Source organism: Arvicola amphibius, chromosome 15 (genome assembly GCF_903992535.2).
Source record: "Arvicola amphibius chromosome 15, mArvAmp1.2, whole genome shotgun sequence".
NCBI lineage: Eukaryota > Metazoa > Chordata > Mammalia > Rodentia > Cricetidae > Arvicola > Arvicola amphibius.
In genome coordinates this window covers 52184711-52254831 of record NC_052061.1, presented here as the reverse complement: position 1 = coordinate 52254831, position 70121 = coordinate 52184711, and the positions used below count along the sequence as shown (strand labels likewise).

General features: G+C 47.9%; 2 protein-coding genes across 3 annotated transcripts; one reads left to right on the top strand and one right to left on the bottom strand.

Annotated features, from left to right (window-relative positions):
- Nucleotides 1-12732: 12732 nt before the first annotated feature.
- Nucleotides 12733-60316, top strand: Tarbp1 (TAR (HIV-1) RNA binding protein 1). Of its 2 annotated transcripts, XM_038312274.1 has the most exons (30): nt 12733-13543; nt 18633-18730; nt 19854-19923; nt 22587-22741; nt 22892-22944; nt 24771-24868; nt 27145-27280; nt 28168-28264; nt 30162-30251; nt 30610-30745; nt 32847-32946; nt 33397-33569; nt 35522-35619; nt 36509-36670; nt 39084-39298; nt 39906-40167; nt 40258-40446; nt 42716-42906; nt 43059-43130; nt 45979-46099; nt 46744-46854; nt 48555-48704; nt 49154-49240; nt 52093-52289; nt 55307-55388; nt 57265-57436; nt 58569-58760; nt 58919-59043; nt 59390-59526; nt 59794-60316. In XM_038312274.1, the coding sequence occupies exons 1-30, from the start codon at nt 12733-12735 to the stop codon at nt 59960-59962; spliced, it is 4749 nt and encodes a 1582-aa protein (XP_038168202.1). In that variant the 3' UTR covers nt 59963-60316. The 2 variants fall into 2 exon arrangements, with proteins under 2 accessions (XP_038168202.1, XP_038168203.1); XM_038312275.1 differs by lacking the exons at nt 58569-58760; nt 58919-59043; nt 59390-59526; nt 59794-60316 and adding an exon at nt 55776-55865 and having other exon boundaries at nt 57265-57400.
- A 2551-nt stretch (nt 60317-62867) lies between these two features.
- LOC119802063 (cytochrome c oxidase assembly factor 6 homolog) lies at nt 62868-65844 on the bottom strand. The gene is made up of 2 exons (XM_038312927.2): nt 65478-65844; nt 62868-63223 (listed from the first exon to the last, which is right to left on the bottom strand). Exons 1-2 carry the CDS (start codon nt 65619-65621, stop codon nt 63128-63130), a joined length of 240 nt encoding a protein of 79 aa, XP_038168855.1. The 5' UTR covers nt 65622-65844; the 3' UTR covers nt 62868-63127.
- Nucleotides 65845-70121: the final 4277 nt, after the last annotated feature.

Here is a 70121-nt window from a genome sequence, read left to right as displayed (position 1 = left end):
ACCGCCCGGCCGAAAGTTTGTGTTTTGATGGAAGATTACATGCTCCTTAGAGAAGGGCAAACCGCAACCACTGGGCAATACGTTGCCGCCACCTGTTTGTAAATACAGATTTATCAGCACACAACCTTATCTATCCCTCCAGACATTATCTGTGGTGACTTGTATGTTCAACGGCATGGGTGGAAATCTGTTGTAATGAAAGTCACAAGGTCTGTAAAATCTGGCATATTTACTCACTAGTTCTTCATGGACAAAACACGGACCCCATGCCACCACACACCCTTCGTGGTCAGCTAATTTTGATCCTCTAGAGGCACCGTACAGTTTGTTGGCTCTGTGCCGATCGATGGCATTGCACAGGGACCCTCACCCACAGACACGGAGTTGGTCTGGGGCTGGGGTGTAGTTTAGTGGTAGTGCACCTGCCTAACGTGCATAGTTCTGTCTCCATCCCAAGCACTGAAAAGGGAAGGAGGGAGAGAGAAAGGGGGAGGGGCACGAAGAAGCCAGGTTTCTTCAATACTCTGACGAAGCTCTCTGACTTGGCCCTGCACCGACTGTACTACCCGCGGTTCTTCATCAATGATGAAAGTTGGTTTGGCAACCATCATTTTGCCTTGTCTTGAATATGACCCTTGAACATGTCAATGTTTGCTTTCCCGGATGCATTCATGCTGTTGGGATTGGGAATGTTTTTGTTCTGAGAATGCGCATCCAGAAGCACATAGAGCCGTGATGCCCAAAACTGACTTTCAAATGGCTCAAGCTAAGTGAACATGTGTGTTTGTCTGCGTTTCTAGGCATGTACTGCAGGGAGGGGAGAGACTGTGAACCGCTACTGAGCCCAGCTGAAGGCCACAGGGTTTCCTTGGGTGCTGGATTAATCACTTAGTGTTACTGTAGCTTGGGCAATACTCAGAATAAAAAAGGGGGATTAGGTTTACGCTCTACTGAGGGAAGCAGTCAGTTGCTTCCTTGGGGTTTCTCAGCTTTCTGACTTTCACAGCATGCGCAGCCAATGAAAGCAAATGAAAAATTCATGTCTCTGTTGACAAGTGACCCACTTCTCTTAGAAGGTTTGTGTGTGTGTCAGGGGGCATCTGGGGCCCCTTGCAAACTCAAAAGAATCTACAGTGACTTACATTTCCAGACTCCCTTTTAGAGATTTTTTTTTAAACTAGAGACAGGGCCTCATGTGTGCGAGGTTGGCCTCTGACTCACTGTGTAGCTAAGGCTGGCCATGAGCTTCTGACCCTCCTGCCTCTACCTCCCAAGTGCAGCGATTGCAGGAATCCTCTGGTTTATTTGATGCTGGGAACTGAACCCAGGACTTCAAGCATCTTAGGAAAACACTCTACCAACTGAGCCATATCTGCACACCTCTTCTAGAGTTTTTTTTTTTCTTTTAAGATTTTTAAAAAATGTCTAGTGGGGTTTTGCCTGCATGTATGTCTGTGTGAGGATGCCAGATCCCCTGGAACTGGAGTCACAGCTTCCATGCGGGTGCTGGGAATTGAACCCAGGTCCTTTGGAAGAGCAGCTGGGGCTCCTAATTGTTCGGCCAGCTCCCCAGCCCCTCTTCTGGAGTTCCTAATGGCATCAGCTGAACAAGGTATTGGAGTGGAGCACCTTCGAGCTAGACACCTTTCAGTCCCGCAGGGTGTGCTTTTGGTGGTTGTCTTTGTTTATAATTGCGCGTGTGTCCATGTTGGTGTGGATAAATGGCACACTCATGTGCAGGCGCCTGCAGTGGCTGGAGGAAGGTGTAAGAGCTGAAGTTACAGGCGTCATAAGCCGCCTGACATGGGTGCTAGGAACTGAACTCTAGCAGAACACACGCTGTAACCACCCAGCCATCTCCCCAGCCTCTCCCAGGGGCTCTAAGCCTTAGAGCTGGTTAGGTAGCGCATCGCTTAGGGTTCATACTGCTCTTACAGAGGACCTGAGTTCAGTTCCCAGCACCCACATGGGGCAGCCTGATCAGAGGCCTCTGTGGCTTCCTACAACTTATGTGTACATACCTCCACACATACACTCGGACACACACAAAAATGAATCTTTTTTAAAAAAGTATATATCTTTTTGGGGTTATTTTCCTTTCTTTTCTTATTGATTTTATTGAGCTAGACATTTTTCTCTGTTCTCCTCCCTTCCTTTCCTCTCCCCTTTAACCCTCTCCCATGGTCCCTGTGCTCCCAATTTACTCAGGATATCTTGTCTTTTTCTATTTTCCATGCACATTAGATCCATGTGTGTCTCTCTTATGGTCCTCTTTGTTGTCTAGGTTCGATGGGATTGTGATTTGTAGGCTGGTTTTCTTTGCTTTAAGTCTAAAAGCTACTTATGAGTGAGTACATATGATATTTTAGTCTTTCTGGGTCTGGGTTACCTCACTCAATATGATGTTTTCTAGATCTATCCATTTGCCTGCAAATTTCAAGATGTCATCTTTTTTTCTGCTGCATAGTACTCCACTGTGTAAATGTACCACATTTTCCTTATCCATTCTTCTGTTGAGGGGCATTTAGGTTGTTTACAAATTTCAGCTATGACAAACAAAGCTGCTATGAACATAGTTGAGCACATGTCCTTGTGGTATGATTGGGTATCCTTTGGATATATACCCAAAAGTGGTATTGCTGGGTCTTGAGGAAGGTTGTTTCCTAATTTTCTGAGAAATCGCCATACTGATATCCAAAAGGGCTGTACCAATTTGCACTCCCACTAGCAATGCAGGAGTGTTCCCTTTACCCCACATCCTCTCCAGCATAAGTTATCAGTGTTTTTTTATCTTGGCCATTCTTACAGGTGTAAGATGGAATCTCAGAGTTGTTTTAATTTGCATTTCTCTGATGACTAAGGATGTTGAACATTTCCTCAAGTGTCTTTCAGCCATTTTAGATTCCTCTGTTGAGAGTTCTCTGTTTAGGTCTGTACTCCATTTTTTTTTATTGGATTTTTTTTTTGTTTTGTTTGTTTTTTTGGTTTTTCAAGACAGGGATTCTCTGTAGCTTTGGAACCTGTCCTGGAACTCACTCTTGTAGACCAGGCTGGTCTTGAACTCACAGAGATCTGCCTGCCTCTGCCTTCTGAGTGCTGGGATTAAAGGCGTATGCTACGACCGCCCAGCGGATTATGTGTTCTTTTGATGACCATTTTTTTTTTTTGAGTTCTTTGTATATTTTGTAGATCAGACCTCTGTCTGTTGTGGGGTTAGTGAAGATTTTTTTCCCATTCTGTAGGCTGCTGTTTTGTCTTGCTGACTGTGTCTTTTGATTTACAGAAGCTTCTCAGTTTTAGGAGGTCCCATTTATTAATTGTTTCTCTCAGTGTCTGTGCTGCTGGGGTTCTATTTAGGAAGTGGTTCCCTGTGCCAATGCGTTCAGGTGTACTTCCCACTTTCTCTTCTATGAGGTTTAGTGTGGTTGGCTTTATGTTGAGGTCTTTGATCCACTTGGATTTGAGTTTTGCACATGGTGATAAATATGGATCTATTTTCATTTTTCTACATGTTGATATCTGGTTATGCCAGCATTATTTGTTAAATATGCTTTCTTTTTTCCATTTTATATTTTTTGCTTCTTTGTAAAAAATCAGGTGTTCAAAGATGTGTGAATTAATATCTGGATCTTTGATTCGGTTCCATTGGTCCTCCTGTCTGTTCTTATGCAAATACCAGGCTGTTTTCAGTGCTGTAGCTCTGTAGTAGAGTTTGACGTCAGGGATTGTGATGCCTCCAGAAGTTCTTTTGTTGCCCAGGATTGTTTTGGCTATCCTGGGTTTTATGCTTTTCCATATGAAGTTGAGTACTGTTTTTTTGAGGTCTGTGAAGAATTTTGCTGGGATTTTGATGGGTATTGAATTAAATTTGTAGATTGCTTTAGGTAAGATTGCCATTTTTACTATGTTAATTCTACCTACCCAAGACCATGGGAGATCTTTTCACTTTCTTGTGTCTTCTTCAATTTCTTTCTTCAAAGATTTAAAGTTCTTGTCATACAAGTCTTCCACTTATTTGGTCAGCAATACTCTGAGATATTTTATGCAATTTGTGGCTGTTGTGAAGGGTGTTCATTCTCTGATTTCTTCCCCAGCCCTTTTATCATCTGTGCACAGGAGGGCTACTGATTTTTTTGAGTTAACCTTGTATCCTGCTACATTGCTGAAAGTGTTTATGAGTTGTAGAAGTTCCTTGGTAGAATTTTTGGGGTCGCTTATGTAAACTATCATATCATCAGCAAATAGTGAGAGTTTGACTTCTTTTCCAATTTGTATCCCCTTGATTGCCTTTTGTTGTCTTATTGCTCTAGCTAGGACCTCAAGAACTATATTGAATAGATATGGAGAGAGTGGACAACCTTGTCTTGTTCCTGATTTCAGTGGGATCTCTGAGTTTCTCTCTGTTTAGTTTGATGTTGGCTCTTGGTTTGCTGTATATTGCCTCTATTATGTTTAGGTATGTTCCTTGTATCTCTGCTCTCTCCAAGACCTTTATCATGAAGGGATGCTGTATTTTGTCAAAGGCTTTTTCAGCATCTAATGAAATGATCATGTGGTTTCTACATTTCAGTTTGTTTACATGGTGGATTACATTGACAGGTTTTCTTATGTTGAACCATCCCTGCATCTGCAATGAAGCCAACTTGATCATGGCAGATGACTTTTCTGATGTGTTTTTGGATCTGAAGTATATCTCTTGAGACGAACCAGTGGTCAGCTTAGCAGCCACTCACATTCATGTTCACACAGGCTGGGTGCTGGGATTTAGATCCTGGTATTAGCACAACGTTGCCCGCGTTCCTGCTAGCTTGGCATCTCAGGCTTCCATAGTCAGGGACCCCACGACTTCCAGTGTGACCGCTGGAGTGAACCAGGGCTGTGGGGTTTGCTCCCATTGCACCCTCAGTAGTGTGACAATCTGGCAGCCGTGCCGGAGGAGAGTAAGTGAGATGCATTCTCAAGCACGGTGTCATTTAGCATAAAAGTTAAGGATTGAAATTTTTTTGCCTGAGGGAAGCAGAGAAAAAAATGAGGTTTTGCAGGAGGCTGCCTGTTACATCTTTTAAGAGACACTAAAGATAACTGAAGGATCCCAGTCACGTAGGCCTTGTGGGTGTCCATAGGAGCTCCCGAGGAAAGAGTCCTCATCCCAACAGACTACTGTCAAAGGCCCAGAGGCCACAAACCTTAGGGTTTGTGTAGAGCACCCCCCGCCCCCTGCCTTTCATGAGGAGGCAGGGCTGAACAGGCTAGGATGTTCCCAAAGGATCCCACAGAGACGAGGACATACCATAGAGGCCAAGTGAGCATCCTGGAGTCAGGATGTAGCATTCACTCAGAGACTAGGGCATCCCAAAGTTGGAGTCAGCCAAAAGCAAAAAATCTTTAGCCACCACTGCCGCTGGTGCTAAAGAAAATGTCCTGCTGGATGTGGTAGGTACCTGTCATCCCAGCACTTGGGAGGTGAAGGTAGAAGGATCTAGAATTCAAGGTTACCCTCAGCTACCTTCAATTTACCACATTTTTGGGGGGGTCAGATTTAAGATTATTTAATGCTTTGTTTTTTAAAGGTGCTTTCCCAAAGCCTGGTGGTGGTAGTGCACACCTTTAATCCCAGCACTCAGGAGGCAGAGGTAGGCGGGTCTCTGAGTTTGAGGCCAGCCTGGTCTACAAAAGTCAATTCCAGGACAGCCAGGGCTACACAGAGAAATCCTGTCTCAAAAAAAAAAATTTCTTTTTTCAACATTTATTTGTTTATTTTTATAGATATGGTCTTGCTGTGGTAAAGGCTGGCCTTGCACTCAAAGTCCTCCTGACTCATTCTTCAAGACTCTGGGGCTATAGGCATATATGTTCATCCGATATGTTCATATTGAGGTCGAAACTCAAATTCTCATACCCATTGAGTTCTCTTTCCAGTCCTGCCGTCTTCATTCATCAGGCTGGAGGGGAAGAGGCCATTTCCAAGGTGGCCACTAGGTGGCGCTGCTGAATCACCTCTTGGAACTGCAAAGACTACACATCCTGCTAGGACACCTCCTCCCCCCCCCCCCCCCCCCCCCCCCCGTGTTGAGCCAATGGCCACCTGTCTCTCTCCTATTTCCGGACTATTGACAAAGGTGCCTATCTTTTCCCCGAGGCTGGGCAGGTGCAGAATATATTCATCTTGACGGAGAGCTTCGTACAGAAAAGTTCAATCTCCACGCAGCCCTGTTTAGCTAACAGAACAATAGGCTTGCAAAATGGGTTTCACCTGCTTCTTCGGAAACCCATCTCCAAATGTGGTGTGCAATCAGGAGCTGGAGGCAGGAAGTTCAGGAGTTCAAGGTCATCCTTGGCTACCTAGTGAGTTTGAGGACAGCCTGGGCTGCGTGGAACCCTGTCGCAGAAGGTGGCAGGGTGGGAGAAGAAGAGGAGGAGGAGGATAAAAGAGGCAAGGAGAGGAGAGAGCCAAGAAAGGACAAAAGGAAGCAGTTATTAGCTGATAAAAGCAACTGCCCACGGTGAGAAGGATCAGCGATGGCCAGTTGAGAAATTACCACTGTTTTTAAGTTGAACTTCTTGGCTGAAAACGTCTGACAGCATCTAGGAAATTGAGTTTTTCTTTCAGCACTGAAGTTTGGAAACTGTCGGTATTTACCAGGGTTCTCTGGGGAGATGAGCCTTGTACTGTGATGTGTGTGTGTGTGTGTGTGTGTGTGAGAGAGAGAGAGAGAGAGAGAGAGAGAGAGAGAGAGAGAGAGAGAGACAGAGAGAGACAGAGACAGAGAGACACACAGAGAGAGACAGAGAGAGAGAGAGAGAGAGAGAGAGAGAGAGAGAGAGAGAGAGAGAGAGAGAGAGAGAGAGAGAGAGAGAGATCTCGTGTGTGTGAGCGGGTAGCGGGTCCCAACATGCTGCATGGCCCACGCGAGCGAAAGCAGTCCTCTGCCGCACAGCGCACCCTGGCTCAGCTAGCAGTTGTGACTTTCTGGGGAGGCCTGGAGGCACCAATCCCCGCTTTCCCAGCAGCCCTGCCCTTTCAGAAGCCAGCGCAGAAATCTCCTGCTGCAGACTTAAGGTGTGATTGTTTTCGTCACTTTCCAACTGTGGCTGAGCAAGACTCGGCGTTGGCAACAGCGCCACCTTCTGGCCAGCGAAACTTCAGCTTCTAGATAGAGTTTCCTTTCTGGGCTTGTTTTTCATTATGCAACTGCCCTGCGTTCCAGAACACAAACACACCCCAGATTTTAAAAACCATTTCTCCAACGGGCTTCCCGTTCCACGTGCCTCTCAGACCAACGTAGTGTGCGCTGTGGAATGTCAGCATCGTCTTCATCAGAAGCAGCTGTGACTAGCAAGTCACAAGGTCAGACTTGGACCACCTCCCATAGACTAAGGAGGGTGGACAGGGTCATAACCCCTTATTTGCGATTCAGCCACTCCATCCTGCACCTCCCCAACAGCTTTAAGTAAATTTGGTCCAGCTGCCTGTGGATATTGAGGATGAAGTCAGCTCCTCAAGCCTGTGCAGTGTGTGCTTTTCTCTGCTGAGCCGTCTTCCAGCACACTTTGCCATCAGCCTTTCCCCTCCGCTGGCAGCAGTATGGACTGAGAAGGAGAAAGGATTTAAGTCAGGTATTGCTGCTAACTCAGCAAGAAAGGGAGGCTGAAGCTGCCTAAGGTAGCAGCGGAGGACAGATGGTAGGAACTAAGACAGATTTAGGAGGTTGCATAGACAGAGGAGGAGAAGTCTGCTGGCTTGCAGACTTTTGATGGACAATTTGGAAAGGAAGGTAGGAACATCCTGGGAAAGAAGCACATGGATGGTGTGTTAATAGGCCGTGTCACTGCTGGGTCAGAACACCTGAGGCGTCAACCTAAAGGAGGAGGAGAAAGGACTCATTTTTGGTTTGTAGTTTTAGAGATTTGGGTTCATGCTTGATAACTCTATTGCTTCTGGGTCTGCAGTGGCAGAATATCAAGGTGGAAGGGTGTGAGGGAACAATAGTGCTCATTTCATGGAGAGAGAGAGAGAGAGAGAGAGAGAGAGAGAGAGAGAGAGAGAGAGAGAGAGAGAGGGAGAGGGAGAGAGGGAGAGGGAGAGGGAGAGAGAGAGAGAGAGCTAGAAGAAGGGACAGGGGACAGAGATGAGCCTTCCAAGACACACTGCCGGTGAATAGTGATGCACTTTCTCCAAGCTGACAAAGATAGCATCACATTCCAGTCAGATGGGGACCCCACCTCCCTGCCATCGGATGGGGACTCCCGCCTTGCTACCATCGGTGGGGACCTCAGCGGCAGCTTCATCCATTCACTAGACCAGAACCCTCTCAATCCAGTCCCCGGGGACTACTCCTTCAACATGTGCACCTTTTCATGCCCAAACAGGTGGAAATAAGGATGCAGGAGGGACAGCAGGAGGGACAGCTCTCTGGGTGGGCTATGAAAGTGGAGTTAGTGTCATCTAATGTTGTCTTATTGACAGCTGGATGGATGCCCTGGGAGTGCTCCGGGAGAGAATGCTAGGGAGACACACTGTTCATCGTTACCATTTGGAGGGAGGCCGATCAAATCTAAAGTTGGGTTTTTGAGACAGACTGGCCTCAAACAGCCTGCAGCAGAGGACAGCCTGGAACTCCTGATCCTCCTGCCTCTACCTACACTATCCGCCAAGTCCAAGGATTAGAGATCGGCATGTGCCGCCACTCTGGTGTATGTGATACTGGGCATGGAACCCCGGGATTCATGCATTCTAGACAAGCACTCTACCAACTGGGCTACTCAGCCCCAAGACTATGGCTTTAACGAAGTTATTCAGGAGACATTTACAGAACGAAAAAGAAAGAGAGGAACAAGCAAACCCAAAAAACAAAAAACAAAAACAGAGCTTGGCAGTGGATGACACTCTGAAAACATGGGCAGAAAGAAAGGAACACAGTGATGGAGCTGGGGAAGCATAGAAAACAGAAGGATAGGGAAGGCAGAGAAGGAATCCGAGGAAGACAGCGGCTCAAGAAAGAAGAATGGGCAGAGGGAGGAATCTCACTTCTAGACAAAGAGCTACAGGTAACTAATGACTGTGTGGAGAGGGGAGTTGGCCTATCTGGGTATTAGTCCCCAAACTGGCTATCCAATATAAAGTGGTCATCCCTGAAACCAAAAACATGCTCAGCGTGTTGTATTTATATAATTGTACACATACATACCCATATGCATGAAAGTGTAATCCCAGGTCTAAGGATGTGGAGACAGGCAGATCCCTGGGGCTTCCCGACCAGCAAGTCTAGCTTACTTGGCAAGCTCCAGACTGGTGAGAGACCCTGCCTCAAAAAACAAGGCAGATAGGGCCTAAAGAACAGCACATTGAGGTTGTGCATATATGTGTATGTGTATATTCACAAAGATGCGTGTGTGTGTACGTGCATGCACACACAAATGCACATACTCATGCTTACATATGAGAGAGAGAGAGAAGAGGGAGGGAAGGGCTGTGAAAGGGATAAGCTTATCAGGTTATCAAATTGGCTGCCTTCATCAGCTCCTGGCTGGCCTGGAAGCCATGCTCTTTACAGGGCTTAAGTCTATGAGTAAAAGAGTTCAAACACACAGACCAACTTACCTTTTCTTTTGTAGAAGTCATTTTTAAAAACCAAGATAAAATTTATACAGAATGAAATGCAGAGCTCTCAAGGGTTCAAGGCATTTTTGACAAATGTTAGATTGTGTAATCAACACCCAAATCCAATTAAAATATTGCCCTAGAAGTTTCCCTCCTGGCAGGTCCTAGACCTTCCACATTTTCCACGGGCCACTGCAATCCTCATCTCTAACGCAACAGGCGCTTTGCTGATGTTTGAATGTCAGCAAATGGAATCTTCAGGATGCAAACACTGCTGGAGATCTCACATTTATCCACAACTCTGCAGAGATGAGTGATCAGCTCTCTGTACTTGTCCATGGCCTTATCTTGCAAATGGCTATTTATGCATCCAGGGTCCGCTGAGGAGGAATGTTTAGCTTGTTACAAAGTGTAATGTTACAAAAAGCAGCTTCCTACAAAGACTCTTTAGTCTAGAGGTTATTTAAACACTCCGGGTGGGGAGGTGGAGGGGTGGGGCAATGGAGCGTGTGGTCGCTACATCATAAAGTAGATATATTGTATCTTTACGGGAAACAATATTTCAAAGCAATCCTAACATTTCCCTGCCTGCCAGCGATGCAAAATCCTCCTAGTTTCCCGTCCTTGGCCCTTGCCATTTAGCATTCTAAAATACTGTTTAAAACTTTATTGTGCTGTATTTATTTGAGAATGTGCGCCCAGGACTGGGTACCACAGTGTCCCAGCACAGAGGTCAGGAAAGAGCTGGCAACAGTCAGCTCTCTTCCACCACGTCGGATCCAACTCAGGTTGTCTGGGTTGGCAGCGAGGACCTCTACCCCTTGTCATCTTGCCAGCCCTCACTTGGTGTTTCAGATCTTCCTTAGGATCATGAAAGGGTGGCTGTCTCCTTGTGGATTTAATGCGCATTTTCTTATGATTAAAAATGTCAGACACCTTTGCAAGCAGTTATCATTTTATATCTTCATTTGTTAAGTGTCTGCTCAAAACTTATTTTTTTTAAAAAACCATTTTATGCTTGATATCTGCTTATGATGAGAGAAATGGTATTTCTAACCACTTTCCGTGAGCTAAGCAATAGATATTTACCAATATTCTAAATGGGTTTAAAATGGAATCTTTTTAAGGCAAACAGAATGACTGAGACACTAGGGAAATCTTTCATTTGTAGTATCAGTTAACTTTAAAACTATTTTCATATTATTTTATGTCAAGCTATTTGATGGTGGGGCTGAGTCTCTCTCATTGACTAAGGGGCAGATTTCACGCTTAGAAAGACAAAGGGAATCCACATCACTCCTTCAGTTAAACCTGAGATTCAGTGAGGAGCGAGACCAGCCATGTGCATGTCAAGATGAGGTCTTCTTTGTCTGAGTCTGAATCAGGCAGTGGAGACTGTCAGAAATACAGAACTACATAGGGAAGCCTGGTTTTGAGTTTGCTCATGGGATCCAGCAGATGGCATTGTGAAGTATCTGAAAATTTTCTGCACCCTGTAAGTCTCTTGGCCGATGCAGCAATCCAAATCAGATCAAGTCAAACGAAATTTAAAAAGCCCAGGTTTAAAGGATAGAACTCTCCTGGATGATTTTCCAGCCCCCCCCCCCCCGAGGAGATGGGAAAGAGAGACTGGAACCACATGTCTGTTTCGGGGGAGGCAGTTTAAATACCCTGTGGGAGTGGTCTTGAGCATCTCTTGGGGAAGGGTCACCATTTGGCGGGCTCTCTGAGAGGTGGCAGGATTTGGAGAGAGATGAGGTAGGGGACTTGGGGTGAAACTTCCACCAGAACATTGCAGACTCTTTGGGTATATGGATGCCAGGGGCTGGGGTGAAGCCTCCACCAGAACGATTCAGACTCTGGGTATATGGATGCTGGGGGCTGGGGTGACGCTCCCACCAGAACAGTATTGATCTGTAGTCTTGAACTAGGGCCTTGAGCTCAGCTGCAGCCTATTCACTTAAGTGTGAGACCCCGCATGCCCACACCCCAAGTCATTCTTACTTTATCCATATTATTTCCCTACCCCCCCCCCCCCCAGTTTGAACCCAGGACCTCATTCATGCTGGGAATGTTTCCTCCCACCTAGCAGCTTCCCCAGCCCTCTTATGTTTGGAGACACAGTCTCACCATATTGCCAGGACTGATCTTGATCTCATTCTGTAGCCCAGGCAGGCTTTGAATTGGTGATGCTCCGGCCTCAGGCTTCCGGTACTTACTTATAATGCCAGTCATGTACAAGCTGACTTCATGACTTGTCAGTGTGTGGAGGATATGATTGTATTAGCATGTGAGGTGGGGGCTCACACCGTGTGTGTGTGTGTGTGTGTCTGTTTGTAGAAGCTAGGGGTTCGTGTGTGGTGTCTTCTTCCACCTTGTGTGTGTTTGTTTTTGTGACAAGGTGTCTCTTTGTAGTCCTGGAATGTAGACCAGATTGGCCTCGAATTCCGGGTGGTTCTCCTGCCTCAGCCTCCCCAGGGCTGGGATTAAAGGCGTGTGCCACCACGCCCTGCTCCCACCTAGTTCCTAAGCCACAGGCTCCCTCACTGAACCTGGAACTGACCTCAGCCACACTGGCTGATCAGCAACTCCAGAGATCTTCCTGTCTCAGTCACGCGGGATGGCAGTTACCCCTCGGTGGGGATTCCAACTCGGATTCTCATGCTTACAGAGAAAGCACTTTACCCAACGAGCCATCTCATCTCCCTCATGACTTATTTTCAACACGTAAATCCAGAGTGCATTTTGTATCCATTGTGTTAGGGTCTTTGTGGTAGCTCAAAGGAGCGTTTTTGAAAGGAGCCGACTGTGGGACTGCTATGGGCATCTATGCGAATTTGGTGCCTCTTAGCTAATTTCGGCCCCAGACCTCTTTCTAATCAGGAGCCCCGGAACTGGTGTAATACTACAGTGAACGTCTCTGCAGCGACTCTTCTTGCTAAAAACTGTAAGGGTCAGGGTGGCCGGAGGCCTTACACCCTAGGGCTGGCTCTAGGACCCTCATCTAAGTGGAAGGAACCACAGGTGGTTCTACGCCGGGCTGGGAGTGTGTGGGCGGGAACATCTCGCTGCGCAAGCGCACTCACGCTTAAAGCGGCCGGCGCACGCGCACGGGGTCGGCTCCCCGCGTAATGGAGCGGGTGTTGGCGGACGCGCTTCTGGCCCACAGCCGGGAGCCCGGCGCACTTTTGGGGGTACTGTGCGGCGGGGAGGCGAGTGCGGAGCGGGCGGAGACTCTGCGCCTGGTGCTGCAGCGGCTGGAGGAGCGCGGCGCGGGCGCCGGCGGGCTGGCCGAGGCGGCACACGAGGTGGCCAGGGGCCACCTGGTGCCCTGGCTGCACGCGTCTCCCGGTGGAGGGCCGGCGGGGCCGCGCGTGCTCCGGGCGGCGAGCGCGGCGCTGCGGTCGTGCGCCCGCCTGGCAGGGCCCGAACTGGCGGTGGCGCTGGCCGAGGAGGCGCTGCGCGAGCTGCCGAACGTGCCGGCCGTGGAGCTTCTGGCCGCCGTGGCGCCGTGTCTGCGCGCCCTCGATGATGCCCCGCTGCTGCGTCGCCTGGCGCGCGCGTCCGTGGAGCTGGCGCTGGCCGGGGACGCGCCGCCTGCCGTGGGCGCGCGCCTGCTGCCCGCGCTGGCACAGAGTGCAGAACCGGCGTTGCGCGCGGCTTGGGACACTCTGGCTTCCCCGGGACCCGGAGCTGAGGGCCGCACTGGGCCAGAGCTGCTGGTGCTGAGCGCGCTGGCCGAGAAACTACTGTCGTCTCGTGCGCGCCATGAGGACCTCGACGCGCGCCTCTGCGGCCGCTTCTGGAGAACCGTGCAGGCTGGACTGGGCCGCGCACAGGACGCGCTCACGCGCAAGCGCGCGCGCTACCTGCTGCAGAGGGCTGTGCAGGTGTCTGCAGAGCTGGCGATGGACTGTACCTGCGGTCCCCAGGACACAATGGGTACCCACTTCTCTCTCTAAAATTTATTTCTATAAGTATTTATTTCTATAAGTATTTCTAAAAATACTTATTGGGCGGTGGTGGCACACGCCTTTAATCCCAGCACTCGGGAGGCAGAGGCAGGTGGATCTCTGTGAGTTCGAGACCAGCCTGGTCTACAAGAGCTAGTTCCAGGACAGGCTCTAAAAAACTGCAGAGAAACCCTGTCTCAAAAAAAAAAAAAAAAACCAAAAAAAGATAAAAATATTTATGTCAATGTATTGCTCCTGTGTGTACCACGTGCGTGTAGGTGCCTGGGAGGGCATCTGATCTCCTTGAGCTGGAGTTAAAGGCAGTTGTGAATTACCTGTTGTGTGTGCTGGGAACCAAACCCCGGTCCTCTAGACGAGCATTAAGTGCTCTTAGCCACCGAGCCATCTCTCCAGCTTGGTACCTGCTTGTCTCTTTGCCCCAGCTCCACCCAGCTTCCCCAAACCAGTTCTTCAAGGGCCGTCCACCTCGTCCTAAGGGGATTTGGCACCTGGTGTGGCACCTCTATAGCGATTTCCGCTTGAGCTTTGGGAACAGTGGACCCAGAGTAGGGTGTGATACTACACATGGCGGTAGCGTGATCTGTACCCCAAGCCTGCTCCATGCCCTGACATCCTGATAGAAAAAGGAAGGGTTGACACCTGTATCATTCTAAAGAAAGGTGGTGTGTCCCAAGTTAACGCTTGAAGCTTGAGGTACAGAATTAAGTACTGGTCTCTTGACATTCCCTTTGGGAACTGTAGGAGCAGGGTTTGTTAATGTTTGCACGTGTGTGTGCGTGCTTGTGCGCGTGTATGTGTGTATGCGCCTGTGTGTGTTGCGCTGTGTTTACAGGCCAGAAGTCAACAGAAGGTGTTTTCCTCACTCTCCACTTTATTTTTTGAGTCAGGGTCTCTCTCTGAATCCAGAACTCAGCATTTAGTTAGACTGGCTGACCAGGAATCCTTTCATCCCCCATTCTGCCTCTGCCTCCTCAGCTGGGCTTACAAGCGCATGCCACAATGATGCTATTTCTACATGGGTTATCACGTCTGTCATTTCCATTTGAACTTTTTATTATTTTATTGTGTGTGTATGCTATTGGCACCCTTGTAGGAGGTCAGAGTAATTTGTGGGAGTTGGTCCTCTCTTTCCACTTTGGTAGGGCCCAGGGATGGAACTCAGGTCGTCAGGCTTGGCAGCAAGTGCCTTTACCCACTGAGCCGCCCTCCCAGCCTCCATTTGAACTTTTAAAATTTCTTCCCATCTTTTGACATATCCCCAAGCCGATCATCTGTTCCTCCATGCTGTTTAGCTTTCCCGTTACGTCCTTTGACGTAACGGTTCTTCACGTGTTCAATAGCTGGATGTCTAAGTTTGGCTTTGCTTTCTGTTTTATCTCTGGATCATGGAGTTTCTTGTTTATGATGAGTAGAGACAGTAAATATTTCTGCTTAGCGATGGGCCTTTAACTTCCCTTAGGTTCGTAGCACATGGCTTTGTGTAGAGGGACCTGGTTTGTGGTTGAGCGGGCTTTGAGTTGCTGTTGCCGAGCTTTCTCGCGCTCTCTTACTTAGTTCTGGGGAGGGAGGTTCTGGTCGCCTCATGCACGGGGTGAAGACTGGAGAGCCTGAAGTTTTCCTGATGCTTTGGCTGCTGAGCCATGCCAGTTGGGGCCTATCGCTTAGCTTCTGATGGCTGCCTCTCCAGTGGCATCCCAGACTTGTGGGTCTGTGCTTTGGGGCTGAAGTTATTCCTGCTTGCTCTGGGTCCTCTCTGGGAACATGTAACTTCTGTCTTGTGCATGGAGAAAGGCTTGGTGCAGCCAGTGCTCTCAATGTCTGCTGCACTCGCTGTGGCTGGAGAGAGGTCTCGAGCACAGAGACCACGCCGCCTTCAGACCACCCCCTTCTGGTCTTTCCCCCTCTGCTGACCACCGTCCCGCTTCTGACTAACCCCCTTCTGGTTACCCCCTCCTCCCCATTGCCATCCCCCTCTCTGAAGCCCACACCAGCTTTGTCTCAGGGGTGGATCCAGCAGGAATTGGTCAGTTTTCTTGCCTTTCCCACACAGTGGACTCCTATTGGCCTCTCAGTGCAGTTTCAGAAGAGCTTTTCTGCCCCTCTTCCTTTCCAGAGGGAGCTAGCCTCTGCTTGCTATCAGGTTAGGGACAAGGGCTTTGGCCCCTTTGCAGAGGTGGCTTCCAGTGACAGCCAGGGGTGGGGAGTTGTTGAGCAGTGAGTGCCCTGTGGGACATGGGCACGGACAAGTCCTTCTACCCCACGGACTAAGACAGATGTGCAGACCCTCCAGGGTTTTTTTTTTTTTTTTTTTTTTTTTTTTTTTTTTTTTTTTTTTTTTTGGTTTTTCGAGACAGGGTTTCTCTGCAGCTTTTTTAGAGCCTGGCCTGGAACTAGCTTTTGTAGACCAGGCTGGCCTCGAACTCACAGAGATCCGCCTGCCTCTGCCTCTCGAGTGCTGGGATTAAAGGCGTGCGCCACCACCGCCCGGCTGACCCTCCAGGGTTTTACACACCTGTGTGCAACCTTCCTGTGTCCTCAGGAAGCCAGAAAAAGAGCTGGTGGCTCTTAGGGTTCCCGGGGATTCTAATCTGTTCGCTCTGCCAACTCAGAGCCTCTCAATGCCATGTTGTAAGAACTCCTGTTGAGGGTGGAGAACACCCGTAACTCCATGCTTCACCAGATGTGGGGAACAGCTGTGTGCCCCTTCTTCTGGGGACACTTTCTTTCTGTACTATGGAGGTTTATGTGCCTCTCAGGATCCAGGAGGAACGCTGTAGCCAGTGAGCACTGGTTAGAAAGCTAGGAAGGTGAAGGAATAGATCAGCTCACATAAATCTCATCGTGTCTCTGGATCCCACAAGGTTTTCCAGGTTATACACCCACACAGACACAATTAACAATTCTTTGTGACACAGCAAGGATACCAGGCGTGCACTGTTTAGGACCACAGACAGATAAGACTGACAAAGCAGGTGCCAGTTGCTGATTAGTCTCAGAGGGGGGTGTGGCTGTGGAGCGCCTGGGCATACCTGAGAAGGGGTGAATTAGAAGGCTGTGATGTCTAAGAGAGGGAGTTTGTGTGTTAATTACATGTGTGTGGTTTGTTAATATAGACTTTGTAATTGATAAATGCCGAGCAGTTCTTTCGCTGCCTTTCCCAGCTGCTGGAGACACAGCATTTGTGGTAACCATGGCAACCAGAGTGAGCATTGGCATTTTTGCTAGCTGAATTAAAGGGAATGGAATCTCTGAGCCCTAGAGATAACATCTATAGCGTAAAATCCGGAGCCTGGCATTTCCAGTCTCCAGGCCAAGTGACAGCTTTGTTCTGGCCTGAGTGAGAATCATTTCCTTTCTCCTGGTTCTTTTCTGGAGTTCAAGGCACCTGGTATATATTCTGTATATCAAGATCATACAGCCACATGGAAAGTCATCCAGTATACAGTGCATAAGGGAGCTATGCCCAATAATTAATGCACTGCTGGGCTTTCCTGGGATGAATCCCACTATGGAAAGGGGAACACAGTGACCTCACAAGGGCTCTACAGAGGTGACAATGGCTAGTCCAAAGACAAATCGTCCCAAAGCTTTGCGAACTGGCTTTTCTCGCTGGAGTTCTCCCATGAGTTAGTCTCATGATTTTTGTCAGCTGTACTGTTACTGTACTGACCTTTGGCCTTGCACTCTCTGATGGCTCCTGAACATTTGGGGTTTGTGGGTTATATGTCATTTCCTTTTCTGGCGGAACTGCTTGTGTGTGGCTTCCTGCTTCCAAAGTAGAGCGGAGACAGTCTACATACCTTCATTTTGTCCCTATAGCTCGACTGATGGTTTGATCAGCCCATCTCCAGCTGGGGGAGACATTTCTATCCAAATTTTATGAGACAACGCGCTGCCTGCCGCACAAATGAGGCTCCTTTGCATCCAAGTTTAAAGGCCTCCATCCATCCAGCTGTGTTTGAGAAGCTGGAGAGTCTACTGTTGCTTTTGGGAAGTTGGGATGATTCTGGATCTTGCTTAAGGGTGGCCTGTGGCTTCTCCATGGAGGTTCCTGGGGTTCATGTCCCTGGCCTCCTGGAGTCTCCTCTTTCACTCGTGTGCGACACTCTTGGAAGTTTTCCTGAGCGCGCGCTCTCTCTCTCTCTCTCTCTCTCTCTCTCTCTCTCTCTCTCTCTCTCTCATACTTATTTATTATGTATACAATATTCTGTCTGTGTGTATGCCTGCAGGCCAGAAGAGGGCACCAGACCCCATTACAGATGGTTGTGAGCCATCTCACAATGTGGTTGCTGGGAATTGAACTCAGGACCTTTGGAAGAGCAGGCAATGCTCTTAACCACTGAGCCATCTCTCCAGCTCCCCTGGCTGTCTCTTTCTGCTTCTCTTCTTGACTTGGAACCTCTGGACTTGTCCTCTGTCTTAGTTACTTTTCTGTTGCTGAGATAAACAACCTCAAAAAATCCCTCAACCCAAATAAAAGCAAAAATTCAAATTCAGAGTAGTCAATCAAGCACACAACAACAACAAAATAAAATTAAACAGAAGTTCTGTAGAAAGGTTTTTCTTTGGGCCACCAGTTCACGAGAAAATGACATGGAGACTTATTTTTAATTATGAAAGCTCGACCTTGCCTTAGGTTTGTTCCTAACTACTTCTTATAACTTAAATTAGCCCATATCTTTGAATCTACATTCTTTCATGTGGCTCAGTTACCTTTACTCTGTATTGCCCATCCTGCTTCCTCTTCGTCTGGCTGGCAACTCTGCCTTCTTCCCAGAGCTCTCTCTGTCCAGAAGTCCCATCTATACCTCCTGCCTGGCTATTGACCAGTTAGTTTTTTATTATACCAATCATAGTGACACATCTTCACACAGGGTAAAGGAGTATTTGACAACAAATTTCCGTTTGAGTTTCCCAAGCTCTTTAAGTGGTCCCCTCCCAGGTTAGCAGGTGCCTTGTTGGGTGACACTGGAATTGGGTTAAGAATAGCTGTGATGAAGGCCTTAACCACAGCTAAAGAAAGAGCTGACTTCCCTTTCCTGTTGAAACTTTCCTAGGTCCAAGCCTGTTCTGGTGGTCTGAGAAGAAAAAAGACGAGCTTCTAAAGTTCTGGGAAAACTATATCTTGATCATGGAAGTCCTAGAGGGAAATCAGGTACGTGTTCTCCTGTCTTAGTGAATCCTACAGCCCATGGGCCCCTTTTCAGGCCTCATGGGAAGGCCAGCCTGTACAGCATGACCGAATCCTTTGTTTCCTGAAATGGATACAGTTTAAGATAGCATGTGAATTGTTTCAGGAAATTAAAGAATGCACTTAGTGGATTCATGTGATTGTGCAAAAATTTAGTCTCACTTGGTCCCCCCTTGGCATTCTCCAACTGCCGTATTTGTCGGCGTGCTCCAGCATGTTACCAGGTGTAAATTACTGGGCCCTCCCCATACTTTGGGTTCAGTTCGTCTAAGACACATTTCTAGGGGTCACCTGTGCAGCCGTCCTGGTCTTTAAAGGTCACTCTCTGTGAGAGTCCCTGCATGGCAGGGTTCCTGTCTGTATGGTTCCTAGAGGTTCTCATCTCCAAGGGTCCCAGTGTGTAAGACTCCTCAGCTCTAAGGTTCCTGTGCTAAGGGTTCCTGTGTGTGGTCCCCTGTCTGCAAGCTGTAGACCGTGGTCAGTATCTGTGGATACACATCAATAGGAGGTGTCAGTCTTTATGTCTCCCCCTGCCCATGCTAAGTGTATTGAGATGCAGGATGGGCTCTAGGAAGCCTTTCTAAATTCAGATAAGATTGCTGGGTTGCTTCGGTCAGTTAACCCATAAGCCTATTTATTTTAGAAACTTAGATTTCAAGTTGCTTTGAAATTTGCGAGCCAGACTCTAGCTGAGCTGTCACAGCATGGTTTAAGAGACCCCGGAACCCTGAGCTCTGAACCCATGGTGCTTCCCAGTGTGTGACCCCGACAGTGGTGGGACTTAGGGTAAGCGCTTCCGTGCATTTACTGTTTTATCTCCCAGCGTTGTCCGCTCTGGGGTCAGACAATCCTCTGAGTCAGGACGTTCCATAACCCGGGGTCTGGACAGTGTTCCCCAGCTTCGCTGCTCAGTCTCACAGACATTGAATCACTGATGCTGCTCAGACCTGGGGGAACCAGGCTCCTGACACCTGTTTCAGACACAGCAGCGAGAGAAAGGCCGCAATTATGTAAACAGGAACCTTCCCCTGAGGTCTCAAAGCGGTTTCATGCGATTTTTCATGAGATTCTTTGCTCTTGTTTTTAGATACATGTCATAAAGCCAGTCTTACCCAAGCTAAACAGTCTGTTTGAATACGCAGTATCAGAGGAAAATGGTAACGATTGCTTTTTGGTTCTGTTCATTTGTTTGCTTTAATAACATTAGTCCCCCGATCTCATAACTAACCATTATCTATCAGAGGCTTTGGGAAAACCATCAAACCGTGAGGAGGAAATGGGATCAACCTGCAGTGCCTCTAGCAAGTGGTGCTAGCCTCAGCATTGTGGGTACGTGCTCTCTGAGCACACTGGCCCTGTGTCCACACTGTACCCTCTACCCATCTCTTTACAACATAGCTTTCAATGGCTGCAGAAATCTCAGTAATTTAGAAGTATGATTAGATTTTTGTAAAGAAATTTATTATAAATATTTCAAACTATTTCCTTTCATTATAGAAAGGAAAGAATATGTGTGATGAACCGGGGCCTGTCTCGGTCATGGTGGACGCACACAGTGGGCAGCCTCGTCTCCTGGGCCCATGCGGCCTCTGCTGCTCCCTCTCCAGCAGCTCAGTTTCCTTTGATTTCATCTGTAAATCTCATTGTGTGTCCTTAGTAGAGCAGGCTGGGGAGAGGGCCCAGTGGGCAAAGGCCTTGGTGCAAGCGTGAGACCCAGAGTTCAGATCCTCAGCACCCATATAAATGCCTTGTGGGTCTGGTGACCCTCCTGCAATTGCAGAATTCCTGAGGCAGACACAGGAGAGCCCTGGGTGGGCTGGCTAGATAGACTAGCCAGATCAGCAAGCTCTGGGCTCAGCAGGAGACCTTGCCTTGATATATAAGGTGGAGAGGGTTGAGGAAGACACCGGATGTCAGGCTCTGGCCTCTACACACGTGTGCCCATGCTGGGACACATGCACATGTACCCCTCCACACCCACACAAATAAGAGACTGCCAATGCTTTCGTGGTAGGGCTATTTTTATAATAATACCCTTCTAATATGGATATACACTTCTAATTGCTTTCCAGGCTTATTGCCTTAATGTGTCTTTTTAATATATAAATACACATCTATTTTTTGTTTGTTAGACTGGGTGGGGGTAGATCCTGTTTCAGGTGTCTTGGAGTTCTTAGGAAGAGGGCATTCAGTGGTGTGACTTCACCTGTGTTTTGAGCCCTCGATCACTCCTGAAACACAGCAAACCTGGAGCTTCCTCAAGTGGCTTTGTGAGGCTGAACTTCAGCCAGCGATGCAGTAACTGCAGGCTGGAGACTTCCTGTCCATAGGAATGGGAAGGTGCCCTATCATGTGTTTATTCATGAGGACTGCACCCCGTAGGTAGTAACTGCCCTGGGTAGTCACCTCACTGATGGGCTGACCTCTGAGGAATTGGTCTTTATTCTGCGGATGGCTCTGGCCGTTCTCTGACACAGTGAGTGCTTTCACAGGCCGTAGGCATCTCTTGTCCCACCTGGGCTAGCATGTAATGGGATCTGCCATTCTCCTGAGCTCTAGCTTTTAAAATGATGCTCCCATTACATCATTTCATGCTTTGCTCGTGGCAGTTAGCAAGCCAAACCAAATAGCATTGACTGGTTTTGAAAAGTTCCCGTTGACAGAGAGTTGAAAAAACATGTTGGGGTAGATTACAAACAATAGGCCAGTTTAGCTGTAGAATACAATGAGATAAAAAAAAATTCTAGTATAATTAAATAAAGACTATTTGAAGAATCAGGAACAATCAATAGAAGGTACACATATATTCTATCTTTAAGCTTTATTTTTATTTATGTGAATGCGTGGATGTGCCTATGTGATACACCACATGCATGCAGGTGCCCTCAGAGGCCACAAGGTGTTAGCTTTGCTGGAGCTGGAGTTACAGCTGGGTGTGAGCCGCCCCACGTAGGCGCTGAGACTCGAACCCCAGTGCTCTGGAAGAGCGGCTAGTGCTCTTGACCACTGAGCCATCCCTCCAGCCCTTATTCTGTCTTTTACTGTGGATTCAGTTGTACAGTCACTTGAGAGGTCCCTTACTCCACGTCAGTGTGTACAAGCACTGGAGGCTGGGAACGTACTTTCCATTTGAGTTTTGTCTTTTTTTTAAAAATTTTTTAAAAATTTTTATGAAACAGCAGTTTTGGCTGCGAGTCCTATGAAGAGAACAGAGAAGGGACTGAAAGAAGATCATGTGAAAGGGGGGGTCAGGCCGACCTAGGGGTGACATACAAACTTCTAGCTGGGAGCTGACCAGCCTGAGATGGGGAGCTAGCTCTGTGAGAATGGTAGGGGCACCGAGGAAAGTGAGTCTGCTGAGCGGGCAGCCAGTGCCAGCCTGTGTCTTGTTCACAGTTTAAGAACGGTGGGAAGCTAGGCAGAGGGTGTAAGTAGAGGGTGACAGTTTGAGATTTGTGTATGAAAAATGGCCTGAAACCAGCTGAGGGGAGAACAAGCTGAACCCACCCCAGTTGTAAGGTTCCGTTCATACACACACACACACACACACACACACACACACACACACACACACACACACACAGCCAGTGCTGTCCTGAGTGCCGTGGTGCCTGCAGCAGCTGAGTGCGTCCACAATGCTGACCGCTGAGGTGACTGGGTTCCACAAGCTCTGTGGGTGTGTGATGAACAATCTCCCCAAGCCGGTGCTCTTACATTGTCAGTGTGACTCTGTCACATGCAGGTTTGTGGTGTGATCCTCAGTCTCCACACAGAGATCTAAAGCTGAGGTGTGTGTCAGTTCGGGTGCTTGTTCCCGCAGGCTGCTGGCTTGTTCATCCCTCCTGGCTCATGTGCATTTATGCAAGAATGTTTGAAAGCGAGAATAAAATCCTGACCAAAGAAGGTGTGATCCACTTCTTGGAGCTGTATGCCGTGAGATCGCCTCTGCCTCCGTATTCACCGGAACTCTCCAAGGTAAAAACATCCCAGCCTCTTCCTCCTTCGCCATCTTCAGGACAGAGAAGGTGAAGGTCATCTGCATTAACCCGCTCTGCCCCTCTGCTCTCCTGTGGAGAGCAAAGGCAGCTGGAAATTCATGTTAATTCCCTTCCTTTTCCCTTTTAGTTTATCACTGGCCCGCTGATGGATGCCCTCTCAGAGAGCTGTCTGTACAGCAGGTAAGTGCCCATGCTGCTCTGGCATTGCTGTGGGGCCGGGGACCAGGCACAGGGCATTGTGCGTGTTGGGCAGTGGCACAACATGGACAGAGGGTCTGACCCAAAGGGTCATTCTCTTCCCTAGCAGCAGTGCGGTACAGTGCATCTGTGCACTGATGTCATGAAACACGCCTAGCCCCGGCAGCTGTGCACTTACACATACTGATGTCATGGAACACGCCTAGTCCCCAGCAGCTGTGCATCTGTACACGCTGATGTCATGGAACACGCCTAGCCCCCAGCAGCTGTGCAGTGAATGCATCTGTGCACTGATGTCATGAAACACACCTGGCCCCCAGCAGCTGTGCAGTGCCGTGCATCTGTACACGCTGATGTCATGAAACATACTTAGCCCCCAGTAGCTGTGCAGTTATGCACACTGATGTCATGGAACACGGCTAGCCCCCAGCAGCTGTGCACTTATGCACACTGATGTCATGAAACACGGCTAGCCCCCAGCAGCTGTGCACTTATGCACACTGATGTCATGAAACACGCCTAGCTCACCTTTTATTTTAGCTTTTTAATTTCGACTTGGTGTCACAGTTTTTCAGAAAAGTTCAGGGCTTATACAGAGAGTTGTTCTTCATTGTTCACTAGAGTCAGCAGATGTTAATGTCTGATGGGATTTTCTGAGTCATCACTTCGTGTGTGTGTGTGTGTGTGTGTGTGTTACTCTGCTGAACTTACGTACCCTTCTGCATGTTTCATTCATGTGTCTGTCCCTCCCTACTTCCACCCGGCCATCTCTCTCTCTCTTTCCCTCTCTCCCTCCTCTCTCATCCTCTTTGTCCCTCTGTATTAAGAACCGTGAGCTCACACCAGTATGTCTGGCACAGCCCACTCTAACATTCCTTTCTGTATCTGACAGTGGCTGCCATGGCTTATAGGAGGTCTGCTTGTCCACAGCTTTCGCGCTTGGAAAAGGTTAGCAGTCGGAAGCTTGTCAGTTTTCTGCCTTAGCCTCATTGGGAGAATTATTGATACCCTGAAACTGCCCGTTCAGATCTCTGCTTTTAGAATTGTTTTGTTTTTCTGATATTGATCACTTGAGTTCATAACTAGAAGCAAGTTACGCTTGGGGAGGGAGCGGCTCTAAAAAAGAAAACCACCCCATTCCCACCCATTTCTTTAAAAATGCTAGCTAGCATCCAGGCCAACTGACAGGAACCTATTAGTTTCTAGTGTCTGATGCATACATATCAACAGCATAAAATGGCATGATTGACAGGACATGAGTCTTCAGGGAGTCATTGCTCGATGGCATTCCACATCCGTGAGGCAGCTGGGCAGTGTGCAGTCAGCAGATAACACACAGAGCCAGAAACCCAAGGTGGAGTCTGCATTCACAGTGAAACAACTGTAGCGGATGTGAGGCCTGTCCGGTACTTGTCTTCACTGGGAGTGCTCCTTTAACCTAGGGATGGAAAGCTACTGAGTTATATGTTGGAAACAAAAAAGTATAGTTTAAGTTGATTGTCCTCAGCCGTTTTATTATGATGCTAGACTATGCGTGTCAGGAGGGAAGAGGATGTTATCCAGGCTGCCTTGCCCCTTCAGTCTAACAGCCCAGAGTCCTGGAGAGTCCTGCTTGTTCTGCTAGAACACCCAGATGTTTCTGTGTTCAGAGAGTCTCCAAACATTACTGAGAAATAAAACGCAAGTCCAGGGCAAAGAGGCCTTGTCCAGTTACTTACTGCTGGGAACCATGTTGCGTTTAGACTAATGTCTGTATGCTTATTTGTAAGTGGATTTTAAGTCCATATTTTTCTCCCCTTTGTTCGCAGATCCCCAGGGCAACTGTTGGGAAGTGGCTCTCCCCTGGGATTAAAGCTGCAGACGTTTCTGGTCGCTTACGTTTCTCTTCTTCCAGAAGAAGCAAAGAGTATGTTCTTAGAGGTTTTAATTTACATTTTAACTTAGCATGTTCTGGTACATGTGCCATCACGTGACTGTCATGATTGGTGCCGTGCAGGTGTCTGCAGCGGGTGACTGGCCTTGTGGTCTGTATACTGTCTCCTCTGCAAGCGTTAGCAAACAAGGCTAAGTCAAGGAAAGGTACTGAACAGTACCCAGCCCTCTCTGGGTTGACCTTTGCAGCAGAAAGGCAGCTCCGTAGCTAAGGAGCACACACGTCTGTAGTCCTGTACCCTGGAATCAGCCCACTTTCCTGGGCTGGGGTTAAATTTTTTTTTTTTTTTTTTTTTTTTTTTTTTTAATTTTTGAGCCAAGTTTGGAAGTGGACACAAAGCACCGAGACTCTTGTTGCCAGGTATTAGAAGGGCTTATTCCTCTTTGAATCATCTTGTCACAGTGGCCTTTGTGACCTTTACTGAGCCTAAGTCTGGATTTTTTCATATTTATTTATTGGCAAGATGACCAGTGATACCACCTATTCAAAAGAGGTGAATATGGTGTGCGGTATCAGGACTTGAGTTGGTTGTCTCACTGGCTCTTTTAAAAGCAGTTAGTTCCTGGAGAGGACAGTGGAGCTGCCAGCTTTGAGCTCTTGGGGCTGCATATCTGCAGCATGGCTGGCAAGCCCAGCAGAGTGGCCCCATGGAGACTGCCCGCCTGGTGTTGGTGGCGTGGCCCGGAAGTCTGACTGTTGTACCGAGTGAGGGGTCGGTATGAGACAGTGTGTACTGGACCTGATTAGCGCAGCCAGGAGAGAGCAGAATGCTTACCCACGGTTCCCAGTAGCTCCTCCAGCTTTGAGAAGTCTCTGGAATTTTTTTCTCTCCCAAGATAGGGGTCACTATGTAGCTCTAGCTGTCCTGGAACTCATTATGTAGACCAGACTGGCCTCGAACTCTCAGATCCATTGCCTCTGCCTCCTCCCAAATGCTGGGATTAAAGGCATGCGCTATCATGTCTGACTGGTTCAGAAAACAGTGCAGTGAGCAGAAACTGTTAGCAGAGCAGATGGAGAAAGCACCAACCCTTTGTGGCTCAGAAAAAGGACATCAAACACTCAGTGAGACCCAAGGAGGGCATGACATGACTTTCCAGGAAGGTGTGCCCAGAAGCCAGGGGCTGCCCCATCAGTGGATCTGACCCTGTCTTGAGCAGCTCAGAAAAGTGGTCCTCAGTAGCTAAAGCCTTACTTCTAACTCGGTGTGGTTGTTTATGCCTCTAATCCCAGTACAGGGGAAATTGAGGCAGGAGAATTGCCGTGAATTCAACATAACTAGACTACTCAGGGAGACCCTGCCTTAAAAAACAAGCAAAAGAAACTTTCTCTTTAATCTTCTGTTAAAAAAAACAAAAAGAAGATAAAGCTACAGTTTTCTGATTTTCAGATTCTCGACAGCACAGTCATACTAGATAGGAATGAAACTGTAATAATTTTCGAAATAGCTTTATTGAGATTTAACTCACACCCCTTAAGGCTCTGTTTACACTCCTTGACACTGTTCAGATCAGTGGTGTTTTAAATAAAACTGTACATCTATCCCCACTGTCTGTTTCCAAAATACTTCCCTCGTCTCCAGACAGAAGCCCATGCCCCGAGCACTTGGGCCTCACACGCTGGCTCCTCAGTCCCTGATGCATGTCCTGTCTCCCTGAATTCTGTATTCCATGGGTTTCACACAGAATTGAACACATGGCATCTAAGGGCTGGCTTCTTCATGGCGCGGGCTCATGTCGCAGGCTCTCCCTTTCTGTGTCCGAGTCGGACTCCATCCTTACTCCATGGTGAGCCGTTCGCAGCTATTTATCCATCCGTGGCTCAGTAGGCGTTTGTGTGTTCTCTCTTCGCTATGGGGACAGTGCCGCTGTGATGGCCCTGTGAATGGTTCTGTATGAACCTGTGTGGACTTCTAGTTACATGGCTAGAAGTGGATTTGGGGGCTCACACTCTACATGTGGACCACGCTGACTCACCTTTCCACTCCCACCACCCATGTGAGGATTCCGGTTTCTTCAGATTCTTCCACCCCCGGTGTCCCTTTTGCTTTCTGCTGTCCGAGGGGGTCCGGGGTGCTGTCCGAGGGGGTCTGGGGTGCTGTCCGAGGGGGTCCTAGGTGCTGTCTGAGGGGGTCTGAGATGCTGTCTCATCAAGGTTTTGATTTCTATTTTCTTGCTGACTAAGGAGGCAGAGGACTTTTCCAAGTGACCCCTGCAGCAGTAACGTTGTTTCCAAACCTTTTCTTCCAGGTCGTTTCCTGTTGAAGTTCATCCAGAGGATGGCAGATAGACACTGGTGTGCGGTGCCAGTGCTGTTCCTCTCCAGGGCTTTGGCAAGCGTCCCCAGATGTAAGGCCCTGGGTGGAGAAGGGCTTTTAGCCCTCAGGTAATTTACACACTATATGTTCATTTAGTTGCTATGACTCGGTTCATGTAGCTTTGTGAAAGAAAAACTGACATTTTTTAAGTAAATAATTAGTTGAGTGTATTTTGTTTAATGAATTACTATTTTAAATATATTCCATAATATATGCACTTGGGTTTTGACCACTTTTTTAAAAAATTAAATTGATTGCTAATTTTTAAAAATTGTATGGATAAGTAGGAAAAATTAAGGACAAATATCAAGTCATGATATCAATAAGAAAATATTTAAAAATATATGAAATTTTTAAAGAGCGTTTGCATTTAAGTATATTTTTGCTTTATTTTTTTCTTAGAGACAGATTCTCACTGTGTAACCCAGGCTGGCTTCTGATTCTTCCTGTCACTTTCCCAAGTGCTGGTTTACAGGCACAAGGTACCATGCCTAGCTTTTTTTTTTTTTTATTAAAAGAGATTGGGTTCATATTAAAATTGAACTCTGTCTGGGTGTGGTGGCTCACACGTGTAACTCCAGTACTTAAGAAAATGATTGAGAAGGCACACAAGCCTGAGGCCGGTCTTGGCTAGAAAGAAGTTGAGGTCAGTGTGGATTACATACTAAGACTATCTCAAATAAAAAAGAAATAAAAATTGTACTCTGTGTACGATCACAGTGGAAACCGGCCATGCAGCCCTTCTGGTGATGGCCATTCCTGGTGCCGGTGACTCCTTGTGCTGGTCATTTCTAGTGATAACCACTTCTGGTGATAGTTACTCCTGGTGCTGGCCACTCCTGGTGACAGCCACTCCTGGTGATGATCATTTTGTATGTCGGAGGTTGTAGGCAGTGTAAGTGATTGTGAGTGCTCAGACTTGCAGCATCTACCTGTATGTCCTTGCTTTAACCAGGGACGTTCTCCAGTGCACCATGATGACACACCAGGTCCTCCTGAGAGGGGCAGCACAGTGCTATCTTCTGCAGACAGCCATACATCTGGTGGATGTGGTGAGTGTGCCTGTCCGTACACCCGCTTGCAAGTCTTTCTCAGGGAGTACCGGTGGACTTGGGGATGACTGACATCATCCTAGGTGACAGAAGTGGCGTAGTGTGCAGGAAGTGTTGGTTGTGCTGAACAGGGTTCTTGTTGTCTGGGGCTCAGGAATGTCAACCTCTGTGAGGTCTGGGCTGCTGTAGAACCAGGTCCCAGGATAAAACCTGAGCCCTGAGGCTCCAGTCAACTTCCCTGGAAGCCTTTCTAGTGTATTCACAGCCCGGTAAAGGGACCAGGCCATCCTGGGTGACTCACCAGGAGAGGTGCTCATAGACACAGGGTCAGGGAAGATTCTAACAGCCAGAGTCAGCACACCGCTGTGCCAGACAGAGCAGTGGACATGAGGCGTCTGTGTAGGTTATGTGGGTCCTGTTTAACTTTGGGTTCTGTGTTGTCATCTAAAGAAATGCATATGCCATGTTCCAATAGGACCTCACTTAACCCAGGAGCTGTGTGTGCGTCTGTTGACCTGGCCCGATATGGAATCTTTTTTCAGAATCTGTGACCTTTGGACCGAGGAACTACTGTTGTTTGCTTCAGCTGGGGATTCTTTTTGTTACTTTTAAAGAATCATTTTTTTATTCACAGGAATTTGTTTTTCTTGAGAGTATGTTTTTTAAAGATTATATTCATCTTTTCTCTAAGATGCTGACTGATTTTAAAGAAAATGTGTATTTTTAGAATGTTATCTACTCTCGAGACAGAAGAATTGCCTTGAGTTTGAGACCAACCTGGGCTATATTATTCAGTTCAGGCTAGTCAAGACTGCAGAGTGAGATCCTGTGTCAAAAATCCAAAACTTCCTCTCCCCAAGACTCACAAAAAAAAAAATACATGTGTATACATAAAAAGTAAACAAATAAATAAAAGAATTGAAGCCGGGCGGTGGTGGCGCACGCCTTTAATCCCAGCACTCGGGAGGCAGAGGCAGGTGGATCTCTGTGAGTTCGAGGCCAGCCTGGTCTACAAGAGCTAGTTCCAGGACAGGCTCCAAAAGCCACAAAGAAATCCTGTCTCAAAAAATCCAAAAAAAAAAAAAAAAAAAAAAAGAATTGACCTTTGATATAACAATAGATTGCCTCTGAGGAATTCTCTTTATTTATTTACTTGTCTTGTGTCTGTGAGTGGCTTGCGTGCACGTGTACACACATGTGTGCGCGTGCGCATCTACACACACAGGTTTGGAGGCAGATGTCTTCTGTTTCGCCCCACTTACTGAGGCAGGGTCTCTTGCCAAACCCAGACCTTGCTGATTCCTGCTAGTCTGCGCTAGTCCGGCATTGCCTGGGATCACCCATCTCTTTCCCACAAGCACTAGGATTACAGATAGCCACCAACACTGTCCAGTTCTGGGGACCTGAAGTCTGGTCCTCACTGAGCATAGCTGTGTGCACTGAGCCTCTTCCCAGCTCCTGTTCTTTTGTGGAAACAATGTAACTTCCTGTATCTTAAGTGATGACTTGCTACTTTAGTTGACTTGCTGTTTCCTCCTGTTCTTGTGTGGAAACAATGTAACTTCCTGTATCTTAAGTGATGACTTGCTACTTTAGTTGACTTGCTGTTTCCTCCTGTTCTTGTGTGGAAACAATGTAACTTCCTGTATCTTAAGTGATGACTTGCTACTTTAGTTGACTTGCTGTTTCCTCCTGTTCTTGTGTGGAAACAATGTAACTTCCTGTATCTTAAGTGATGACTTGCTACTTTAGTTGACTTGCTGTTTCCTCCTGTTCTTGTGTGGAAACAATGTAACTTCCTGTATCTTAAGTGATGACTTGCTACTTTAGCTGACTTGCTGTTTCCACACAGTTTTCCTGTTACCCCAAACGTTTAAACTGAGCTTTCTCTGCCTAGGAGAAAGTGTCTCTTTCTGATGTCTCCGCCTTTCTCGTGTCTCTGAGACAAGAGGAGTCCTTGGCACGGGGGACCCGATTGTGGACAGAGGTGAGCCACCAGTCCGCTGTTTAAGCTCTGTAGAAGCCCTTCTCCCCTGGAGCCATCACTAACCACTATGAAAATGCAACAATTGCTTCACCAGAGGTTTGAGATTCCCTTACAGTGGGTTCTGAGTGGTCCTCTCCAGCTAATATAGTTCCGAAGACAGGAACCATGCGAGAATTTATATTCGTCAATACCGCTCCACACTAGTGAATGATGGCTTCATAGGATTGGACCAAGTTCTTATATCTAATGATTTAGATTCAGTTTATGTGGAAGACAAGATTGGCTCAGAGAAATTAGAAATGCTTTGTTCTGTTCCATTTTAAGAATAAACTAACCCTGCTATGGTTTTCCTGTCCAGCTCTGTGACTGGCTGCGTATCAACGAAAAATACTTTAGACAGTCCTCGATTGGTGGCTCTGACGGACATGAGACATCGTTAAATGCTTACGTGAAAAACCTAGTTCAGGAGTTCGTGAAGTCTCCTGGTTGGGAAAGTAAGTCTGAACTCCTTTAGGGGGTGGCAGAATGTGTCAACAGTAGCTTTCAGGTTGATTTGTGTGCCTAAGTAGCTGTGCAGTGTGAGTCTGAGCTTCAGCCACAAGGGCAGAATCGTTCCCTCCTGGCTTCCTGGGTTCTGAGACTTGAGGATGTTAAACCCAGGGCACTGTGTGTGGGTCTCTAGTATGGAAACTGGTGCATGCAAGTAATGCACCTAGGTTTATTTTTCACGCGTTAGAAGCATTGTGTTTACTGTGAACTGATGGAAACCGGTTCATTGATCTGATCAACATGTGAGCAGTGTGTGCGTGTGCACATGTGTGTACACGTGTGTGTGTGTGTGTAGAGGCTGGGGCTTGACTTTGGGTGATCCCTCAGCTACTCTCCACCCTATTTCCTGAGACAGGTCTCTCACTGAACCCGGTGCTTGCTGATTGACGGGCTAGTCTAGCTGGCTCACTTGTGCCTGGGATCTGCTGTCCCTGCCTCTGAGCACTGAGGTTCAGGTGGACCGCCACTCCTGCCAGCTTTACGTGGGTGCTGGGATCTGAACTGCAAACTCATCCTCATCCCTTCCGAGCTAAGGCTCTGACCCCGAGCCATCTCTCCAGCGCCCTCCCCCCAAGCCCATTTCAGAGAGAATAGTATTGAAAGGATTGTTTTGCTGGTGTGTGTGTGTCATTTTCATCACACACTGGCGAAGACCATTTTTCTTCTTCTCCTTTCGTGTTTTCTTTTGCTCTTGATGTGGTTCTGGGGTGGCCTTGGGCATGCTTGGCAGGTGCTCTGCCACTGAGCCCCACTCCTGGCAGAAACTACTTTTGCAAATATCTTTGGAGAAAACCTGTCAGCCTGCAAGAGGGAAGAATTCAAAGAGTCTCATTAATTAGGATTTCTTTTACATTTCGGATGCTTCCTCTTCATTAAGGCCCTTAGCCATGATTTGGGGAAACTGTGCCCTTGAATTGAGCACATCTGAAATTCCCTGCCTTTGTCTCAGATGCTCCCATTCCATCCAATTTCTCTCATCTGATCCAGGAATGGTCTTAACTAATCAGGTAATTGGCCTTTGAGAGCTCAAGTCTGTCCATCAGCTCAGCATTTTCTCCTTAGTGTTTCCTCTCTGTTTTCAAGTGCATTTCTCTGTGCCTGGGAGCATCTTGGGTAAGGCCTGCCGCTAAAGTCAAACCTTTATTGCTACTAGTGCAACCACACACGCAGCTCCAGTGGGTCTGAGGCTGCCCAGCCCTGCTGCCTCACCCCTTCCATCCAGGGCCAGGTGTCATCTGGAAGTCTCTGCCCTGCTGGGCTTGCTCTGACTGCTTCCCTTGTTCCTCCTTTTGCTTCCTTACGTTTTCCATTTTGGAAGTCCCTCTTCCCCCAGGTGCATACACCCTCAGAGGCTTCCATTGCCTCTAGGACAAAAGCAAAGCTCCCTGAATGTCCTGCCAAATGTCTGGGTCTCTCCAATAGGTCTGTCGCCTCGTTTTCTGCCGTTCTTTCTCGCATACATGCACCCTTCTGTTGACTGCTCTCCTGGCGGGACCGCCCACACATTCTTGTCTACCTTCACTCAGCTTACTCTTCTCAGCTCTTCTGGAGTCTGTGCTCCAGCTGCAGATACCTCTCTCTGGTGCGGCCCTCGCTCTGCTTACAGTTCTGGTGTTTGTGGCTGAATACTTTCTGTGTTCTGGGAGCCATATGCCTGTCATGTTCAAGCGTATCTCTTCACACAGCAGGGACAAGGAGTTGTTTTTATTGTCTTTAACCATGGTGCATAATGTTTTTCTAATGACATAATAAGGACCAGGAATAATAAACATAATGGTTCAGTTCATCATTTTTGAAGGAGTTAGTGAATGCCTTCTAAATTTTTTTTAAAATTTCAAAAATGTGTGTGTGTGTGTGTGTGTAGTGTACACCACAACACTCATTTGGAGGTCAGAAGACAACTTAGGGGAGTCAGGGCTTTTCTCCCTCCATATAGGTCCTGGGGAATCGAACTAGGTCATCAGGCATGACTACGAGCACTTTACCCACTGAACTACTTCTCAGGCCCCGAGAATGCTTCTTAAGCTGTAACTTTTGTTATCCCAGCAGGAGAAAGCGGCTTCATGCCAGACTGGCTTGAAGCCAGGCTGACCTCTCTGATGGTTCTGCTGGCTGTGGACGTGGAAGAAATGAAGACCCAATTCAGGTCACTGTTTCTGCAGTGCTGACGGTGGTGGGGGAGCTAATAAGGTTTATCATGGGTGCTTAGGCTTCTCAGTGGCTGGTAGAGTTACTAACAAAGGCCAGATTTAGAACACTGGTCATACTAAAGAAATGTTTGATTTAACAGCTTGGTGCTTGCAGGTTGGTAATTAAATGTCAAATTTGCAATTTAATATTAGAGAATATATGATGTTTTATACTGGTTTTAGAAACCAGTATAAAACTATTTTATACTGGTATTAGAAAAGTAGATGCTACGATCTCAGTGTAAATTGTAAAGTGTGTGGCATAAACAAAACTGGCAGTTGGGATGCAGTGGCCTCTGAGCATGAAGTAATGTGCATGACCCCTGAGCTAAATGCCTGCGAGAGTTCTAGCTGGGGACTGGCCATGATTTTGAGGTGGCTGATGCGGGTGTTCTTTCACCATCTAGGGAAAAGCAGAGGACTCAGAATGTGTTGCGGATCTTCTTAGACCCCCTGCTGGATGCTCTGGGGAAGCTGGGCACCAATGCCTACATGCCCTTGCTGAGGACTGATAGGTGCCTCCAGCTGCTGGTGAGGTTGCTGCGTTCTTCTGTGCCAAGAGGTTCCAGTGGCCAGGATGGTGAGGATGACTGGGCTCTGGGGTGCCTTGCTTGTGTGGGGGGGTTGCTGGCATTGAGACTGGGAGGAAGCTCTTGTAAGAATTATTCTTCCCATGCATACAGTGAGCAGCTAGCTCCTGGTGCTGCCAGGAATGCCGTGGGGTGTTTGTGTGATAACACCAGGAGGGTTGTTCACTATTATTAGAATATGTATGTGAGGCGTGTGCGTGTGTGTACACACCTGTCTGTGTGAGTGTGTTCATGTGGAGGCCAGAGGTTGACATAGGGTGTTCTCTCTATTGCTGCCAGTCTTGCTTCCTTAGCCAGAGCCTCTTCACTGAACCCAAGGCTGTCAGGTTCAGGCTGGTCAGCCCCCGGGGTCCACTTGCCTCCGTCCCACTTCCACCTTCCCTCATGCTGGATTACAGACAAGAATCGCTACACCCACTCTTAAATAGATCCAACTCGGGCCCTCGTGTTTGCGTGGCATGGAGTTTACCTTTGGGCCATCCTCCCACCCCTGCTGGTTTTTAAAAGCTGCTTATTTTGTATTTGTGTGTGCGGGTATATGCAGTTCTGCGCATGCTATGGCACTCACACAGAAATCAGAGGATCACTTTGACTTCCAGAAGTCAGTTCTCTCCCACTACGTGGGTCCGGAAATGGTCTTATATTATCAGGTTTGGTGGCACATACCTTTACCCACTGAGCCATTTCAGCAGTCCGTGTGTGTGTGTGTGTGTGTGTGTGTGTGTGTTCTTTAACACTGTTTAACACTGTATTGATATACTGTTTGTATCACGGAAGTGTCTCCTGTAGCTCAGGCTGCCTCTATCTTGCCGCCTAGGCAAGAATGACCTTGAACTTCCCATCCTTCTGCCTCTACCTCCTGAGAGCTTGGCTACCATGCCCAGTTTGATAGGATCATGGGATGGAACTCAGAGCGTCCTGCATTCTAGGCAAGCACTCTGCTAGCCAAGCTACACCCCCGGCCCGTGAGACTCTTCTAGATTTTCAGCCTTTTCATGAGAGACATGTAGGAAATCTGTGAATATTTAACACATCCAGCTCCGCACTTTGGGGATCGGACATACCTGTCACCTCCCCGGGTTTCCTGTTACCCTGCCACTATTGTTGTCTGTAATTCTAGCCATTCACCCGAGGTCTGCCCCCTTATGTTCTAAGGCTGTATGTAGTAAGCAGCTGTCAGGCTCTACCCTGTGATTCTGAGACTTAACCGTGTAACTTGTGGCCCGTGCTTCACCCGTGGTTTGTCTTTTCTCTGCTGTCCTCTCTGTTCTCCGCAAGCTTTTCATTTCTAATATTTATTTATTATGTATACAATATTCTGTCTGTGCATATGCCTGCAGGCCAGAAGAGGGCACCAGACCTCATTACAGATGGTTGTAAGCCACAATGTGGTTGCTGGGAATTGAACTCAGAAACTTTGGAAGAGCAGGCAATGCTCTAAACCGCGGAGCCATCTCTCCAGCCCAAGCTTTTCATTTCCATAGACTCTTGTTGCTTTTCTCTTTGCTGTCTGTGCTTTGTGACTGTATAGAAAATGGCTATGGGGTGAAGCTGAACTTCCCTGTATTTTCTTCTAATAGTTTTATGGTTTGGGGACTCATTAAGCAACTTAGTGCTTTTGTGCATGTCCCGGCTTCCATTCAGGAAGACTTCCTTGGCCCACGGTGCCCTCTTGGCAGTGGTTGAAGATTGGTTGATGTGAACACAGGCTAATGTTTTCTCGCTATGGGGCCCCACAGAGATGGTGATTACGGTGAGAAGTCACTATGCCTTTTCCACATAACACATTTCTAAAGTTCACCCAGTGTCCTTGTGCTGGACTGTGGTGTGACATCCCGGACTCTAGTGACTGCCTTTCTGTCTAACAGTTGTACCGGAGCTGGTATGGTTTGTTCTACAGCCCCTCCTTCTGTCAGGTTAATAAAACACGTTCTCCCCACAGATGAGGTGTTCACCGTCCTCCAGACCTCCGTCCTGTCTGCTGCCGAGAGCGTGGCTCAGTTTGTGCTCAGGAGACTCACCATGAATGAGCTGCAGAGTGTAAGGAGCTTTGGGCTTTGGGAGCTTTCCCTTGCAGGCTGCCGCCGCTCTGGCTTTCCCTTGTCCACACTCAGTGGATCATTTCTTTAGTGTGAGGGTTTTCCAGAAGCCACTCTGTGAAGTTCCTGTCCCTTTTTGGAATTAGGACATGCCTCCCTCCCCTGGGGACTGATGTCAGCGGTAACTAAGGCCCTGAAGGGCCATCCCTGGCATGGAAGAGCCAGAGAAACTGGGTATCTGCACAAGGCCTGTGCAAGCAGGTGGCCTGGGCCCGTCATCACCTGACACAGAATGGGGAGGGCTCGTGGGGCTGCCTCTTTCTGAGGCTGTTCATTAAGCAGACAGTTGCTAGGGGAAGGAGAGATATTTCTTCAGGGGTGTAGCCACTGGGAAGTTGCCCATTCTGTAAGCAACCCCTCATGCATGCGTCTGTGAGCAACCTCCCATTCCTGCTCCAGAGGCAGCAGAAGAGGTGATTGGAAGGAGGAAGGCCATTGGGAGTGGTGAGAAGACTGGAGGGAAATTGTGGTGACCACACAAAATTCATTATACAGAAATGAAAATACAGATACCTATTGCTGTGTATATTAATATTTGTTTAAAAAAAGAAAGAATTCATGGAAGACTTTGTGCCTCCCAAGGCTTTCTAGTTGCTGAGGGTTCCCATGCTGTGCTGTGAAAAGCGTCATCAGGTTCTGGAAGAGTCCAGACTGCAAAGGAGGGCATCCTTAGCCGGCGTGGAGATGTCCTGGGCCCTGCGTAGTGCATGGGCTTTCTCTTCAGTGTCTTTGTTAGTGCATTTACATGCAGGGATTGCTTCCTCTCTGAATTCTGCTTGTGTGAAAGTTACAGGTCCCGCTGTTCTTGTGTGTCCTGACTTTTGTTGTAGGTGGCAGATCTGGACCGCTGCCAGCTATACCTGACGGTGTTGGCTGAGCTTACGAGTCTCCAGGTGAAGCTGGGCTGGAAAGCAGGCAACCCCATCACCCGAATCATCTCTCCTTTGAAAAACGCATGCATTCACCATCTGCAGGGGGCGGAGGATGAACAGGTAATCCTCCTGGGCTGAAGGTGTGTGGTTATGTCCAGCCAGGAATACTTGTTTGATTGCTCTATGACATTTTGCAATTATAAAAGGATATTATGAAATTTGTTAAGATCCTGCCCCCAGGTGGTAATACTGTGGGAGTAGAGTTGGGACACATGGAAGCTGCAATGGAGATCTGATACCTCTCTCTCCCCACTCCCTCCTTCCCGTCCTTTCTGCCTTCCCTCCTCTATTCCTCCATTCCTCCTTCCTGCTGGTTTGAATACCCTAAGCTAAGTCTTAATCTTTTTTCACTAGTGACCCCTTTTCTTTTCCTTCCTTCCTCCCTCCCTCCTTTCCTCTCTCCCTCCCTCTCCCTCCCTCCTTCTTTCTTTTAATTTTCAAGACAGGATTTTTCTGTGTAGCCCTGACTGTCCTGGAACTAGCTCTGTAGACCAGGCTGGCCTCAAACTCAGAAACCCTCCTGCCTCTGCTTTCTGAGTGCTGGGATTACAGGGTTACACCACCACTGCCAGGCTTCACTTGTGATCCCTTTTCACTGAAGAAACTTTTTTATGAACACTGGGGTATAGGTCTAAAATTGGGACCACAACTTAAGCATTTGCAGTTAATAAATCGTAAAGAAATTGATTTTAAAACAGTTCTTTGGTATGTATATAGTTTAGTCTTTATTAAAGCCTACTAGTGAGGTGGCTGTGCTTGTTTGTCTAACAGTGTAATGCAGAGACACACTAGTTTATGCTCACATGCTGAGGAGCCATTGTAGAGACACATGCATGTCTTTGTTTTCTATCCCTGAGCCTATGCTTCTGTAAGAGCTGGAAACTGTACACACAAGACCGCTTATAAGATACAGTAGTCTCACTCTGGGCCCAGTGTGCCTGGCAACGCTCACTGGCTCTGTACCATGAAGTAAAGGAGAGAGTGCTGTGTGTGCAGAACCAAAACCACCGTGAGGTCCACAGTCAGTACCGTAAACACCGTGAGGTCCCACAGTCGGTACTATCAACACCATGAGGTCCACAGTCGGTACCATCAACACCGTGAGGTCCACAGTCAGTATGGACAGGCATGGCCATCAACAAACACCATGAGGTCCCACAGTTGGTATATATAGACAGGCACGACCATCGAAACCTTAGACTCATCACATGTTTGATTCTCAATTAATTTTGAGTCACTGTGCATTCAGACCTCTCTGACAATGGCCAGATTTTTCATGATCCCACCTTCAGCTGTACTACACTCGTGGGGTCACAGCCTATAGGTCAGGGTGCCTTTGCGCTGGGCGTGTGCTTTACCACTGAGCTGTATTATCCTCCCCTGCCCCATCCTGTTTAAACTTGGGGACAGAATCTTACTAGGTTACTCAGGCTAACCTTGAGCTTTCTTTGTGGCCCAGACAGACCTTGAACTCGTGCTCCTCCTACCTCAGCCTCCTGAGCACCTCAGACATGGGTGGTGTCCCTGGTCGTCTGCTCACTCTGGCCCGGGATGGGATCATCAGTCTTAGATCTCAGCTGCTGTGTCGGCTTCCTCCCTTGGTCTCCAGGCCAGTCGACCACCCTTTCTCCCTGGTCCCATCTGCCCTGGGCTGCAGCTGCCCCAGGTGACCACAAGGATGTGCTCTTTACTCACCTGACAGGTGACTGAAGGGAAGGGTTCTTTCCTACTTAGCATTTAAGAGACAAGTGTTAGGGTGTTAAGGTGTAGAGGCTCCTGTCTTAATGCCACAGCAGACCTGGAAGTAAAGAGCTCGCACCAGAACCCTCTTCAAAGCCAGCCCCCCAGTGACCCACCCCTACTAACTAGGATTCCAGAACCCCCAAATGGGGCGGCTTTATACTTTGACTGTAGCGCCTCCTACCTGACTTCCATCTGGCTTGACCCTTGCAGGAGAGGGAGTGGTAGCCTCTGCTGGATCAGGGTCTCTCCTTCCTTCCCTATGCCTCTCGAGCCTACACAGTGCTGTTTATTTCCTTTATTATTTTATTATTTTTATTATTATTCATATTTTGTGTTGTGATTTACGCAGATACGTCTGCACTGGATTTTAGCACCCGTAGGCATTTCTTAAACATCCCAGAAAGGCAGAGTGGTTAAAAACCCAGCTTCAGTGGCTGTCTCCTGGGTTCGAACCCTGACGAGGCCAGGGCCGTGTTACTCACAGGCAGCTGATCTGTCGTACAAGGAGGTCTAGGCAGCCCTTATTGTAGAGCCTGAATTTGCCTCTTACATGCTGAGTGCTAACTGCCATTCTAAACTGGCAGAGGAATACGCTTGAACTTCTTTTATTCTACTGATGTTCGGAGCAGCAAGAAGGGAGGAAGGGAATGAGGTGTCGCAGCCTTGCAGCTCCAGTTGTCTCAGACTGAGATTCGATTCCCTCACATCAGGGTTGTTCTGTCCCCTGCAGGAGCCAACCCTGGGTCGTCAGGTGCAGAGAGTGGTCAGCATGGCTACCCTGGCAGCTCTGTGTGAGGCTGTGGATCGGCACCCAGTGCTGCAGCTGGATTCTCCTGATGCCGAGCCCATGGACAGGTTCCTGTCTGCTCTTCCACTCAATCAGATGCTGAAGAAGCCCCGCTCAGAGGAGCAGAACAGCTGTGTGCATCCCTTGGAGAACGGCAGGTAAATGAGGAACGTTTTTGTTAAGGTTTAACAGTCTGGTTTTTGTGCAGTCGTGGTCATTAGTGATCCCTGGTGGTGTGGTGTTCATGGTGTAGCGGAGTTGGGGAGATGAGGCTCCATTTTGGTCGAGAGGGCACCATTAGGTTCTTCATCTCCCGTGTCAGACACCTGCTGACTTAGTTTTTAGCAAGTCTCTCAAGGCTGTGGAAATAAATGCCTTACAGAAAAGTTAAGTCTGTGGGGTTGCTCCAGTGTTTAGTGGGCAGGCTGTTTGATACATGTGGTGCACATATCCTTTATGGCGGTCTGTTTTCGGTTGCTGTGACAGTGTTGGAGCCTGGGTGGCACATAAGGAAACATGTGATTTTGGAGAATGAAAAGCCTGTAAATGCCTGGATCATGGAGAGGATTTCATGGTGTTTTACCTCCCGATGGAAAAGTTGGCAGTTCCCTCCCTCCCAGCTCTGTCGCAGGATTTGCGGGAGCCAGACCACTTTCAAACCACCCACCTGCTCTGCCTCTGTAAGGCACAGTGCCACGTTCCCAGGAAGTGAAGATGAATCTGGGAAAGTCAGTGACTTAGTGTCTTTTCTTTTCAAAATCTCAGTGTTTTTGAAGACTCGCCATCTTCTCAAGGATGGGGGAAAATTGTGGCCCAGTATCTGCACGATCAGTGGGTCTGCCTCTGCTGGCTGCTGAGGAAACACCGCCTCCTTATCCCAGCCATGGAAAGTGACACGCTGGAGTGCTGTCTCCCTGCTGTCCAGATGCCCGTGCAGACCCTGCGGTCGGCCCTGGATGTCCTCACCGTCCTCCCTGCCGGCCACATCTTACCTGTGTTCCGCTGCATGGGGATGCTAGTTCCCAAGGTGAGACGGAGGGGAAGGGGGGCTGGGTGGTGGAGAAACAACAGCCTTTCTGGGTTTTTTCATCACTGAGTATTTCCACCCCTCTGCCAGCTCCTGGCTTCCGAGGAGTCGCTCTGCATGGAATCTTTTGACATGGCCTGGAAAACGGTATCTTCCCTGAGCAACACCCAGCTGACGTTCTGGCCTAACTTAAAAGCTTTCGTCCACTTTGTTTTCAATAATGACATTCTTACCGTTGCTGCAGAACTCAAGGGCCAGGCATACTTCAGGATCAAGGAGGTAACTCTTTTCTCTTTGCGTTTTGGACAGTCTGAGCCGGTGAAAGGACAGGCGTGTTTGTAACCACGCACTAGGACTGGGGCTTTGTTCTCAGAACGCCTTCCTGTGTGAGATGAGGAGACACGGCAGTGGTGGGAGGCTCAGGATGCTCCCACCTGCCCTGCTGCGACCGGAGAGTCCATAGATAGGACTTGAGGAGAGGGTGGCTCCGGCTCACAGTTTCAGGGACTACGGTCCATTGTGACAGGGAAGGAACGTGGCTGTTCCTTCTGTAGTGGAAGGAGAGGGAAGCAGCCACTCCTGGCAGATTAGTGCACTGGGAAGCAGAGAACAGCCAAAGCAGGGTCAGTTTAGCTGTCCTCCTCCAAAGAGCCGCCTTCCAAAACATCACCACCAGGACAAAGGGGCCGTTACCCATGAGCCTGTGGGGCACACTTCACACTTAGACACAGCTCTTCCCGTCTTGTTCAAACAGGGTTTAAGCCCTTGAGTCACAGCTGAGTGTGGCAGCAAACGCTTTAATCTCAACACTCAGGAGGTGGAGGCCAGTGAATCTCTAAGTTTGTGACCAGTCTGGTCTACATACTGAGTTTCAGGCCAGCCAGAGCTTCATAGTGAGGCACGGTCTCAAACAAACCACCACCACCACCACCACCACCACCACCAAAATCAAACTTGATTCATTTGGCAAGTTAAGGATGGGGAACTCAGGAGGCCGAACTCCTGGAAGCCTTGTTCCTCCTGGAGGGTGGCAGGAGCATGGTGCAGAGCCGAGCTGGTGTGCTCTGACACTGACAGGGACTGGAGGGGCTGGAGGGGCATGGTGTTTGCCCTTGCTCTCACATTGTACTTTGTCTGTCTTTAAGTCTCCTGTAGAGAAATACGGGGATTGAAAGTCCTTATTTTTTAGAGGTGTGGACAACCCCTGCACCCGAGGCTTCCCCATTCACAGATCAGACAATAAGTGGGGACATTTGAGGGCCAGAGAGATGGCTCAGTGGGTAAAGACGCTTGCTGCCGAGTCTGGGAGCAGCTTCTGAACCTTATCCTCTGTCTTCCACATCCATCCTGCGGTGTTTGTGTACCCTGCCCAAAAGAAATGAATGTGAAAAAAATTTAAAGAACATTTAAAAAAAGAGTATTTTTAAAAGTTGCATCAGTGACCCCTCCTTATACTGTATTAGATGTTACCAGTCACCCAGCGATCGCTAGGAGCAGGGTGTCAGCCTTCGGGTACTGCAGCGTGACATCAGTCTGCAGACTTGTTGGGATACGTGTGACTCTCGTGGACCCAGGGTGCACGTCTGCTCTAAAGTAGCCATAATGTTCCCACACGGAGGCTCCATTCAGACTGCACACCGCTTTTGTTGATTTTGCTGTCCAGGGGCATTCCAGGGCTATGAAGGGTGGCTGTACTCCTTCGACAGGGAGGATAGCCCAATGGGATTCCATCTTGCTGGAGACCCAGGTTGATTCTGGTTCCTGCTCTTCTGTCACTGTGGGAAGGCGCAGACTATGCCCTTGGCCCCCTGGAGCACCAAGGCCCTGTTTTTTGCAGGGAGGGGCTGCTTTCTCCTTCTGTGTCCTTGGCATGTGTCTCTCTGGAGAGCTCTGGATGGATGCCCGGCCAGGAAGACTCGACTTAACACACACTCTTCAAACACTAAATTTATCACACAACTTCCATTTACCACGTCAGTAAGTAAATATACTGCACATAAAAAGAAAATACTCTCCAGCAGGTCCTGAGAGTTTTGTTTCCGACGTTGGAACCCCTTTGTACATTTACATCAAAATCTGTATGTATTCTCTAGTCAGGTGCACAGTTTGGGACCTGGCTGTGTGTTACTTCTCATTGCTATGACTGAATGCCTGACACAGTCCAACGCAGTGGGGAAGGCTTGGCAGCAGAGACACGGGGCAGCTGGTCACACGGCATCCACAGTCAGGAAACAGAGATAAATGCTAGTGCTCTGCTCGCTTCCTCCTTTTGATCCAGCCTATGACCCCAGCCTGCAGAGCGCCGTCACCACATTCAGAGTGGATCTCTGTGAAACGTCCCTGCAAGCACTCACAGACACGTGTCTCCTCATCGACTCCACATCTGCCAAGCTGGCTTTAAAGATTAAGCGTCCCAGGCCAGAAGGCTATTTCTTTAGGAACCATCATCAGAAGGATTACACTGCTAATTGTAATCATTGTTATGCTGCTGATTTTCTTTTCAGCTGGCCTGGCCAGAGGTTAACCCGAGTGCTGTGCTTCATTTCAGATTATGTGCGAGATAATCCAAACGTCCTCCATGAAAACAGGAGTCTTCAACATTCTGATCCGTCACTGCTGCCAGTCTTGGGTAGCGGCTTCTTCCGGGGTGTCCCAGGGCTTGCTCTCCAGTGCTAAGGATTACAGCGAACTTGTCCTGGAGGCTTGTGTGTTTGGAACAGTGTTTAGGCGCGATCAGAGGTAAAAGTGCCGGTGTCAGCTTCTCACACATGGGTGGAGTTATCATCCGTACTGAGCTTTCAGCCAGAAGGTTGTAGTATTAACTTTGGGGCTTTAATATTTTCCTCTTCTGAATCTGATACTTATTTGTTTTTTCTTCCCACATTTTTAAGACTTATTCAGGATGTCCAAACCTTCATAGAAAACCTTGGACAAGACTGTGCAGCAAACCTCATCATAGAGGAGTAAGTACAGCCCATTTCCTGTGTCTAGATCCAAATGAGAACTCCCACTTGACTTCTATGGCAGTTTTTATTCATAACAGAAAGGGATATTTGTTTTTATTTTATATGTATGGGTAGGTTTTGCCTATGCGAATGTCTGTGCACCGCATGCATGCCTGGGGCCCTCAGAGCTGAGAAGGATCCCCTGGAAGTGGGGTTACAGAAGGCTGTGATCCACCATGAGGGTCCTGGGCATTAACCCTGTATCCTCTGAAAGAGTAGCTAGTGCTTTTAACTGCTGAACCATCTCTCTAGCTCCATTATTCATAGATTAAAAGTTTTTTGGTTTTTCGAGACAGGGTTTCCATGTAGTTTCTAGAGCCTGTCCTGGAACTAGCTCTTGTAGACCAGGCTGGCCTCGAACTCAGAGATCCGCCTGCCTCTGCCTCCCAAGTGCTGGGATTAAAGGCGTGCACCACCGCCGCCCAGCTAGTAAAAGTTTTATCATTACATCTATTTTAACAAACAAGCTGTATTAATTTGTTATTATTATTAATCACTATTATTTCTGTGGTTACATGTCTGACAACAATTTAGGAGCGGTTTGGGGATATAGCCCAGGATATACAATCCTATATATAGCTTAGGATTGGCTTACGGCGGTGGCTTTAAGAGCCTAGTAGCAGAGAGAAATGGTAAGTGAGACAGGGCTGTGAACCTTAAGGACCCCATGACCCACTTCCTCCAACTAGGCCCCACCTCCCTCCCCAGGGTTCCACAAACTCCATAATGGGGCCACTCCTTAGGAACAGGCCTTCAGCACGTGAACCTGAGGGGCAGTTTCCCAGTCAAACCATAACACAAGCCTTCAGAATGTGTTAAAAACAATAATATTCTTTCCTCATGTGTTTTTTTTTAAGATTTTTATTTATTATGTATACAGTGTTCTGTCCGCATATATGCCTACTCGCCAGAGAGGGCACCAGATCTCCTTACAGATGGTTGTGAGCCACCATGTGGATGCTGGGGATTGAACTCAGGACCTCAGGAAGAGCAGTCGGTGCTCTTAACATCTGAGCCATCTCTCCAGCCCCCTGCTCATGTGTTTTAATTATATCTTCACCGTTTACTAAGTTAATAAAATTGAGTGTACAGTCTAGTCCAAGTAAAGACATGCCATCAGGCTGGGTGGTGGTGGCACACACCTTTAATCCCAGCACTTGGGAGGCAAAGGCAGGCAGATCTCTGTGAGTTTGAGGCCAGCTTGGCCTACAGAGCGAGTTCCAGGACAGCCAGGACTGTTTCACTGAGAAACCCTGTCTTGAAAAACCACCACCAACAACAAAAAGACATGCCATCAGATAACATAGACCCCTCCTCCTCTTTGGGGGAAGGGCTCTGGGTGGAGGGATGGAGGCAGTCATGTACACTTCATTCCATAACCCTTTATTTGGTTGTAAAATTTATCATCGAATTCATACTTTCCATTTTAACAAGTAAATATGTTATACAAAAAAAAAAAAAAAAAGAGTGAATGAAAGGCCCTGGGTTTCTGAAGCCCTTTCATTGAGAAATTTAATTATTTTAACATATAAAATTTAATTATATTAACATATAAAAATTCATAGATAATTGATGTATGTAGCTAATGAGTATGGGGCAGGCCGTGAGGATGTACTCTAGGTAGATGGCTCTCATAAAATGTATTCTTCTGTGGTAGAAGGGCCAGGGTTTGTGCCACAGCACACACAGGAGGCCAGGGCACAGCTCTGGAGTTGGTTCTCTCCCTCCACCTTTACTTGAGTTTCCAGTGTAGAATCAGGTGGCCAGGTTTGAATGTCAAATGCCTTAACCCAGTGAGCCATCTCTTATCAGCCCTAAGTTGAAAGTTTAGGAGCTTATCAAATACTTTAAAGTCTTATTTTCTCACCTTCTTTCAAAAACCTGCACGTGTGTTTAAAAGATGGAAAGATTGTTACATCATCTATTGTAATTTTAGAGGCAAGGCCAACAAGTAATCACCATATCTATAATACGTGTTCACTTCAGAGCTAGCTGTATCTTCAGTTGCCTACCGTGCTTCCTGAAGTGTGAGCACTGATACAGTTGTTTTCAAAGACTTATTTATGCAGATCTGTGTGTATTTGTGGATGGGTATGTGCATGTGAGTGCAGGTTCCTAAAGAGGCCAGAAGAGGACGTTGCGTCCCCTGGAGCTGGAGTTCTAGGCAGCTGTGAGCTTCCTGATGTGGGTGCTGGGAACTGATCTCAGGTCTTGTGGATGGTTAGTACATCCTCTTAAAATGCCAAGTCATCTCTCCAGCCCAGTTCGTTGTGTTGTTTATTTTATGTTTGCTGGGCTGACTTAACAGAGCAGTCAGAGTGATACTTTGCAGTGGGTGTTGCCAAGTGCTTTTTGTTACATAGAGTGATACTTATTAACATTGTAAGAGTTAACCAGGACTGGAAATACTGAGGGTTTCACTTTGCTGCAGATGGGCAGGCATTCAGAGCGCTTCCTGTATAGCAAGAGGCAGAGACAGGCTATGGAGTTGAGAGTCATGTTCTTGTTCCTCTTTCTCTTGCTAGGGTCTGGGTCTGCCATGACATTATTATCGATAGGGACATGTTTATTTTTTGTTTGGAGTGTGTGTGTGTGTGTGTGTATCCTTGGTGGATTTGTGCCCAGTCTGTGCTGTTCTCCTGTAAGATTTTTTTGTTGTGATCTGTTGCCTCCCAGTCCAAAGGCTGCTCATTAAGTATAGACCTACTTAATCTCAAGCACATTTCAGGAGAGGACTTGGTACAAACAGTGGATGCATTTTTCTATTTCTAAAACATTAACATAGTTTATAATTTTATATTTTAAGCACTATGAGAGAAGATTATTATGTGCGAATCTGTGCTGTCAAGTTTTTGTGTCTGCTAGATGGCTCTGACATGTCCCACAACTTGTTTATAGAAGATCTTGCCATTAGACTCCTGGATAAGGTAAGGAGGAGCCTTCTTCCTGCTTTGTGCCAACTCTGCTCTCCACAGGTTGCCCTTTGTTTGACTTGGGTGTGTGGAGACAGACAGACAGGGAGTAAGTCGTTCTAAATTCCTTTTACCACAGAAAGCCCGACTCTGGGTAGGGCTTAGTTAGCACCTGTCTACCTCAGGTTCTGTGGTTTGCTTCCCTTGGCCCTGTAGTCTTCGCCTGTGTGACTTCGGCTGCCAGTCTGTGTTGTACTGTGTTTGCTGTGCTGCATCCACACAGTGTGTGTGTGGGATGAAGCAAACCAGCAAATACCAGGAAGGGCACACCCGGAGGATCTGAGGATCCCTCAAACGCTGCTGTGTTAGTTACCTTTCTTGTTGTCTTGGAAAAAAGACCTGATAAAAAGCAACGTAAGGGAGGAAGGCGACTGCCTGGCTGGCTTGCTGAAAGCCAGGAAGAAAAGCTCTGGTGCAGAAGGGCTGGGTGCTGCCATCTTGTGTCCAGAGGTATCATTGACTGTTTTGGCTTAGCAAATTCGAATTCTAATAGGACAAAGGGGCAGAAACAGCGCCTGTAATGTTACTTTGTAACTCCTCTTATATTGAAGTTCTTAGTCACAGGTGGCTTACTCCTGATTTCCACCCTGTCTCTCTAGGATGAGTCAGCATCCAGGTCCAGAACTCGCTACCATGAGAACTCCCTACAGCACCGGGTGAAGAACCGTGTGTGGCAGACGCTGCTTGTCCTGTTCCCCAGATTTGATCAGGTGTGATAGTTCTCATGCTCTATAATATTGTTTTTATTTTTTTAAAAAAATCCGGCCGAATGTGGTGGCAAATATCTTTAACCCCAGCACTCGGAGGCAGAGGCAGGTGGATCTCTGAATTCAAGGCCACCCTGGTCTACAAAGCAAATTCCAGGACAGCCAGAACAGTTATATAGAGAAAACAAAACAACAGCAACAAAAAAATCTGTGTATGCGAGAGTGAGGCAGAGGCAGAGACAGACAGACAGACAGAGAGAAGCTGCCTGCTGCCAAGCATGACAATTGACGATCTGTGTTCAGTCCTTAGGACCCACATGGTGGAGAGAACTGACTCCCAAAAGTTTTCCTGACCTCTCTTTGTGTGTATACACACACACTCATAAATAAACAAACACAGTAACCAAAAGTAGTTTTTAAAAAATGAGCATCTTTGCCATTTTCCTATCAAAAGTCATATTTAAGAATGATTTTCCTCTTTTTTTTTGGTTTTTCGAGACAGGGTTTCTCTGCAGCTTTTTTAGAGCCTGTCCTGGAACTAGCTCTTGTAGACCAGGCTGGCCTCGAACTCACAGAGATCCGCCTGCCTCTGCTTTTCCTCTTAAACACAGCAGGCACTACTTTTTAACTATACTTACATAAATCGTTTTCCACTTGATGCTCACACGTGTATCCTCCATCACTTATGGAGAAGTATGTTTGTGGAGAGGATGGAGGGAGGGATGAATTTGGAGCTCAAAGTCTGGGCCAGAGGACGGCTGGGGCTGGGGAGGGGATGGCCGTGGAGCTGAGAGGCCAGAGGTAGGTGGATGGACATGCCGTAGGAAAAGCAGCTTTGCTCCCCTTCCGGATGTTGTTTCTGTGCTGCCAGGGTCCACGTGTGAAATAAGGTTGCATGTGAATGCTGCCACGTAAACACGTAACTGAGTATGCGTTGGGGGTTGAGGGTACAACCAAAACCATGGATGATGGAATGGACACGAGACAGGTGGCTCAGTGGGACTTGAGGTCACATAAAAATTGAGGTTTGGTGGCACCCCCCCTATTGCTTAGGAGGTGGAGACGGGAGGAGCCCTGTGGCTTGCTGGTCAACCAGTCTATCCAAACTGGGGTCAGTGAGAGACCCTGTCTCAAAAACCAAGGTGGAGAGTGATTGAGAAAAACACCTAACACTGAAGCCCTCTGGCCTGCCTCCATGCGTGTGTGCCCACATCTACACACACTTGCTCTCAGTACTCCATGCACACACAAGCCTTTACACACACATGCACCACCCACAGAAATGCAGTAAGTATGTAACTAGGGAAATTGTTAGACTTCTATATCTTTCCCTTTTCCTGTAAAAGCCTAGCAGATCAAAACCTTTGTCATACAATGGATGCCTGAATAAACAGCGCAGAGCTCAGAACTGCTCCAGCATGAAGGCAGTCTTATTATTTTATGTGCATGTGTGTTTGTCTGCATGCATGTGTACTGTGTGTGTGTGCAGTGCCCACAGGGGCCAGAAGGGGGTGTTGGATCCCCCAGAACTGGAGTGAGGTGATTGTGAACTGCCCTGAGTTCTGGGAAGTGAACCCAGCAGGTCTTTAGCAAGAGCAGCCAGTGCTCTTAACCACTGGGCCATCTTTCCAACCTCAGCTGGAGAGATTTCTAAAACTGAATAGAAACAGCATGTTAACAGTTTAATTTGTTTTCTCCCTCAGAACTTCTTGAATGGGATTATTGACAAGATTTTCCATGCTGGCTTCACCAACAATCAAGCATCTATAAAATATTTTATTGAGTGGATTATTATATTGATTCTTCATAAATTCCCTCAGTTTCTTCCAAAGTTCTGGGACTGTTTTTCTTACGTAAGTAAAGATTTTCTTCTGACTAGGAAATGGTTGGCATGTGGAGATATGTCTGCAGCCTTGGATGGAATAGCAGGGTACTGTCCCAAGGGTCAGTGAGACCCTCACCTCCTCTGCCTGGGGTCTTTATTTATCTTGCTCTTTCCAGTTCCCTCTGTACTGACCCAGAGCCCACTCCTGCCACAAGCAGGTACTTCCTGTCCTTTAGGCTTGGTGCATTTGGGGCCATCCAGAGCTATTTGATCATACCCACATTTCTGCTTGCACTGCACTGGGCTACAGGAGGTGTCCTTCCTTTTGGTTTTCAGCCCTGTACCCTATACGTGGCAGGCCCAAGCTACTTCAGGGAAAAGGGCAGAGTCTGCCTTCACTTCTGCGTGCAGGAATCCTGCAGCCTTTACTCACAGTTAAGCCCCTAATGATAATTTCTCTACCTCATCTTCTGTCAGGGTGAAGAAAAACTTAAAACAAGCATTTGTACATTTTTATCTGTTTTATCTCATTTGGACATCATCATTCAGAATATTCCGGAAAAGGTGAGTTTGAATTATTTGCAAGAAGAATTTATGAACTCGGTGTTCTAAAAAGGAAAACATTTATGCCAGTTTGGAGGACTTTTCCCCTTCATGATTAGTTATCTTTAAAACGTGTTTCTTCCCTATTCTTTATTAGTTCTTTAAGAATTTCATCCACTGCAGTTTGATGATGTCCACCCCTTCCCCAGCCTCTCCCTGATCCACCCTCTTCCCTACTCACCCCCAACGGTCAGACGTCCTTGTGGGGTCTCCAGTTCTCCTTCCCTTTCCCACTGCTGCTGTGCACGAGGGAAAATACACGCCCAGTACACACCAAGTTCACGGGTGATTCCTGTTGGTGTGAATGGCTTTTGTTTTGGTTACAAGTACTTAAATAGGGTTTAAATTCTTGGCTACTCAGGTTTTGTTGTTATTCGTATAATTTTATCAGGTCATACAATCTATTTTGATCATGGGAATCCTTCACTGCTCCCAGGTCTACCCCCATTGTCCCACCCTTCCCAACTTAATGTCCCCCCCCCCCTCTCTCTCTCTCTGTATATATATATATTGTTTTTTTGAGACAGGGTTTCTCTGTAGCTTTGGAGCCTGTCCTGGAACTAGCTCTTGTAGACCAGGCTGGCCTTGAACTCACAGAGATCCTCCTGCCTCTGCCTCCCGAGTGCTGGGATTAAAGGCGTGCACCACCACCGCCCAGCTTTTTTTTAAAATATAACTCATCAAGTCCAGTTGGTGCTGCCCATGTTTTCCTGGGTGTGTGATGTCATCCCTCAGAGTGTAGGTGGTGAACCAGGGACCACACCCTTAAGGAAAGTTGACTCTTCCTCCTCTTCCTCCGATAGAAGTCATTACTGTCAACAACTCCTCAGCTAGGATAGTAGCTCTTAAGCCCCTCCTCGGTGGAGATTCCTTCACAAATGCTGGTGCAGACAGACCTAGGGTGGTCACATGACCTAGGAGTGTTCACCTGGAGCCCACATACCCAGTCCTCCACTCTTTCCTCACTTTAGAGTTTCTCTTCCCCTGTGGCCTCTCTGTAAGGACCCTGGCATTAGTTGTAGATGCAGGTGCCAGTTTGTATAGTTATCACAGAGGGATGGCCATCTGTGCCATCTGTGTGTGTGTGTGTGGGGGGGGGGGAAACACGTGTAGTCTGTGGTTTTTTTTTTTTTTTTTTAATTTAACCTTGCCAATCAGATGTGTATTTGCGTTTGATTCACATCCAAAAATACAGACTTGGATGGAAAACAAAGACACATGTTCATTGAGTTATTTTTCATAAAAAGAAATGTCAGAGAAGAAAAATGCATTCATATGGTTAACACTACTTTAAGTTTTCTGATACGATTTTTTTTAAAAAGTCAATTTTCTTCAAGTGTGTAAAATAATAATTTTTTCTATGTCCAAGTTGATTCTCTAGTGTTTGATTACTGTTTCATCAAAAGGAAAATAGATACAATGTGTGCCATAAAAGTAATTCAGCCACTCTTTTTTAAAATTAGATTTTTTTCCACTTATTTTATGAGTGTTCTGCCTGCACAAATTATATGTGCACCATGTCCATGCTTGGTGCCCACAAAAGTCAGGGCATTGGATTCCCTAGAACTGAAGTTACAGACAGTTGTGAGCAGCCATGTAGGTGCTGAGAATTGAACCTGGGTCCTCTGCAAGAGCAGCCAGTGCTCTTGACCGCTGAGCCATCTCTCCAGCCTCAATTTCTTTTTATTTTATTCTACGTGTGTGTGTGTGTGTGTGCATGCTGCGGTAAGTGTGAGGTCACAGGACAACTGTGTACAATCAATTCTTTCTTCCCACCTGGGTTCCAAGGAGTGAACTCAGGTCGTTAGGCTTTCTGAGTCATCTGGCACGTGCGTGTGCGTGTACGTGCAAGTGAGCGACGTGTGTGTGTAATTCCTCTCAGCAATGCTATCCTGAGAAGCAGTGGCCCTGGATGAGTGTTCATGGTATGCTGGATGAGAGAATGAGAGAAAGACTTGCTTACGTCTGCTTGGGGATAGTTGCATTGTATGAGTAACTGTTGTGATTTATCTGGCAGCCCGTTCTGTGGACATGGCTGCTGTCTAGCCGGTAGAAGCTGATTGTGGGGCTCACAGCCAGTGCAGCCTGTCCTGCAGGTAACCTTGTATAGGAGGCTGTGGTAGAGCATCAGAAGGCTTGAGGACTGAGAAGGAGACCCCGCAATCTTCTCCTGACTTGTTCTGTTTCTTAACACAGGGCTCGTATAGCCTGGTTTAGCGTGAACTTGGGTCATCACACTGTTCCCCTCAGGCATCCCACACCTGGCTTTCTTCTCTCCACTTCTCAAGTTTGCTTCTGTGTGGCTCAACTTTGTTGTTAGGGAGTTCAAGGGCTCAGCACTCAAAGGAGGAAAGTGGGTACCTCAGGTTCTCCAAAGGCGGGGCTCCTGCAGGCTCCTCCAGCCTGGGGCATGTGCTCAGGAGCAGTCACGTGTCTAGAACACAGTGGCTGTGTCAGCCTAGCGTGAGGTCCCTGTCAGCTTAGGCTGTAGGAGGGGCACATACGACAGCCCTTACAGAAATGAGGACCCCGGAGACGGTTTTCTGTGAGACAGTGTGAGTGCTGCTGGGCTCACTTACCCAGGAGGAAGATGCAGCCCAATGGTGAGGACAGTGAGAGCTTGCCAGAGCTGGTCACAGCTGTCCTGCCGGTCCTCCGTGTCCACTCTGCCGGTCCTCCATGTCCATTGTTTCGGTCCTCCGTGTCCACTCTGTCATCGGTCCTCCGTGTCCACTGTGCTGGTCCTCCGTGTCTTACAGTCTGGCTCATGTTGCTGTGTCCACCCTGCAAGCAGTGTCTCCCTGTCTTTCCAGAAGCTGGTTCTGAAGCAGGCCCTCACCGTTGCCCTGCAGTGGTGTCTGAGCCACAACTTCAGCGTCCGACTCTACGCTCTGGTGGCCCTCAAGAAGGCCTGGCACCTGTGTAAAGCCCTGCAGTTCGAAGAGTGTGACGCCTGGAGCACAGTCATTGAGTGCAGTCTCAGCCAGGCGGAAAGCATGCATGGAGCAGGGTGAGGACACCTCGTGGCTCTGTTCTTCCCCGCAGAGCCTGGAGGAGTGGGGAGCAGCCTCGTGACCCTCTTATATGTCTGTGTCTCACTGGGCTGGCACAGAGGACTTGGTCAGCCCAGTGCAGCAGACGGTGCCAAGCTACAGATTGATGATGAGTCCAGATTGGGGTTTTATTCTCTCTCTCCATCCTTTATTTGAGCCTTGTGAACTCTCAGTTCTGTTCCCAGCACAGCAGGAAGCTGTGACCCAGAGCTGTCTTTCACCTGTTATCTACTTCCAGCCAAACACTGCTTTCTTTGGTGAGATCATATCTGTTTGGCACTGAGCTGTTTTCTCTGCCTGTTGATCCTCAAATCCCTGGTCCCTAGAAGCAGTTGGCTTAGATCCCATATATGTTGTTATTAATATTAAGCAAGAAAATATCCTTTTATGGTGTCACTTTTTAACTCCTGACTCCAAACAGGGATATAGCCCGTGAGCATTGGGCATCCTGAGCTTTCCACTCTCTGTCCTTGAAGGCTTGTCCTTCCCTGAGTCCTCTGAGGCAGACACACTCAGCATGTGGACGAAGGTCCTGTCTTCTGTGGCTCAGTTGAACCGAGGACAGGACAGAGGACTGCCAAGCAGTCAGCAGTGCACAGGCTTTTCAGTAGGTGATGGGAACACGGAGGGCACCTTGATGGGAACACGGAGGGCACCTTGGCAAATGCAGACCTCTGCCTGCGGCTCTGTGACTCCCAGAGGAAGAGCAGGAGGTGGTGAGTGAAGGGAAGAGGCTTCTGGGCCCGTGAAGCAGCTGTGGGAAGTGGAGACTGGAGGCAGGGGGGACCCTGGAGGAAGGTCGTCTGAGAGACCTGGGACAAGTGTCCAGACACTCAGAACTGAAAGAGTCAGGATGAACGTGACCGATACTTATGGGCTTTTGCCTTTGTGTGAGATGCAGGTCCAAGGGGGCCGGCGTACTGGGAGGGAAGCTGCTTACTCACATCAGAGGCTGGCGAGGGGATAAATGGACAGGTGTGAGGCCAGAGTGTGGGAGAAGCAGGCTCAGTGTAGTGCTTGGTAGAGTTGGGAGATGGACAGGGATGGAGCCTATACTGCAACACATTTGACATGCAAGTGGCAAACCCCTGTTCCCTTGATGCGGTAGGATTTGAGGTCCATTATTCTCTGTTTAGACTTGGGATGTTTAAAGTACTTCATGTCACTCATTTTCCAAAACCACAGTCAGTGAGGATGGTGAAGTGCCAGGAACTCACGCAGAGAATCCCTTAAAGAGTAAAGTATAGGAAGTCTCGTGGCCTGAAAGTTCTGCAGAGTCCTAAGCTGCTTGTCCTGTCACGTGACCTTCGCCTTTCCAACCTGGTGGCTGGGTTAAGAATTCACCCTTGCTCAGAGTTGGTGCTCTTGGTTTTTGAGAACGGATACTATTTAGCTGTGTCGTGTGCCTTCAGAGTGATTACACGGTTTATGTAAGATTTGCCCTCTAGGGAAAAAGGTCCACTGCCAGCCAGAGACATGGGGATCCTAACCCCACAGGTTCCTAGTGCTGGCAGGTGATGGGTGACTTTGGTCTGTACTGGGTGGTTGAGTATGAAGCCAGCCTGGGCTTCTCTCTACATTCTTCATGTTCTACTGGCCAGTGTCTGTTTGACACTAAGAGACCTGGGTTTTATTCCTTTAGTTGGTTTTGCATGATTCTGAAAGCATTACTTAGTCTCTGTTTATCTTTGAGTCCTGTGGGCTAGCTGAGTAAAGAGTACGTTCTGGGGGGGCATGAAGCCTGGGCTCAAACCCTGGTTCTGCAAAAACAGCAGGGCAAACCTTTGTTGTTTTATTTGTTTTTGATAGAGTCTTGGCTGTGTGGCGCAGGGTGGCTTTGTTCTGCATGTCTGTTGAGTGTTGGAGTGGCGGGTGAGGACCACAATGCCTAGCTTACAAGAAGAGAAATGCTAGGTGTGGCTGCACATATCTGTAATCCCAGAACATCAGTATAGATGCAGAATCAGGAGTTCAGGATTGTCCTCAGATACATAATGAGTTCAAGGCTACTACCCACACGAACCTGAGACAGTCTCAGACACCAAAGCAAAAATGAGAACCTTTCTAAAGTTGCCCTTTAAAAAGCTCACTGAGTGGTGGCCTACACCTTTAACCCCAGCACTCATGAGGCAGAGGCAGGTGGGTCTCTGTGAGTTTGAGGCCAGCCTGGTCTACATAGTGAGTTCCAGGACAGCCAGGGCTACAGAGGGAAACCCTGTCTTGAAAGCAAACAAACCAAAAGCACACTGAATGCTGGGACAGAGCATCACGAGGTCCCAGGGTTCAATTCAATCCCCAGTCACGTATGTTAGCGACTTTTCTGTTGCTCTGAGAAACACCATGGCTGAAAGCAACTTACAGAAGGAAGGGTTTGTCCTGGTTCACGGGTGCAGAGGGAGAAGTGTTCATCACACCGAGGAGGCATGTCAGCAAGCAGCAGGCATGGTGGCAGGAATCTGAGCGATCACATCAGCAAACAGACTGGCAGGAGGGCGAGGTTGTGAACTCTCAAAGCCAGCCCCCAATGACATATTTCCTCCTGCAAGGCCACACCTCCTAAACCTCCCCAAACAGCGCCACCCACTGGGGACCAGGTGTTCAAATACATGAGCCTATGGGGGACATTTCTCATTTAAACCACAATCTCAGAGACAGAGACAGAACATACACATTGATGTTGAAGAGCCAGAGTGTGAACTTAGGATGGGATTCTTTTTTTTTTTTTTTTTTTTTTTTGGTTTTTCGAGACAGGGTTTCTCTGTGGCTTTGGAGCCTGTCCTGGAACTAGCTCTTGTAGACCAGGCTGGTCTCGAACTCACAGAGATCCACCTGCCTCTGCCTCCCGAGTGCTGGGATTAAAGGCGTGCGCCACCACCGCCCGGCTAGGATGGGATTCTTAAAGATAATCTACTGACCTCCCTCACCAGAACTGTTCACTTCCGAGTCCTGCCTCACTTCCTATCCCTCCCCTCAGGAATGCCAGGAAGAACTGGCAGCGCATCCAGGACCATTTCTTCTTCTCCACGTTCCACCCCCTGAAGGACTACTGTCTGGAGGTAAGCTGAGAGCTCCCTGGGTAGGCTGTCTGCTGTCCATGGTCCTGACCCGACCCTTTCATGCCCCAGCTATTGGAGGACTAGGATAGGCTCGTCTTCTGTCCCGTGACCTGTAGCGTTCTGTGATTAAGCTGTCTGCTGTCCGCAGCCCTGATTGGCCCTTTCCTGCCCCAGCTGTTGGAGGTTTGGGACAGGCTTGTCTCCTGTCCCATGACCTGTAGCATTCTGTGATTAGGCTGTCTGCAGCCCTGACTTGGCCCTTTCCTGCCCCAGCTCTTGGAGGACTGGGACAGGCTCATCTTCTGTCCCCGTCCTGTGATGTGCTCGCGGTTCAGACCTCAGCGGTGACAACTGGCTAGTCATTCTCACTTTCTATTTCTCTGGCAGTGTCTGGCTTGTAAACCTTGGAAGGGAATATTTAACTCTAAACAGAGATCAGAGTTCTAAAAGGAAGTGAGTGAGAGAACCTTTGTGCAGGTGAGATTTTCGTGTCCTGAAGCCCATGATCAATGCAAGAACAAAAAGATCTCTTGTTAATGGCAATTAATCCTTTTAGATTCTGGGTAATGAGAGTATGTGTCAAGTGGTACTCCACTTTGCTGATAGTAGCAGAGTGCTCGTGTAATTTTAAGAACTATAAATATACTTATTACAGTTAATATATAAACGACTCCATTTGTAAACTCTTAAAATTTGCGTAACATATAAGATGATCTTAAACCCTTTTCAACTTCACCAACAAACCTGTGCTATCTACTCAGCTTTGCTGTGCGGACATCCGGCCAGGGAGACTTTTCCTCTGGGGAAATCTAGATCAGTAGCCAACTACTATGCAACCAGTTCTTTTATGATTTGCTTAAAGCTGTCTTTGAAGACATACTACGTATTATGAGATGTGCTACATACGACATGCATGTCATTCTTGTCGGGATAAAATGTACTAGGGTTTTTCACATTTCATAGCACACAGTCTGTGTCCCTTGGCTCCCAGAGCCCTCTGACCATGCTTTCCTGACATCTCTAAAACCCCGCCCACTTTTCCCAGGCAGCCAGTAAGCACTGAGTCCTTCCTCCTTTCCCTCATCCCTCCCGCCTCTTTCACCTGCAGCAGCAGCAGCCAGCGTGGTCTGTGTGCAGCAGTGGGTGAGGGCTCTGTGTGTGGGCTGTGGTGCAGAGAGCTGACACCCCACCCCACTCTGTCTCCGAGCCTTTGTATTTGAGCTATTAGGGAGCCACCTAATAAACGGTACTCTCTGTCATGACATCAGTTCAGATTTGCACAAAATGGCTAGCCTGAAGCAAACCATATTTGCCTTAAAACTGCCCACAGAGACGTGTGCCATAAGGGCACTTTTAAATGACCTGTTCCTCGGGGTTTTCTCTCTCATGCCTTTCCACCACTGAGTGTTCTTCAAGAGGGGAGGGTAGAAAGGTGGCCTTGTGGCCTCAGAGGCACCAGTTATCCCACCTTCTTACACACGCAGGAGCTGAAGCTGAGGAAGGTCACACAGTGAGTTACACTGTCGAGCCAGGATTTGGGCTCTGGATGTCTGTAGTGGAACTGGCATGGGAAGTGTCTGGTGGCCAGGAAACTGCCTTCCGACATACGTTTCTTGTTAGTGACAATGCCCTTTGAAGCATGGTGCACTCTTGATAAGAGCACATTGGTCACGTGTAGTTAGAAGAGCTGGAGGAGAGGCTCTGCCTGCTCTTGGGGGTCCCTAAATGAGCCCCTGAATGTCCTAGGGCAAAGTGACATACCTCCGAGAACCTGCAGTAGAGGGCGGCTTGGGAGAAGAGCCAGCGACAATAAAACCCATGTTGGTTTTTCCTGTTTTTAAGGAAAAATGTTTAACTTTGACGATTCTTGTTTCAGACCATATTTTACACCCTCCCACGGCTCTCGGGTGTCACTGAAGAGGAGTGGATCGCCCTGGATAAATTCGCCAGCTTCACAGACATCCCTTCCAATGAAGGGTCCCCATGGTACCAATCTGGGACCGCACTGAGTGAGCTGAGTCCAGGAGACTGGTCCCAGGAGGACCGAGGTAAGGGAGCTTCATTTTGTGCTGGTTCACTGGTGAGGGCTCCTGACCACAGCTTGAGAATGGGTCCTGATGATATTGTTTCATCGATCTGGATCTCTGCCTCTGCTTAGAGAAGGCAGGAACATCTGCACCAGTCAGGCTTCCCTGATGAGCCTGTGGCTCAGTGTGTCCAGAAAGCTCACTGGAGCAGCACTGTGGTGGCGGCCTCGCTCTACTGGCTCCTCCCTCCCTTCAGCTTTCCCTAACTGCACCTGCCACTGTGACTGCTTCCCCAAAGCCAGCATCCCTAAAATCTCCCCCCACACCACCACACCTGTGCCTTCTGTAAGTTTCCTCTGCTGGTTTCCTGCGGTGCTCTGATTTTCTTCCCACCTCTCTGATGGCTTGTTGGATACAGGTGCTTCCTGCCAAGCCTGAGTACCCGAGTTCGAGTCTCATGGTAGGAGACACCTAATTCTCACAGGTTATCTGCCTTTCCGTGTCCATATGACACCCTGACCCGTGTGCCCCGGCACCTCCTGATAAATGTAATTGTTTTTAACTGCAGAATCGAGCCTCGCCCTGTGGTTTCAACTCAGGGCTCTGGGTAGCATTCTGAGAAAGGTGGAGATGGTTCAGTGTTTGGTCTTTGGACCGTCATCTTGAATCTACTCATCCAGTGAGGATCCATTGCTGGCGGCCAATGTGCTGGACATAGACAGGGACCCTGTCCTCTCATAGCAGACACCGGCAGGCAGCAGAAACCCAGGGAACCCAGCTAGCAGAGAGAGCACCACGGCCTGAGAGACCTTCGTGAGAATTTGGTGCTAAGCACAGACAGCTGATTCCATTCTCAGCACCCACATGAGTAGTTCATAACCACCCGAAACTCCAGCTCTGGGGTATTCGACACCCTCTTCTGGTCTTCGTGGGCACCTCGGGGCACATACACACACTCAGGCCATATACACACATCACATACACACACTCGGTCCACATACACGCATCACATACACACACTCGGTCCATATACACGCATTAACAACAACAACAAAAAAGAATAGTTAAAAAACCATCCAAAGATGCCAATACATAGGGAACTGTCCCAGGCTAACTGCCACTGTCTGATACTGGAACTATTATCGCTTCTCAGGGTCTACCTTGGGTGAAGCAGACAGCCAATCAGAGTGTGCAGATGTCCAGAAGAAGATCATCCCGTGGGGACACAAGGCTCTGGAGTCAGACCTGGAGCTTCTGTTTCAGGATCGGGCCGCCAAGCTCGGCAAGTCCATCAGCAGACTCATCGTTGTGGCCTCGCTCATCGACAAGCCGACCAACTTAGGAGGTAAAAGTTGTCCTCCGGGAGGGTCACCCTAAATCCTTTCAGCACCCTCTGTGGCTGTCTGCTCCACGCACGGCCCTCTTGGCAGGCTTCAGAGGAAAGGGTGGAAGGCTGTGAACTCTGACCTGCTGGAGACCTGAGTAACAGGCCGTTCTGTGCAGGGCTGTGCCGCACCTGTGAGGTGTTTGGAGCTGCGGCACTCGTGGTGGGCAGTCTTCAGTGTGTCAGCGACAGGCAGTTCCAGCACCTCAGTGTCTCTGCGGAGCAGTGGCTCCCTCTGCTAGAGGTAGGTGTAACGCCGCTTAGTAGATCCTGTACTTGCGAGTGTATTTTGGCATGCTGTCTTTATGCCGGTTTTTCGGTCTGATCCTTCAGTGCTGAGTCCCATGGGGTTTTATCTGTGACCTGTAGTAATGTAGCAGTCACCCTGGTAGAGGACATGCTACCCTCTCTCTATTCAGCCACCGCTCAGCAGTCTGCTCTGTGGAGGGAGCTCTTTCGGATGTCATTTGGTGTCCAGTTTTCCCTTTAAAGCCCCTTTGACAAGTCGGGTTTGAGTTCAGTGCTTTGTCTGCCCTCCCATTTCACAATGGAATGACCTCATATTCTGTCCCTCTAAAACTGTCACCAAGGTGAGACCGGCGCAGCTGACGCATTATCTGCAGCAGAAAAAGGTGGAGGGCTACACCGTCATCGGTGTGGAGCAGACAGCGCAGAGCTCAGACCTGGCCCAGTTCCGCTTTCCCGAGAAGTCGCTGCTCCTGTTGGGGTGAGTTGGCTCCCTGGTCCATGCCGGTTCTCTGGGCTGTTCAAGACTGGCCTAGGCTCCTGTCACACAACTTCCTGTCAACTCAGAGCACTGACGGAGACCCCTGGGATGTTTACTAGTAAACACGGAATTGGCCTCTTCCTGGAACCCAGGCTGCCGTCACCTGTTTATCTGTCTCCTACAGTAACATTCAGGACTTCTAAAAAACTTAGTAAAAGGTACCCCCTGTGTTACAGGGGAGCTGACATGTCCTGCTCCATTTTGCAGAAATGAGCGGGAAGGGATCCCAGCCGACCTGATCCAGCAGCTGGACGTGTGTGTGGAGATTCCTCAGCAGGGCATCATCCGCTCGCTCAACGTGCATGTGAGCGGAGCTCTGCTGATCTGGGAGTACACCAGGCAGCAGCTGCTCGGGTGTGTGGGGCCCGCATCCTGAGACTGAGCCTCGCCCACGATCTCTCATGGTGCTAATGATGGTGCCTTATAACCTTCTGGACGAATGAAATATTCTGAGATGTCATGGGATTATCTGCAACTCTCTAACCTTGCACCTCAATGCCAAAACCTATTTATGTGCCTTAAAGTCTGTCACTATATATTGTCCCCTAAATCAAATGACCTTTTTAAATATTTTAAGCAATTATGGAACTTTTTTAAAAATAAATTTTTTAAAATGTTCTTCCTAGAAACCAGTATTGTCAGGGTGGCTGTGCTAACGGTGTGGAAGAATTAAAAGTTGTTACTTATGGGCACCTATGCCCTTCCGTTTTAATATATGGCAAAATGTGAATCCGCTCTCCAGTGAAGTTCTTTGTCCTCAGGCCCTAGGCTGTTTCCAAAGCTGTGAATTCAGCCATCGTTCACGTTAGGCTTAAATGACATTTGTCTTACTGTGCTTCCGGTGGTGGTGAGAAATCTGTCTCTGAGGACAATAATCACGGCCCCAGTACTTCTGGGCCACCCCTGCAAATCCCTACTGAAACCAAGAATGAAGCCCGTGAGTGCTTTATGCTTAGATGGCTGCATTATTTTTTTAATTTGTTTATTATGTATATATAGTATTCTGCCTGCATGTATGCCTGCAGGCCAGAAGTGGACATCAGGTCTCATTCCAGATGGTTGTGAGCCAATATGTGGTTGCTGGGAATTGAACTCAGGACCTGTAGAAGAGCAGCCAGTGCTCTTAACCTCTGAGCCATCTCTCCAGCCCCAATGGCTGCATTGTTTAAGGATGATCATTAACTGTCCAGCAAGGAACTTGCTATCCCTGGAACCCTTTGAGTAATACTCAGATTTCAGGGTCCTTTGCCTATTCATTTTCTTCTGTAGTTTTGAGGCTTTGATTTGCAACAGGGTTTCAGCCTACAACATCAGATCAGATGCCACTCCTGTGACCTGAGATAACCAACACTATCGCAGTCTGGCTTCCATCCGGGTGTTTGCTCATGTTGTGGTATTCCATCCATTATAGGGGATATAGTATTTCTTCTACTTCTGACATGGGCATTTGGTTTTAGGGACTGCGTTAACACTGCAGGTTTTGCTTTCGCTTCATTTGGTGAAGCACCTAGGAGTGGGGCTTCTGGGTCATAAAGTCAGCATGTTTTACCTGAAAACCTCTGCAGAGGGCTTCCGAGTTTACAGTGTCACCGAGGATGACTTGTTCTGCATCCTTGTTGTCATTTGGTATTGTCAGCCTTTTAATTTAAGCCATTCTAGCAGGTATCTAGTGACCTATCAGAATAGTATTTATTTTCATTATTCTAATACTTAACGATATGGAGGCTCTTTTCAGATACTCGTCTTCCACTGTATTTTAAGAAATATCTGTGGGGTAAGAGGGCCAATGAAAGAAACACACCCTGACCCTGAGACCACAGCCAATTTGCTGGCCTTGAGACCTGAGCCTAAAGATTAAAAAGGGCCAGTGAAAGAAACATGCCTCCGGGGCTGGAGAGATGACTCAGTGGTTAAGAGCACTGGTTGCTCTTCCAGAGGTCCTGAGTTCAATTCCCAGCAACCACATGGTGGTTCACAACCAACTGTAATGAGACCTGGTGCCCTCTTCTGGCATGCATACATGGAAGGAGAATATTGTATACATACATACATACATACATACATACATACTTTAAAAAAAAAAAAGAAAAAAGAAACACACCTTGGCTCTGAAACCAGAGCCAAAGAAACACACTCTGCCCCTGACCAGCTGGGTAGAAAAACCAATCAATCCCTGAGCATGAAACCAACCCCTGCACACGAACTGCATACGAAATCCAGCCAGTCTCTGAGCTTGTCCAAGCTCAAGGGTTGAAATCCAACTCACCCTGAAAATCTTCACCCTGGAAAAACTTCGCGCCTAAGAAGCCCTGTATAAGCTCTGTACCTGTTCAGTTGGCAGCTGCCTTTTCCTACCCTGGCTACCTGTTCAGCTAGCAGCCACCTTCAGGATTCTTCCTTCCCAATAAATCTCTTGATTGAGGTTCGAGTGAGACCTTCTTTCTGTGGAGTGCAGCAGAACCTTCCCTGGCAGAGCAGAGTTGTTCCACTCCGGCAGACCTCAGAGTTACTGGGGAAACCTTTCTTTGAAGCAGGGATGTACACTGCTCCGCTTCCGTTGAGTCTGTGGTAATCCTTGGCTCTTGTCTGCCAGGATTCCTTTCCATCCAAGCTGTAATCCTTACAATATCTATTCGCATAATTTGCTCACTTTTTAAACAGGTTCATTTTTCTTATTAAGAATCATGAAGTTTAGCCGGGCGGTGGTGGCGCACGCCTCTAATCCCAGCACTCGGGAGGCAGAGGCAGATGGATCTCTGTGAGTTTGAGGCCAGCCTGGTCTACAAGAGCTAGTTCCAGGACAGGCTCCAAAGCCACAGAGAAACCCTGTCTCGAAAAACAAAAAAAAACAAGAATCATGAAGTTTTTGTATTCTGAATACAAGCTCTGTAAGAGATACATGATTTGAAGTATTGTCTGCAGGTTTGTGAGTTACTGTTCATTTCTGGGGGTTCATCCTTTGGCATTTTCTTAATCACCTTGGAATAGACCCAGTTATCCCTTCCCAATCTATATATTTATTTCTTTTTTGTCTTACTCAGCTAGTAGCAACCCAGGCACTGCCTGATCATTGAGGACATTTGAACAACTTTTTATTATAACTTATTGGTTACTTAAGGCTTCTAACAACCTCTGTGTAGTTTCCATATTAAAATGCTAATCTAAGGGCCAGCAGCACACATAACAACCTATCTTAGCTTTTATTTGTATCAGCTGCAACTCGATTTGCCTACCATGTATGTGGCTTTTATTCTAAAGGGGGGAAAGGAAGATGAACAGTGTGTTTTTACAATAAACTTTAATTTTTTTCTTGAAATAGATCCTCACGAAATTAAAGCAGCACACGTAGTACCAGTCAGTCCTTCATAGTTTGAATGATTAAGATCTTCTGCTACTTGGCCCTTTTACTAATTGGTATTCACAAGGGGCAGGTGCTGGCTGATATGTAATTATGGGCAAACTGCTTTTGTCCTGGAACCAGCAAAGCATTTCTGAAAGTCCAGAAGAATAATCTCCACCTGCGTGAAAGTTCAGGAAGAGCCTAGGAATTTTCAGTGGACTGTGAAGGCTGGAATTCTCCGGCTTCAAATTTTTCCTTGAATTTCAAGTAGTCTCTTCTTTTGTCAAAATATTTTATCTATTGAGATAAAAAGGCCCAGCATTAGAGCAAGCTGTGCAGTTGGCAAGCAGAAGCGCAGATTTAAATGTAGCTCAGCATTAACGGTATCAAGGCAGAACCAGGATTTGTGTTCCAGACTCCTGAGTCAGGGATCTAGTGCGTGAGCTGCTAAGCTGCCTGAAGAGCCATGAGTCTGTCCCCTCATGGCTGTTAGCACGTATGGCCTGTGATTTTAGTACATAAGAGCCTGCTTGGCAGTTCTTGGTTGGATCAGGAATCGTAAGTTTTAGACCACGGCTGGTTATAGGGTCAGTGTATCATATTTATCAGGCCTGGTATCTTTGTCGAGATGGACAAATCGAGATGGACACACGACTAAATATTCACAAGTTATTCCAGGCTTGGCTTTGTTTCCATTCATATCATCCTCTTCGTGCGACATTTGAAAAGTCGGATGCTCTACAACTATAAATCAAACCCAAGGAAAACGCACGTGTGCCAGCCGTGCCGCTGCTCCAGCCCCTGTATCCCAGCAGCTCTGCAGACAGGGCAGACGCAGGATGCCTCACGTTTGCACCGGAGACCAGAAAATGCTGGCTCTGTTTAAAAACCTCCAGTGCATGTCTTAATGGAGCCTGCCTGAACACGGCTTTCTCCTTCACTGAGAAACCCCGTTCTCTACCATCGCACATAGACTCGCTCCTTAAAGTTCCATCAGGAGGAAATGTAACACACCTGCCCAGAGTATCCAAGGTACCTTCAGAGAGAGGCTGCCCTGGTTGCCCGCCTATGTGTGCGAATTCACATATAGTCTCTGAACATGATGCTCAATCTTTCACTTCAGGGAAAACAGGACTCGGGGATTACCTCAGTCCTGAGCCCAGAGGTCCTGCTGGTGCACAGCTCTGTTCTGAGGCCATGACTGCTTCATCCAAAGCCCCATCCATGCTCAAAATCCCCCGTGGTTTGATGGCCTTTGTCCCTCTGGTGTGTTATGACGAGGTATTCAAAACTCTCACTATCTGTGGAGATTTATCCCTGGGGGTCTTGGATTGACTACACTAGAATAGGTGATATATAAAGGATATCAGACTTAAAAGTATACAATGTCCCTCCCGTTCTGTGGAAAGTTAATTGTGGCATCTATTGTGCCCATGGACAGTTACATTTAGAGGTACACTTTAGGTATCACAGTCCAATATGAACGGGGGGAAAAAAACCACACCTTACATTGAACCTTCCACAGGACTAATTATACTGATCAGAACTTGAGTGGCTTTGGAAAGGTTTGAATGTTGAGGGTCTGTCTTTAGCCCTCTGAATTCCTTGCCCACCTCTGACTGATCTAACACCCTGGTGACAGGTGAAACCACTGGCTCCCATCACCCAAAAGGCTAAGCGTGTCACGTGACAGCCTCTGAGGCCCAGCAGAGGCTTTCCTGCTTTGCTGTAACAGACTTATCTGCATTTCCACCCATGTATTTGAAAATTGTGTTCTGTTCCTATAAAACTTAGTGAAACTTCTGCCACATGGTATTAAGGGAAACTTCAATCTGTGTTCCTGAGCCAGTCACTAGAAAATACACTATTCTTTGACATGAAAGCAGCATTATGCTGTTGACAACAACCTGCCCAGAACTCAGCAGATTTCCCGGGGAGCGGATCTCCTCCTGAAGCTGCTCTTTGAACACTCCAGTTGCCCACAGTCCTGGTTCTCGTGGCCTCGTACTGCACAGCACACCCCTCCTCTTTCTCGAGGGGACTGCTGTACCGCAGAGTAAACACAAAGTTAAGGACCCGAGTTTAAATCTTCTCTCCACAACAGTGGCTGGCTCGTTTTGGACAACTGTTTAGGCTCCCTCTGCCTAAAACTGAATTCAAGGCCTCCCAGGACTGATGAAAATTCTAGCAAATAAAACCAAGTGTCCCCCCTCAGAACACATTCCCACGATACTACACAGACACACACGCTCGCGTTTTTGGACACACCTCTCAGTCTGCCCTTTATAGGAGTTGGCAGAGATCGGGACAAAGTCAAAAAGGAAAGAACTGATCTTGAAGGAGCCATGCTGCCGAATGACGGGGCTGTGAGAGAGGCTATGGACTCCTGCAGAAACCATCACAACACTGTCCCTTCCCCAGAATCCGGCCGCGCACTCTCATTTTCTCCAAACATCACAACTAACTGGTGGCTTCCACCGCGCGCCCTCCTCCTCCGTGACCTTGTCCCTCCAGACCTACCCCGAGGTGAGACCGAGCGCCCGGGACTTACCCACTGTTGGGGGCAGCTGGCCTCGAACGAGCTCCTCAGCTGCTTGCACCGAGCCGCGTCCTCCGCGTTGTCGTCGAGACAGCGCCAGTACAGGTCGCGCGCGCCCCAGCACACCTGCCTTTCCTTCATGGACGGGGCTGCCATTCCTGCAGGGTTCCCAGGGCTAGCCTACAACCCCGGGCTGCGGCGCGGAGGGCCCGAGCCTTGCAGTCCCGCGCGGCCTCCCGAGGAGCAGCCAACGTGGGAGGCGCGGTGCGGAGCTCCTGGGCCGCCGAGTCGCCCGGCGAGTCCACGGACCACGCGAGGAAACGCTTCCCCCAGGAAAGCGGCAGCTGACCCGTGTTGACCCTCCCGGGCCGCCCTTCTCCACGCGGAAGGGCGGGACTTCCGGCTGTCCTTTCCGGCCGTGGTGGGCGCGGCTTTGGGGCGGAGACGAGGAGCCGATCGTCACCGCCCCTGCCCCGTAGTCGCGGCGGTCGGGGCTGGAGTGGAGGGACCGAGAGTGGGCGGAGGGGACCGAGCTGAGGACCGGGAAGAGGGGGGGAGGAGGCTGCCAGCCTGAGAGCGCCGACTCCCGGAGAAGACGAAGCTCAGGCTGGCCATGCTTGCAAGACCCCTCGTCTCTGCCGTGCTTCGGATGTTTTGAGAGGAGCGTTTAATTTATGAGCCCGTGTTTAAGTAGAATGTTCAGGAAGACGATTCCAGCCATGGATGAAGGCTCTTGAATGCTGGGAATTTGCAAATTTATAAAGGCCATTCTTAATAAATAAAGTGGTAATCTTAGTGTTGGTGGAGAATTAAATGTATCGTGTGACCACCCGTGATTGATAAATGTAGACATTTGCAGTGTCAGTTACTGGGCTTATTCCTTTCCCTCAATTTTAATAAAGAAGGATCTTTATTAAAGATTAAAAAAAAAAAGTAGGAACTGCAGAATAAAGGCTAGCTCTAGACAACAAGAAAGTCAAAGGATCTTAGAAAGGGTTGAGTGCAAGTGAAGTTTACAAAAGTGCACAGATTCCCAGAGAGATGCGTATTGGTGCTGGTAATCCATTCAAATCCGTGCTGAAAATTCTTTCTACGGACAATTCCAGAAGGTTCCACCAAGAGGGTCCTCTTGACTTTTACTGATTTAATTATGCTTGTCTTGTGATTGTAAATCTTACTCATTGCAAAATCTCTTGATCTCTGAAATGTCAAACTCTTTGGAACTCATTGATATAAGGGAGAGAGAGAGAGAAAGAGAGGGAGGGAGGGAGGGAGGAAGGGACAGAGGGAGAGAGAGGGAGAGAGGGGGGAGAGGGAGAGAGTGCACTAAAATGGTGTGAGACTATATTCATTACTTACGTAACTAAGAATTTTTGCTCTAGAAGGATCAATGTATATGATAGTGGGTGCCGAATCTTTGTTGAGGGTGTTATACATTATATATTGTATGTTTCTCAGTACCTTTCCAGTATTAAAAAAAAAAAAGGCTATTCCAAATCCTGTGGTGGACATGTATGAGAAAATATAATTTGGGGTTGAAAAGAGAAACATTTTAAATTTGTTATTTTGGATGTATGGGTGTTTTGCCTGCATGTATGTCTAATGTACCACATGTGTGTAGCATCTTTGGAAGATAAGAGGGTGTCAGATCCCCTGGGACTGGAATTACAGTTGTGAGCTGCTATGTGCTTGCTAGATATTGAAATCTGGTCCTCTGGAAGAGCTGAGATGCATTGCTCCAGCCTTGAAAAGGATTTTTTTTTAGTCACAGATTTATCTACCCCAAACCAACGTCATAAAATGGAGTCACAGTGCAAAAGTTTCCATATTCATAATATCTAGGACCCATTCGATACACCTACAAACTGTAGGAAATGGAAAACATTTTTAAAGTGACAGGAGACTTAAACAGAAGCAGCACCCATGAGAAAATGCAAACGGCCAATGTATGCATGTAGTGAGGAGCTGCGGGCAGGCCTGCTTTTCATCCTGCCCGGCTCCTGGCCACCGGCTAGCTTATACCCCGAAATAACAACACACAAACTGTATTCTTTTAAACACTGCCTGGCCCATTATTTTCAGCCTCTTACTCACATCTTGACTAACCCATATCTAATAATCTTTGTAACACCACGAATGGTGTCTTACCGGGAAAGATTCAGCACATCTGAACTGGTGGCTGGCTTCATCGCATCTCTCTCCCTGAGGAGAGGCACAGCAGTCTGACTAACTTAGGAGAGGTGTGGCATCTGACTGAGCCATCTACCTCACTTCCTTCTTCCTGTTCTGTCTACTCCACCCACCTATGTTCTAACCTATTAGGCCAAGCAGTTTTCTTTATTAATTAACCAATGAAATCAAGATTGATAGAAGACCTGCCTCCATCATATGCAGATACCGACGTCCTCCTTAACAGCCACAGCCAGGAACCGACAGTCACAATGCAGTGCCATTAGACGCCTGCTGGACCAAAGGCTGACAGTAGCGGACCTGAGTTCAGTACCCAGAATTCAAATAAAAAAGTGAGAGCGGTGGGAATATGCCTTTAATCCCAACACCGAAGAAGTGGAGACACAGATACCCAAGGCTTGCCGGCCAGCCATCATAACTTGAGTTATAAGTCACAGACGCTATTTCAACAAACAAAAACCAAATATGACACAGTAATTAAAAAGAAAACCACCTGAACAACAATGAGTAGATCCCAACATTGGGTGAGAAAAGCAAGTCAAAACAAGGACACATGGTATGGTTTCTCTAATCTTGAGAGTCCTTTTTTGTTACTGTTTTGTTTAAGACAGGGTCTCACTATGTAGCTCTGGCTGTCCTGGAACTCACTGTGTAACACCCTGCTGGCCTTGAACTCAGAGATCCTCCTGCCTCTGCCTCCCTAGTGCTGGGTAGTTTTGTGAGTCCTTGAACTTTCTGTAAACTACAGTATTAAGGATAAATATGTAAGTGTAAAACTATTAAGAGCAGCAAAGGTTTTCACAGCTGTTTCTAGGGCAAGGAGAGATTTGATCAGGAACAGTACCCCCAAAACTCTGGGTGGGAGGCTTTGGGTTCTGCCTCTGCACCTGGACACTTGCTTTCTAAACATTCTTTAAACCGTGTACATGGTTTGTTTACATTTTACATGAATGTGTGTGTGTGTGTCCAGTTATTAATAGAATGAGTACTTGCCCCCAAAGAGGTCATCACTGATAGAATTGATCTAGAGAAAAGTGGAAAAGTAAGAATAATGGCCAACATACAGAGCATGGTTACTAATTTCCATGTGTTTACCATCTTATATGTCATTCCCGGCTATGGTAGTTTGAATGTAATTGGGTCACATAATCTCACAGGGAGTGGTTAATATCAGGCAGTGTGATTTTGTTGGAAAAGTTATGGCCTTGTTGTAGGGGCAGGCTTTGAGGTTTCCTATGCTCAGGACACCACACAGTGTCTCAGTCGACTTCCTGTTGCCTGCAAGATGTAGGACTCTCAGCTACTCCAGGATCAAGTCTGCCTGCAGGCCACCATGCTCCCCATCATGATGATAATGGACTGAACCTCTGAAACTGTAAGTGAGCCACGCCAATTAAATGTTTTCTTTATAAGAGTTGCCATGGTCATGGTGTCTCTCCACACTAATAAAAATCCTAGCTAAGACACTGCCCAAAAGTCAGCCTTGTCTAGTGCTAGATACTGCGTATGCAGCCACACAGTTCCCCTTGTCTCTGATGGGGCTGAGGCAGAGAGGAGACATACTGCCAAAGAGGTGAGTTTACTGCAGCTGGGCTCCTACCTTTCCCCCAGGAGACTCTTCATTAACCAACAGAGAAAAACAACCACCAGAGCAGGATCTAGAGACGCAAGTGGATAATAGGGAACCAGGAGACTCTTAGTAACCAACAGAGCAGAACAACCACCAGAGCGGGATCTAGAGATGCAAGTGGATAATAGCGAAGTCCAAGTGTGTGTGTGTGGCCACAAAGGATGGCATCTCCTTGCCTGGGTTTGAAATGGAGAGCTGGTGAAGAGAAGTCGGAGGAAGGGGTGGAAGGCAGGCTCTGCTGGCTGTTCTAACCACAAGAAATGATGGGAGTCACCCCGTCTGAACTGAGTGGATCCCCAAACCTCTGGTGGGCAGGGCAGGACGGACTGAAAACAACGGGTGTTGTTCTGCCACCACCCACAGACTTTTATTTATACTCGGAACACAAGTGGGGCAGATTCCTTTGACTTCAGCGTTGCTGCGCACCCTCCGAATGCCGTGTCTGTCTGTACGATGCTTCCCTCTGGTTAGCTGGAGATGCACTGCAAGGTTCTCCCCCTTCCTACCCCTCCTCTTCTTTCCTCCTCCTCTCCCCCCCCCCACTTTTATTTTTCTTGCTGTGTTGATCTACACTCACAGCTTCAGTTACTATTTCTGTCAGAAAGGCGAGGCAAGACAAGGTTTGAGCCTTAAAATAAATGTCCCTTTCCGGGTTGCCAGTGGACTCTGCACTGATTCGCTCTCGGGACATCAGAGCTGGGTCTGTTCATGCAACCCTGGCCTTACATCTGTCACTTGTCCCCTGCTATCGAATCATCCACCGACCCTCTGTCCCCAGCCATCCCTATTATTTGTGCGTGTCTAGCATCTGTTGCCCTCTGTTCCTGCATTTGTAT

Bases quoted from the DNA above. Each gene is read 5' to 3' on its own strand.
- LOC119802063 (XM_038312927.2), bottom strand. From the start codon at position 65,621: ATGGCAGCCCCGTCCATGAAGGAAAGGCAGGTGTGCTGGGGCGCGCGC. The intron at 63,224-65,477 runs GTAAGTCCCGGG...TTATCTCAATAG, and splicing joins CCAGCTGCCCCCAACAGTGG to ATAAAATATTTTGACAAAAG.
- Tarbp1 (XM_038312274.1), top strand. From the start codon at position 12,733: ATGGAGCGGGTGTTGGCGGACGCGCTTCTGGCCCACAGCCGGGAGCCC. The intron at 13,544-18,632 runs GTACCCACTTCT...AAACTTTCCTAG, and splicing joins CGGTCCCCAGGACACAATGG to GTCCAAGCCTGTTCTGGTGG. The intron at 40,168-40,257 runs GTGAGACGGAGG...CCCCTCTGCCAG, and splicing joins TGGGGATGCTAGTTCCCAAG to CTCCTGGCTTCCGAGGAGTC.